Source organism: Lygodium microphyllum, chromosome 26 (genome assembly GCF_053477565.2).
Source record: "Lygodium microphyllum isolate KBCC chromosome 26, Lygodium_microphyllum_v1.1.10, whole genome shotgun sequence".
NCBI lineage: Eukaryota > Viridiplantae > Streptophyta > Polypodiopsida > Schizaeales > Lygodiaceae > Lygodium > Lygodium microphyllum.
In genome coordinates, this window is record NC_141160.1 from 131,472,770 (window position 1) to 131,544,858 (window position 72,089).

The 72,089-nt window shown below is 40.8% G+C and overlaps 1 protein-coding gene across 13 annotated transcripts; it reads right to left on the reverse strand.

Annotated features, from left to right (window-relative positions):
• Positions 1-27,135: 27,135 nt before the first annotated feature.
• Positions 27,136-42,694, reverse strand: PSF1 (partner of SLD five 1). 13 transcript variants are annotated; one of them, XM_087667544.1, is made up of 9 exons: positions 42,525-42,694; positions 42,286-42,442; positions 28,809-28,869; positions 28,588-28,655; positions 28,369-28,482; positions 28,104-28,266; positions 27,971-28,025; positions 27,475-27,594; positions 27,136-27,306 (listed from the first exon to the last, which is right to left on the reverse strand). In XM_087667544.1, the coding sequence occupies exons 4-9, from the start codon at positions 28,590-28,592 to the stop codon at positions 27,248-27,250; spliced, it is 516 nt and encodes a 171-aa protein (XP_087523670.1). In that variant the 5' UTR covers positions 28,593-28,655; positions 28,809-28,869; positions 42,286-42,442; positions 42,525-42,694; the 3' UTR covers positions 27,136-27,247. The 13 variants fall into 13 exon arrangements, 12 of the variants coding, with proteins under 12 accessions (XP_087523670.1, XP_087523664.1, XP_087523669.1 ...); XM_087667538.1 differs by having other exon boundaries at positions 28,804-28,869; XM_087667543.1 differs by lacking the exon at positions 42,286-42,442.
• Positions 42,695-72,089: the final 29,395 nt, after the last annotated feature.

A 72,089-nucleotide genomic window follows, 5' to 3' on the forward strand; every position in this document is an offset into this window, starting at 1 on the left:
GATCAAGAACCTTTAGAATAGAATATGTTAGCTTGGAACTAGTTTGCAAGTGCTAGTTTTCTTATATATGCAAAGTATGCTTTATTGATTTGTCATGTTTGGTTGCTAGTCCTACATGGAAGAAATCTTCATGTTTGCCTCCAAGTCCTTGAATGCATGCTATTGGCATCCTCAAATGCACTTTGTCTCCAAGTCCTTGAATGTATGTTATGGCATCCTTGAACGCACTTTGCACTCATTATGTGTGTCTACACTCTTTGTCGCTTGACCCTCCAACCCATCAATCATGTCCACTACATGTGCCATCAATTGTGTTCAATGTGTCTTCACCCTTATATCTTATCATCTTCTTGATGTAGAGCCTTGCTTATGTCCACCATCTCTTGGTGGGGTTCATAGTACTTAATTTTCAAATGATGACAAAAATTATAAGATTATATGGATCATCTATGGATAAGTCATCTAAAGGATTATACATAGCTTTACTATAGTTTTGGTAGTGCTTCATATCACAAACTCGTCTTTAGTCACCATCTTTCCCTTCACAAAGAGTTTATCAATACAAACCTTATAACACTTACATGAAAGAATGAGTGAGTGTCTACTATGACAAGGATGGTGACTACTAGATAGCTATCTATGTGGCTCAAAGCACTCTATGTGGCTTCAAAGTCAAGTTAGTGATGATATAGTGGAGCCCAATTGAGTGAGGAGTGAGAGTGGTGATGATAGAGGGATGGGAAGAATGTGCATGGATGGTGAGGTAGATTGAGGTAATGTGCCTACATGGCTTGCAAGTGTACATACAAACTTAAGTGCATATGGGTGCCTAAGTGTTGATGAAGGTGTATGATAAGTGTCTACTATGATAATAAGGGTGGTGACTACTCAATGGTTGTCTAAATGGCTCAAAGCACTCTATGTGGCTCTGAAAGTTGAGTTGGTGATGATTGAGTGGAGCCCCATCGAGTGAGGAGTCGAGTGGGTATTCATGAGGTTTGATGACCTTTAACACACTTGTAATTTGTTGTTTTCCTCTCGAGTCCCTTGATAGCTTCTATCACACCTTTCTTCCCACCCTCAAATATAAGCAACTAACATGCTTATAGTATTGGCCTATTTCGGATCTAGCCAAGGCTTTATGGGGGTAGCATCTGATGAGGGAGATCTTGTCCATCCATTTTTTGGTTTTTATATATTAGGGTTAGCATTGGGCTTCTCACCAAAATTCAAGCATCCCCACTACTTAGGCCTTTGACAAATTCTTTTTAATTTGTGCATTCACCTTAGGTTAATTTGGTCCAAATCTAAACCAAAGTAAATAGGAATTTTAATGATTGCAACCTCACATCCATTGTACATTCTCTAATCTAGCTCCAAGAGATTTTATAATTTGCACGGGAACAAGATTGTCTATTATATAATGCTAGAAAATAATAGTGCATCCATAATAACTAATTGGGATGCATTATAGTTGCACATTATGGATGAAAGTGCCTAAATTAATATGATGAAATCCTGACAGATAATTCTTTCCTAAATAATTTTGGCACTTAACTAATATGATTTTTTACTTAAAGTTGCATCCTTATTCCTTTAAGATCAATAGGCAATAGGGATGTATTCATAATCAGATTTAAGAGGGATTCACCAAGTTACCTTCAAGGAAGGCGTATGATGGATCGCACTGACCTACCATCAATTTTAAGAGGGATTCAAAGACCTATCTTCAAGGAAGGAGTATGATGGATTGCACATCCAAAAGATACTATTGTGGAGTTTGTTCCTATGACCTGATACTATTATGCACCCACCAACTCATATGAAGATTATCCTACAACAATCGTATGCACTCAATGAGCATCATGAAAATTTCTTCATGTGAATTGCAAGCAAATTATATTTTGAGATAAGCAACATCTTTCAATAAGAGAACCATTGAATTACAAGTGAAGACAATGGACTACATTATTATGAGATAACTAGTATCTTCAATGGAAAATCTAATCCAATTGTATTCAAATCGATGTATGGCTACCATACTTGCATAACAACCAATATATCTTACATGCATATCATTGCTCCTAGCATCATTTCACTTGACTTATATGCATTAGCGATTCTATAAGCAACTAATTCAGTTGTTTAAAAAATTAATATTGATTTCTACACTTCAATTACTACCACTTCCTCTCCTCGAGTCCTAATGTGGGTCGAGTGATGGTAGCCATGAATGATGGAAGCTATGTTAGTTTGGTTGGGAGCCATGTAGTTTGTGAAGCTTGAAGAGAAGGAAAACATTAGCACCTAAATTAGGAGGAGGACATCAATCGTGAGTTACCATAGTGCAACTCCAAATGTAAGCATAGCAATGCAACCAAATCAGGTCTACTTATTTTATCACAATCTATTCGGTTGAAAGATAAGATCTACTATGTGCCTAATCTTGAAGTTTAAGGTTCAAACATACATAAACTACATAGTATAAACAATGCTGAAGATGTCCACACACAATGGTATGAATTTTAAGTAGGGTCTTACTCACATCAGATCCAAGATTACAAAGCACCAAAAAGGTGGGTGTTATTAATTAACCTCACATTACAAAGCATGTGCTTAGTAATTAAGAATAAAAGATGGAAAGGGAATTTAAATCAAGGCAAAGCATATGTAATTTGAGTTTGGGTCTTTTCGGGCTATGTTTCGGACATATATGATGATGTATTGACACTTGGGACTCGACATAGAGCTTGGTTTTGATTCGGGATCATTGGTTGAGCTTGAGCTCGCTTTGCAAAGCATCTGGATGCTCCCTCTTGGATGTACTTATGGCATGTATGTTGCTTATGTCTGACTGGTCTTGACATGCTTAGCCTATGTCATTACTACATGCTAGTTACATTGTTTGGAGTCTATTGCTACTAGAGCTCAGTTGACCTTGGATTCTCGGAGCTTACTTGAGCTATTTATTGGCTTACCAGAGTTGTATCTTGGGATGTACTTGATGTCTTACATGCTTATGGATACTACATACGGAAGTCACATTCTTCTTCATGCGCAGATCCATAAGCTGCTTCAGCCAATACATCTGACTCGCTCGACTTTTCTTGCCATAGAGATTTTTGATCTTTTCCCACAACTGCCATACACTCTGTTCTTCCTCAAAGATATTATAGTGAACATATTCTGTGAGAGACAATACAATAGTGGACTTGCATAACTCATCAAGATCAAGCCATTCCTCATCTGGCATAGTTGCAGGCGGATGTTTGCTTAACCTCAAAGGTTTGATCTGCGATTTCTGCACCAACACCTGCCAAATCAGACTCTTCCAATAAGAGTAATTCGTACCATCAAGCTTAGTGATGTTGAAAATAGCATGATCAGTGGAAGAACTCGCCATAATGCAGGCTGGAAGACTGTAGACAATTCAAAATTGCTTGTTGTTTACTGCATAAAATGACCAAAAAACTACTTGCTGTTTACTGCAGAAAATGACCAAAAAATGACCAAAATCGAGGAAAAATGGCGAAGAAAGTGGAATCAAAGCTGCTGCCCACCAAGTACTAGTGAAAGCACATCATTTCAGAGTGTTTCAGCATGAAAAATCCATGTCAGTCCATACATATATGCTTGCTATAATAAATTTCAGATTTTAGTAAAAGAGAGCTAACAGTGCCAAAATCGGATTCCAAGGCAATCAGATACTTCCAAGACCAAAGCCGGCATCATGGGGGCATAGCATAAGCATATGACGGTCGATAAGCATGAATCCAACACCCAAGTATGTCATACAAACATCTGCCAGTGAGTAGGCACACCCCCCAGGCAATGGGGCAAAGTGTTCTTGCCACTACCAAAACTTGACACAAGTAGGTGTCAGTTCACAAAGTTACGGATTCAAAACTGAGACTTAGCTCATAAGCATACAGTGAACCAAGACATATGATGTATCATCCCAAAAGGTAAGAAGTCCCAAAGTCTCAAGTATCTGTAACTGCTCAATAGCATGTAACGGATCAATGCATAAAAGTACCACCTGCTCAATGTCTGATAAGCATTCAAGAATTCTCCCACTAGCACAAAAGCCGTATGTACGAGCTCAAGAGCTCAAGCCAAGGCAAGACATAGTGCCAATGACATAAGTCTAAGACAATACATCAATAGTACATCTCGAACATGTAGGCGGTAGAGCATTATGTGCCTATACTGCTACCTTGAAATTATCTGATGTTGAGAGTGCTCTTCTGCAAGAAGAGGTTAACCGTAAGAATTTGGATGCCTCTCGTGTGTCTCATGCTATGACAGTTAGAGGTAGGAATGATGGATATGGAAAGCATGGCAGTGGTAGTGGCCATGGACGGGATTCTCAGAAATCTCGGTCCAAGTCTCGTGGGAAGTCACGTAGCAAATCCCGTGGCAGGAATGCAGATGTTACTTGTTATCATTGTGGGAAAAAGGGCCATATTAGGCCACAATGCCATGAATTGCGCAATGAAAGGTGCAAAGATAAGGGGAAAGACAAAGTGCATGATAAGTCTTCTGATCACAGCATAGTACCTGCAAAGTCCAGTGTTAAAATTGAAGAGATCAATGTTATGCAGCCTGAGAATGTTGATGATGATGATTATATCCTAGCAGCTTCTTCTAGTGCTTTGCAGATGACAGAGATACACTCTATGTATGCACAATGTTGGCTCTTGGACTCAAGTGTGTCCTTTCATGTGGCACCTTGCCAAGAGCAGTTTCATTCATACCATACTATTTCGAGTTCTGTGTGCTTGGGTGATGACAGCTCTCTTGATATTGTGGGCATTGGTGATGTTAGGCTGCAGTTTCCTTCTGGTAGCAGTTTTGTTATGCAGGATGTACGTCATGTACCTGCTTTAACTTGCAATCTCATGTCAACTGGACAGCTTGATGATGCAGGATATCATGTATGTTTTGGAGACTCTGCATGGAAGATCACTCATGGCAGACTTGTGATTGCGAGAGGTGCCAAGGTTGGCAGTCTCTACCCCTTGATTGTATCAGCTTCTTCCCTTGATCATGTTTTGTCTGTGGGTTCTATCCCACATGTATCTCTTTGGCATGCTCATTTGGGCCATATGTCCTTGAAGAGAATGAAAATGCTTTCTGGTTTGTAGTACTTACCGCCCCTTGATTATGAATGTTTTGATTCATGTGAGCATTGTCTTTATGGCAGGTAGACTAGGTCTACACATAAGAAGTCTGGTAGGCCACGCACGAGTGAGCCCTTGGCATTGGTACATTCGGATGTCTGTGGGCCCATGCCTTGTCAGTCTATGGGTGGTGCAAAGTATTTTGTTACGTTCATAAATGATTTTTCACAGAAAGTTTGGGCTTATCCCATTAAGCTGAAATCCAATGTCTTGGCTGTGTTTTAGAGATGGCTTGCATTGGTTGAGAATCACTCTGGGTATAGGCTAAAATGCCTAAGGACAGATAATGGGGGTGAGTATGTCTCACGTGCTTTTGAGCATTTATGTGATGAGAGGGGTATTAAGCGTCAGTTGACCGCCCCCTACACCCCCCCCCCAAAAAATGGTTTGGCTGAGCGGATGAATAGAACCATCCAGGAGTGTATACGCAGTATGCTTAGCCATGCACGCCTACCACAAAGCTTTTGGGCTGAGGCAGTTAGTACAGATGTGCATGTCATAAACAGATCACCCTCTAGTGGTTTGGATTTCCAGGTTGTAGAGGAGGTATAGACTGGAAAACCTCCCTCTTATGCGCATCTCCGTGTCTTTGGATGTGAGGCATTTTGCCATGTGCCCAGGGACAAGAGAAGTAAGCTGGATCCCAAGAGAGTCAAATGCATTTTCCTTGGTTATGGGGATGCATGCGAGATGGGTTACCGTCTCTGGGATCCGCATGCACGGAAAGTCATCCGCAGTCATGATGTAGTCTTCCATAAAGACAAAATCCATAGGCAACTTGAGAGAGTTGTTGAGATTCGCAGGGTCATATTTTAGGAGGAGCCGAGAGCTTCCGCACAGCCAGTTGGACAGCCTACAACTGCAGCAGATGCTCATAGTCAGGGTGTTGGACAGGCAGCTGGGCAGGCAGCAGAGCGCTTACCGTGAGACGGTCTACTAGAGACAAACGTCCACCTGATAGATTTCAGCCCACCTCGATGCATTATGCCTTGGTTACAGATGCAGGAGAGCCTTTCACCTATGATGAGGCTATGCGCAAGGGTGACAGTCACTCCTGGGAGAGGGCTATGCAGTCTGAGATAGACTTCCTACATAAGAATGACACTTGGGATTTGGTTTCCTTGCCTACGAGCAAAAAGGCTTTGCCATGCAAGTGGGTGTACAAGCTAAAAAGTACCCCTAGACACCCCAAGCCGGCATACAAGGCTAGATTGGTAGCAAAGGGTTTTAAGCAGGAGCATGGTGTGGGCTTTGACAAGGTCTTCTCTCCTGTAGTTAAGATGACCACCCTGCGCTTAGTCTTGGCTTTGGTTGCTCAGCTTGACTTGGATTTATACCAGATGGATGTCAAGATGGCTTTCTTACATGGGAACTTGCATGATGAGATTTATATGGAGCAGCCTAAGGGCTTTACAGAATGTGGCAGGCACGCAGCACCTAGTGTGCAAATTGAAGAAAAGTCTTTATGTCTTGAAACAGGCACCTAGGGAGTGGTATCATAAGTTTGATGCCTTTATGCAGTCACAGGGCTACAGCCGGAGTGCTATGGATTCGTGTCTTTACACGAAGAAAGCCCGTGATGGTTCTTTATTGATTTTGGCACTCTATGTGGATAATATGCTGATAGCAGGGAAAGCTCATGATGAGCTAGATGCTCTTAAGGCTCAGCTCAAGAAGAGCTTTGAGATGAAAGATCTGGGACAGGCCACTCACATACTTGGTATGCGCATTAGATGCGACAGGCATCAGGGACGACTCTACTTGTCACAGAGGGAGTACATTCATGAAGTCCTTGAGCGCTTCCATATGCAGGACGTAAAGCCTATTGGTTGTCCATTGTCTTCTTATGTGAAGGTATCACAGGCTGATTGTCCACAAACAGATGAGCAGAGGGCCGAGATGGCCAAGATTCCCTATGCATCCGTAGTGGGTAGTCTTATGTATGCCATGATAGCCACTCGTACAGATATTGCCTTTGCAGTTGGTGTTGTGGCACGCTATATGGCTACAACTAGCAAGAAGCATTAGGATGCCGTGAAGGGTATCATGAGGTACCTGAAGGGCACTACAAATATGTGCATATGCTATGGCAGCCAAGATACAGGAGTCGTGGGGTACACTGACTCTGATTATTCAGGACATGCAAATAGTAGGAAGTCCACTTCTGGCTATCTATTCACCTATGCTGGAGGTGATGTTTCTTGGATGTCCAGGGTGCAGAAATGCACGGCCCTTTCTACTACAGAGGCAGAGTATGTTGCAGTCACTGAGGCTTGCAAGGAGGCCATTTGGTTGGGTCGTTTAGTTGATGCTATCCCTACAATGCATTCGGATTCTATAAGTGTTATTCAATTAGCCAAGAATCTGGTCTTCCATGCGAAGACAAAACACATTGAGGTGAGGTATCACTTCATATGTGGGGTCGTTGAGGATAAGTCTGTTGATCTTGTCAAGATCTCGACTGACCAGAATCCTGCAGATCTGCTCACGAAAAGCCTCTCTACAGAGCGCTTTGCCTTCCTCTCAGGAGGTTAATCGGCGTGGGATGAGATGACGTCTTTCCTCATCATGTTGTACATGTGTACATGTTGTACTCTCTTTTTCCTTTTTCTTTTCACTCCTCACTAGGGCAAATTCTCCTTTAAGTGGGAGGTTGTTGGGGGTAAAGGCGCCTTTGCCTAGCCGCATGTGTATTACTACACTAACAGTTACCGCCACTGCACACTACAGGTGGTGGGTGCGCCAGTCTCACCGTCACTTTATTCTTTATTCTTTTAGTGACAGTTTGAATAAAGGAAGGCCCGGTCACACATTGTGATTGTTGGAGTTTCCATTTCTAGTCTCTCCCTTTCTTGCTCTTGCTCTCCCGCCATAGCTCTTGAGTCCAACCTTTGATCCGTCGCTCCCAAATGGAGAATACAATATTAGGAGCACATGGAGAGGGAATTGCTGATGGGATTGTTGATATCTTATCCCTCTCTAACTCTTACTCTCTCTCCTCTATATATATTTAGCTCTCTCTATATATCTATCGCATTATCTTCCCTATGTCTCCTATTGATTGGTGCAATGGCATTGCTTTTTAGAATGCTTTATAGCAAATGAGGCTATTGAGAATTTAGGCAATCACACCCAGTGTAGCCTCTTTGTGTGGAGCATTTGGGCCAAGGGAAATGCAAGCAATCTAGGAGAAGGGACTGAATCCCATAAGCATAGTGGTGAAAAGTGCTACCTACCCAAAAGACTATAAAGCATTGTACTTTTTTATCAGTTGAATGACTGTCATTGTACTTTTTGTGCATTAAATTAGTGTCATTGTCTACACACACAAGATTGTGTTTATGAGTCCAAGCTTCCATCTTGGAACCTAATTCACTTATGTGACTATCATTATCTCTAAGTCAATGTTATCATGAGTCTTCTCTTTCTCCTCCATCTGCCATAGCCATACTCTAGATCCATGTATTTCAACATGGTATCATGGAGATGGTGAGCATGGCTAAGCTCATCAAACTCCTCTCTTAGCTCCTCTTCATCTCTGGTCAACTCATTGATAGCTCACAAATGCATTTGTCACTCCAACACCACTCTTTCCTTCATGGTAGCCATAGCTAGCAGGCACCTACCCTGCTTGGAGCTCTCATATCTCTTCATACAAGCCAAATCTCACTGAAATTCCTTTTATGGACCTCTTGCTCTACTCTGAGGGGGCAACTTGTTATCACCTTACACCTCAACACTGAGCACTGTGAAGGTCATTGCAAAAATTGGAGATCACTGCCATATATGTGCCATCAGCAGGTACGATTGATGTTGCATGAAAAATCCACCATTTACCCATAGGGTTTTTGAAGCCCACCTCATAGGCCTTCTACCCAATGAATATCTCCTACAATGATTGACTATACACTCAGTTGTTAGTTTTTTTTTAAAAAAAACTAGATGCATATCCTGTAAACCCTAATCCACCATAGCGCCTTCAACCTCAAGCTCAAAAATCCTATCATATTCTCACTCCTCCAAGCCTACTGGAGTTCTTGTCACTCTAATCTGAGTTCCTACTCAATTCCTAGCAAATATTTGGGCATCAAACCAGCAAGGAGGGGAAGATTTGTGAAGATTTGAAGGATTAAATAACAACAATCAAGTTCAAGATAATATCTATCACTACCATTGCTCGTGTCTCTTGACACATCTAAAGTGAGCTCATTTCTGAGATTCTTGGTGTTGATTTGCTATTGTTCTAGTCACTGCAAAGACTCTTCGACATGTCGCTTCAAAGGAGTCGAGTTTCATACCTGGCAAACACGTATATAAAGCTTATTCTGATGAAGAAGGGCCTATGGGCCATCAGTAGTGGACAAGAGAAGAAGCCTCAGGATGCAACTCTTGCAATTTCCTAGTAGAAAAGTGATGACAAGGCTCGAGCCATCATAGCTTGAGCTAGATGACATCTATATTCACGATGGGGATACCTGTGACATGACCCATGACACTTGGAAAAGATTGGAAACTCTGTCTGGTGCACAATCAAAGTCTTGGAAGTATGGTTTATTAATTGAATTTTTCAAACTGGACATGAAACCGAACACGTCTCTTGCAACACATCTGAATTATATGGAAAGCCTCTTAACCCAACTTGCAGGGATCAATATTAAAACGAATGAAGATGTATGCATTGGTGTTTTGTTAAAAAGACTACCTCCAGATTATGATAATGTCTCCACTACTTTAATCAACATGCCAAATCCTAAACTTCTTGACATTCAGGCTACCCTAATAGAATAAGAAAAGAATATAAAAAATAAAGAAGAGCCAAGTACCTCTACGGATGAACAAGTGTTGTATGTCAATAACAAGTATAAAGGTAAAAATGACCAGCTAGTTTGTGACTTTTGCAAAAAGACCGGACATACTGAAAAGTTATGTCATGCCAAAAAGAGGCATCAAAAGGTCTATCTTGCAATTATGAAAGAATAAGAAGACCATGGACATGAAGAAGCAGAAGAAGAATAACAATACCATCAGGGGTAGAAGGACAAGCCTCACTAGTCCTCTTATTCACACTACTTTGATAGACTATTTTAAAGCCTTGTATAACCTTGCTCTAACGCTCCTTTCATAAGCTTGTAAACTCCTTATGTAACTTGGCATTATAGCCTCTGTACACTTTGTGAAGCCCCTCTTACAGCCTCTAGATGTCCACCATGTTTTTGGTACCCATACTTAGCTTTGTTTGCGACAACCTCTAGATGATTACTATGTTTGTGGTGTACCCACACTTTGCAGGTCATTGCTCACTAAAGCCTCTATACATTTTGTGCCTTTTTGGTTGTGATTGAGGAGGGGTGTTGAGAATTTAGGCAATCACACCCATTGTAGCCTCTTTGTATGGAGCAGTTGGGCCAAGGGAAATGCAAGTAATCTAGGAGAAGGGACTGAAACCTATAAGCACATTGGTGAAAAGTGCTACCTGCCCAGAATACTATAAAGCATTGTACTTGCCTATCATTTGAATGAATGTCATTGTACTTTTTGTCCTTTCAGTCAATGTCATTGTCTACACACACAAGATTGTGTTTATGAGTCCAAGATTCCACCTTGGAACCTAATTCACTTGTGTGATAGTCATTATCTCTAAGTCAATGTCATCATGAGTCTTCTCTTTCTCTTCTATCCACCATAGATATGCTCTAGATCCATGCATTTCAACCAAGGCTACTAACAATGATGATAACAAGGCTTGTATTTGTGTTGATGAGCATGATGGTGATGATGTTGGTGATGGGTTGATGCGGCCACCAAAATGACTATAAATAAAGAATTTATAAAGTTTATTTTACGGATTAGGACCCAACATGCTTTCACTTCATTGTAGGCACTTAATCTTCAAAGTGATACTATGAATTCAAAGATAGTTTAATTGCAACATATTATGGATAAATTCATTAAAATACAAGGATCCATTATAAGATAAAAACCCATTATAAGGCTTATTACATCTTTTTTAGGCTTCTATCCATCTTTAGAAGGCATAACGGGCTTTAAGTCTTCATCATTATGTGATTCTTGGAGTATATTGAATGCTCAACTTGTATGAATTTGCTTCTCTGCTAGTTTCTCATCTTCTTGATCCAATTTAGGGCAATTAGCTGGGAGATGCCCCTAGTTGATACCATGTGTAATGTGCCTACTTAAACGAATATTGATTACATGTATTTTAGTAGTCCATCAAGAAGTAATCAATATTATTGCCATCTAGAATTCCTCAAGATAATTGAACATTCATAACCTTGAACTACTTCTATCTACTTTATAGGGAAAGCTCTGCCTCAACCCCATAAGGATTGGCTTAAAAATGTGAAAGCTAATATAAAATACTATAGCCTCCTATCAGCTTTCTAGCTTCAACTTTTGTGGTGACTGCATTGCTATCATCTCAAGCCAAAGTGAACCATTGCTTCATTTGTTTCAAAGAGAGTGAGAAAGGAGGAAGCGATGTGTATCAACCCCTCTACCCATGAGGTATAGTCTCAACTCCAACCCCCTAAAATGGCATCGGTTGGATTCTAAGATGATACACTAGGACAGTCATCGTTCGGCCCTTCTTAGCTTCGTCTAATCAAAGTTTGAGTTATGATGGAAGCGATGTGTATCAACCTCTCTACCCATGAGGTATAGTATCAACTCCAGCCCCTAAAATGGCATTGGTTGGATTCTAAGATGATACATCACGACAATCATCGTTCGGTCCTTTTTAGCTTCGCGCCAAATCAAAGTTTGAGTTATGATGGAAGCCTCTTGGCTAACCAAGACTACCTAGCCATTGGAAAAACTTATCACGGATCTAACCACCTACTTCCCTCAAAGTCTCTTTAGTTTTCTACTTAATCTAGCACAATTTACTTAGACAAATAGAAATTAGCCTTATGAATTAAGCCTTTTAAACAATGTTCTTTCACATAATTTAGGCATAGATACAAATGCAATTTCAAACATTCTTTTGAAAACTGATGCAAATAAAGTATTTATCCACACCTTCTCCAAGGTGCAATACCACACTGGCATTTTGTCCCTTACACTAGGACCCATATCCAATGTACCTATATATCCGTGTCTAACTACTATGGATACAATCCACCAATTTGTCATTAGAGAACATCAAGACCTTTTGGGAGAACCTATTCTGTGTTCATATAGGGTTTCTACTCTATCCTAGTCTACTATTAAAGCATACGATGGGAATTACAACCAAAGCCCCACTAATCCCCATGTGGCTCAAGAGTAGAGTTGATAGGCCTACCGAAAGACCTCTTGTCATTGTTGCTGGGCCTAATTTCCAAGACAATATTAATTCCTGGTGAGGGAATCCCGATGAGAGACTTAAGGTGCAACTCACTCTCTTAGGAGTTTTTTCAAGTTTGAATAAAAAACAATGCAAACATCCTATCTCATATAAAAAAACATCTCTTTCCAAATCCAATAACATAGCTTCTTAATACTTCAAAGGAGTCTTTTTATGCATCAATGTTCCCTTTTTTATCACAAGTATGAATCCTCTTAAAAAATTACAATATTCAAATAATCTCTTGTCATATATATTGATGCCTCTCTTATATCATAGGGTTTTGCCTCTCTCTCTCTCTCTCTCTCTCTCTCTCTCTCTCTCTCTCTCTCTCTCTCTCTCTATTAATATGCCACAAAAATGATAGTGTATATCTTCCATAAGCCTGGGAGGCTTAAGGCTTATATAGCCTTTGTCCTACTCATTAGTCAATGTACCTTACGCTTCTATGCTCTGGCTTTTCTCCTTATTGTTGTTTGTAAGATCGATCTGCATGTGATCTTGGTGCAGACTTTTTGTAGGTTTGATTGGTGATGATTGCGATGGCATTGCTTTTTGGGATGCTTTGGAAAGGATGAGGCTACTGATGATGAGGAGGAGGAGGCTTGCATTTGCAATTTTTAAATAAACTTTTTCTAAAGCTACACATGACCTCCTCATAAAGTGAGACTTACAAATTTGAGCACCATAGATCAATGGTGGCATCTTCAAAGATGGAGCATTGAGTATATCTAACAATGAACTTGTGCGTTGCCTAGGGCCTTGTGCATCTATGAATGTGCATGCTCGCATATGTATAGGCATAGAGAATCACCAGATATTAGGTTTGTGCATATATATTTTGTGTGAATGAAGGATTATGTGAAATTTGAAGGTGGGAAAACCTTATTCCACAAGGAGACTACATCGTTGCAGCGTATTATTAGAAAGGGTTAGGTACTTATAATTAGACTATAACATAGCATATGTTCTAATGGCATGCAAGTTCATAATCATGTTTGACTATAGGTGGAATTTAGGTGGTCACACTTCATAAGGAGTCACAATGTGTATGTTTTACTATGAGAGACGATTATCTTGGGGAGGTGTAGAAAAAGAGTAAAGACAAGTAGTACATATATGCTTGTGTGTGTATCTGTGCATGTGTGTGGTTCATGCATAAAGCAATAATTAGAACTATGGCAAGTTATAAGTTAGAAAAAGAAATAGAACGATATTTCACTTTTTAGAGAAAACTATCATTTAATACTCATGTGGTATTATATCCAACCTATCAATTAAAGAGAAGACCAAGAGAAAGTAGGAAAACAAGTCCATATGATATGTCTGAAAACAGAGGACTGATAGTGTCTTTATGTGTGTATGCATGCCTGTACGTGTGTGTGTATACATGCATGCATGCACACCTACAAATATATATGTACATATGTTGACAACCTAGTGCATGTGAGAATTCTGTGTGTGTGTGTGTGTGTGCGCGCGCGCGCGTGCGTGTGCGCACCTACAAATATATATGTACATATGTTGACAAGCTAGTGCATGTGAGAATTCTGTGTGTGTGTCTGTGCGTGTGCGTGCACACGCTAACATTTATAAGGGGCCATTGACCTATGAGACCCAAAACATTATGATAAAAACTACAATATATGAGTCATAGTGGTAATTGGCATCTATGTTGGCTAATAAAGGCTTGGAACAAGTTCTCAACATTATAAACAAGGGTGTATATTATTTTGGAGCTTTTGAAATCAATCGAGTATCAGCTCCCCTCAAGCTAGCTTACATTAGGAGAGTCTAACAGGACCATAAAGAGAGAGAGAGAGAGAGAGAGAGAGAGAGAGAGAGAGAGAGAGAGAGTGTGTGTGTGTGTGTGTGTGTGTGTGTGATTACGACTAATTTTGAGGGGGGAAAAGGGCCTTTTAATTATCATTCACTAACGATGCCATGTGTGGTCCAATGTAACATTTGACTCTCTACTAATTCGGCTTCTTCTAACACAAGCCAAAAGGTGAAAATGAGCCTCTAAATTTATCTTGGTAAAGCAATTCCAATCAAACAATTTGTCCTTGCTAACAATGATATTTTTTTGGGTCATTTTTTCTTGCCTTCAACTCCTTGATGTGACTTTTTGAAAAGTGGGGTACTTTAAAATCATCTCAAAATAATAAAAGCAAATTAATTTTACTTTTAAATCAAACTAAGGGATTATTTAAAGGTTTTTGTAGTTCCCTCCCTTTTTATATACATTCATATTGTAGCTATTATTATTTAGTTGTTTCAATTTCTCCAAACTTAGTTTTGCAACATTTCTATTCTATTTCAACCTCATTTCTCATCAATACCTCAACCTTCGTCTTCAATGGCTTCTTCTTCTTCTAGTGCTTCTCCTAGATGGAAATCTAACCCCATACAAGCATGCATGTGCTACAATACAAGAGAGGATGATCTATGGTATTTATCAACCTACAAGCTCTAGGATTGGATAACAATGCTTCCCTCTTGTAAAGGCCCTCACAAGATTAATAATTGAAAAAGAGAAAACATGAGCTTTCATTGGAAAGGACAAACTAGGATTCAAAATACACAATAAAAACTAGCATGCAAAAAACCAACATGTGTAAACTACAAAGGATCTCACTTGGCACCATCCATGTAATAGCACTTTCCAACTCATTGTAAGGCAATGAAATTTACTTTTAAATGATCATTAATATATTGTAGGAATTTTTTGCATGGTTTTTTAAAAGCATATAGACTGAGTTTTAGTTTGTGCACATGTGTTTTCATCAACAAATGTAGAATGGCAACCACTGGAATCCCTGATGAGTACATTCCGTGTCACAGATGTTGAATTTAAAAAGCTTATTTACCCCACTCGTCCATCATCCTTCTTCATTTTATAAATTTTATTTTTTGTATTTGCATCATGTGTTGTTTTACCAAATAGACATGTATTTGAAAGATTGAAAGAGCTTCCTTCACCTATTCTCAATAGACTAACAAATTGAGATAATCCCAACAACGAAACTATCCAAGGCTTCAAGTTAAGATATTAGTTAAAGGCAGTAGTAGTCAGTGGCCTTTAAAGCTAGAAACCACTAGTTGCTAGGTGCAGGAGTAATAAAGACCATCTGGCACAACACATGGGTGGAGAGAATGTCGTAGCAAGTAGTAGGTTGCTATATAAGGAAGAGAGCAAGGAGATCAAGAGTTTCACAATCTAGCATATCAAGGGATCAAGTATCCAAGGGAATTTAGGAAGCAAAACGGGCTTCCATGTGCAACTATTAGATCTTTCGTGTGTCCCTTCAACCATTCCGTAGCATCTTGAGTGCTATCTAGTAGCAAAGCTAACACTTGTATTGTCCTCAGTCACAACATTTGGCAGTAGTATTATCATTATCATGTATTCATTGGTTGCCTTGAGTTCATAAAGGTTCTATGACCCGTCACTGAATGATTCTCTCCAACTGCTTTGTCATTATCCCTTTTTGTCTCTACTAAGACAATTGTATTACTTTCACATAGCAATATATAGTTGGAATTGTTCTATTGAAGTACATTTTGGTATCTAACTTCATTGTTGTTGATGCCAGAAGGCATATTTCACGGTGGATTCCGTGAGGTTTTACGGTGGATTCTGTAAACTTTGATGACCGGGGCTCATACACAAAGTGGATTCTTTGTGCAAGAAGTTGATGGGGACGCCTATCCTTTTCGGGCGTTTCAATAATTTAGTGTGTACATGGGTGATTCCATAGCGGGTGATTCCACAAAATGCATATTAAATTAATAATTGTTTATGAGTTTAGAGTGCGCACTCGTAATAAATTAAGGTTAGGATTGATTTCTAACCAGTTGATTTATTTATGTAGCTGAAGACTACTAGGTATTCACTTTTGTCGGTTTAATTGTATTATTTTACTAATGATTGTGAATGCTTCAGTTGATGTGTAGAGATAGCAGCAGTGGCGGAGGAAAGCATTGGAGGATAGCGAGTATTCGATTTATCATTTATGTTTTGATGGGCGCATACCTTAGGCATGGCGCCTATATTTTGTCACGTCTATTTATTGAGGCGTTGGATATTTATTTATTATTTGTTTATGCACATGGGCGCACAATTATGTTATTTGTACTTGGGCATTGTATTGGGTATGCCAGACTTTTTGGGCACCGCCCACTAGCTTTATTTCTATTTTGTGCTAAAGCAAACTCAAAAGCTAAAAGCTTGATATTTTGTAATTTGGGCTATTATTTGAGCTTGAAGATGATTATTACATAAAATGCATGCTTTGTGGAGCGCTCACACAAGGCATGGGGGGAGATTGCACCCAATTGGTCTCTTGTTCATGTCGTGCATGCTTTTTACCTTGAGTTTTGTGCAAAAAGTAGAGTTTTTTTGTTCATGGGGACCTTTCGGCATTCACTACGCGAGTGTACAGCATCTGATCTGCGCAACAGTGGTATCAGAGCGAAGCTGAGATCAAGAGCTTCCAATCGCTACCCATCTTGTGCGAAGGCGGAGCTCTTGGAACGATCGAGCTCTACGGTTAATCTCGTTGCGAACGGTCGATACAGGTGGATTCCTGGTGATCAAGAACCTCTGTTTCCATCATCAGATCGCGAAGGACCGGCTTGCAGAGGTGGAGGACCACATGGATATCTCCTACATTAAGTTGTCTTCAAACAGAGATAAGACTCCATAGCCTAAAAGCTTAAAAGCTTTAATTCAAAGGATAAAAGGCTTATTATTAAGCTTAATAAGAAAGCTTAAGTCACGAATTTCGAAATCGGCGGCAGCGGCATCTTCTGATCAGAGTCGGCAGCGAAAAAAATGCCCCCCCCTAAAATTTGCCGTTTTCATTCTGATAAGCCACAAGCTTAATCACTTAAGCTTTCAAATCTCACAAGCTTCATAAATTCTACAAGTCTTTCAAGTTCAAGTTCTGCAAGTCTACTAAATCAGAAACTAAGTTCTGCAAGTCTTGGTACTCTACAAGTCACATAAGTTTGCAACTCTGCAAGTCAAACAAGTCATCTGAAGTCAAAACTGACTTCTGCTCAAAACGCATAGAAGGGCTGTTCTTGCGCAGAAACTCCGAACTGCAAAGTTATTCATTGGAAGGTACTCTTCGCATACGCAGGTTTGCTGAACCATTTTCAGCACACGCAGAAGGATAAAACGCAGATTTTTCAAAGATTACAAATCCCGCAATAGCCAAAGACAAAGATTGTGAAAGCCATACATAAAAATATATAAGCCTTGTATACCCAATCTTGAGCTACGCTCATCCCGCTAATTTGATTTTGAGAGTGTGAGGTCTTTTGAGTTTTGCACGATGACGGAATCACATATGGATGATTTAATGGCTGAAGGCGATCTTCCTGAACCTACGATGGAGCAAAAGCTGGACTTAATTATGATGCAATTGGATGAAGAATAACGAGCTAGGCAAGCATTACAAGTTCAATTGGCTAATTTACAAAGATCGACTACCGACAAAGAGGAACCTCAATCTAAAGACCTTATTCGATGTACCATCGACGCGACTCTCTTAGCTCAATCCATCCGCAAGGAAACAAAGATAAGTAAAAGAAATTTCAAATTCCGTACTTTCAATGGCACTCGAGAGGAAACACTGTTCTTGCATTCATCAGCCAGTTTGATGACTACTTCCATGAGGAAACATATGCAGAAAAAGATAGAATCAAGTGTGTCACTAATCATTTAGTGGATAGAGCATCTCTTTGGTGGACCGTGGTTCGTAAGAGTATAGATTGTCCCACTACCTGGGAGAATTTCAAGAAGAAATTTATGCAAAATTTCCTTCCTCCACAATTTCATGAAAAAGCCATAAAGCAATGGGACCTTCTTCAGCAAAGAGATCGTGAGCCTATTCCTCAGTACACCGAATGCTTCTGGAATGCATTACTCCAGTTACTTATGCTTGAAGACGTACCCGAAGCGACACACAAGCGCAAGTATACGTCTGGATTACTTGGGCATTACTACGCTGAAGTTAATATGTTCAAGCTTGCAACTCTTGAAGACGCAATTTCATTAGCTCATGACACTGAAGACAAGCTGCGAGGAAGAGACAAGCGTCCACAGTAATTCCAACCCAATGGTAACTATGGATCTAAGCAATTCAACTCAAATTTTAGAAGATTTAATCAAGGTCGTTTTCCTTCATCATCTTTCCGTAAGACTTGGGAAAAACCACCTGCTTTACCATCCAATACCAATCAAAACCCTAAGCCTATTCCACAGCCAAATCCTAATATCCTTAGACTTCCTGCCATTGCAAACAATGTAACCAAAGCCAAACCTATAGTGTGTTATAAATGCCACCAACCTGGACATCTAGCAGCAAATTGCCATTCGAAGAAGCCACCTGTCCATATCAACTACCTTGGAGCAATGGAAGATCACGAACATGAAGAAATGTCTGATTTCACGGAAGATGAAGACGACATTACTACTCCTTTGGATACTTTACCAAGTATGCCAACTCCACATTCTTTATTGACAATGAAATGTTTAGTGCATGGAAAGGAAAAAATTATTTTGCATGATGATGGTAGTACTCATGATTTTATTTCTACAAAGCTAGTAAAAGAATTGAAGTTACAGACTGTACCTACGCATTATCGCATTAAAGCAGCATTCTTAGGCACTAGGTATAATGGAACACAGGAAGTGTATGACTTAGAAATTCAAATTGGTGAATACACTGAAACAAGAAATTTTCTATCTGTACCATTACAGTCCAGAAGACCATAAAATAGATTTGATTCCTGGCACACAACCACCTTGTAAAGCACCATATAGGCATAACCAGATAGAGAAAAATGAAATTTAAAGTCAAGTTGAGGAATTACTAAATAGAGGATTGATTAGACCTAGTAGTTCTCCATTTGGTGCACATGTTCTATTAGTAAAGAAGAAAAATAATACATATCGTATGTGCATTGACTATCGAGCTTTAAATAAGATCACTGTAAAGAATAGGTATCCAATTCCTAGAGTTGATGACCTTATGGATAAACTGCAAGGTTTTGCCATATTTAGTAAAATAGACCTTAAATCTGGTTATCATCAGGTGAGACTAGATAAGTCTGACATATTCAAGACTGCATTTAGGACACAATTTGGTCATTATGAATTTTTAGTGATGCCTTTCGGATTGACTAATGCACCTGCTACATTTAGTAGAATGATGAATCGTATCTTTTTGAAATATCAGTATTGTGTTATTGTATTCTTTGATGATATTTTGGTGTTTAGTCAAAATGAGAAAGAACATTATGAACATTTGTCATTGGTTTTCCTGGATTCCGTGAGGTTTTACGGTAGATTCCGTAAACTTTGATGATCGGGGCTCATACACAAAGTGGATTCTTTGTGCGACAAGTTGATAGGGACGCCTATCCTTTTGGGACGTTTCAATAATTTAGTGTGTACATGGGTGATTCCATAGTGGGTGATTCCGCAAAATGCATATTAAATTAATAAACGTTTATGAGTTTAGAGTGCACACTCGTAATAAATTAAGGTTAGGATCGATTTCTAACCAGTTGATTTATTTATGTAGCTGAAGACTACTAGGTATTCACTTTTGTCGGTTTAATTGTATTATTTCACTAATGATTGTGAATGCTTCAATTGATGTGTAGAGATAGCAACAGTGGCGGAGGAAAGCATTGGAGGATAGAGAGTATTCGATTTATCATTTATATTTTGATGGGCGCATACCTTAGGCATGGCGCCTATATTTTGTCGTGTCTATTTATTGAGGCGTTGGATATTTATTTATTATTTGTTTATGCGCATGGGCGCACGATTATGTTATTTGTACTTGGATATTGTATTGGGTATGCCAGACTCTTTGGGCACCGCCCACTAGCTTTATTTCTATTTTGTGCTAAAGCAAACTCAAAAGCTAAAAGCTTGCTCTTTTGTAATTTGGGCTATTATTTGAGCTTGAAGATGATTAATACATAAAATACATGCTTTGTGGAGCGCTCACACAAGGCATGGGGGGAGATTGCATCCAATTGGTCTCTTGTTCATGTCGTGCATGCTTTTTACCTTGAGTTTTGTGCAAAAAGTAGAGTTTTTTTGTTCTTGGGGACCTTCCGGCATTCACTACGCGAGCGTACAGCATCCGATCTGCGCACTAGCTGTGACTATGTCAAGCTTTGTACATTGGGCGCTCACTATAAAGTAGGATGTCGATGTTCCCATGTGTCAGCTTTGAGTATGATTGCACTCCACTTTGTGGTAGTAATGCTCGGACCCGATTACACCATGGCAACTACAATCATCATTCCTATGTATACTAAGCTGAATGCATATGCATTCGCACGATCCACTTGTCGACTCCAGGCCAAGCACGGTGGCAGTCCATGTCTACTAAAAAGTGTCAAACAATACCTTCTCCTGAGGGTTCTTTGATCCTTAGCAATGATGTATCTCGAGTGTAACAATTTTCTCTGTAGTTCGAAGGCACCATTTGCATTCCACTCCCCCGATTGGTAGCAAATCTACCCTTCTTCTTAATGCTTCCAGTACTCCACTAAACCTAACAAGCCGTTTCTTTGCTTATGTTTATCCAATTGTTGTCCCCTCAATCCCCCCAACTCCATCCTTCCTTTCAATTCCAATGGCTCACCCACCTAATATCTCATTTTTTAAGTTCTCTAGATCTTCCAATGAGGATCCAAATGCCTTTATATGCCTTGTTTGTTGCAGTTGGCTTCTTGGATGCATCTTTCTAACTAGTTCTTGGTATTCTTCAAAGTTCACGGGAATCAAGGTTAGAAGGGAGTTAAACTTGCCTTTTAAGGAGAACTTTGATCGCTAGTACCCTTACTAGCCAAACAAAATCTTCTTTGTAGCAATCCTGTGTAAACTATAAAAATAGGATGAAGAATATGAAGAAGAATAGAATTATATTTATGTAATGCTAAGAAACTAAAAACTTACTTACAGTTATTGATTTATTCTCGAGCATGAACTTTTCTTGAAGAAATCTCCATGAATTTGCAATTATCCTCCATCCACAAGAGGAGATGTCTAGTTGGTAAGGGACTTGTCAGCTGTAAACAAATACCTCCTTATCCCCTTTTAGCACTGGAAAACACACCATCAGCACAAAATTCAATTCATACTTATAGTCTAACATCCCTATGGAAACCATTGAGAGAACTCATTAGGAAAAATTTTCTAAATTTGAGGTCCAGGACCAAGGTATTCTCGTGTGAACTGCATATTAAAATATATTTTAGCATGATAAATCAAAACAATGACCAAATATAATCTTTGCATAAGAATGAAGTGGATAAGAATATACATCTAATGATATGGAATGATAAGAAATTAAAATTCATTAGGGGTAATCTCTTATAGAAAGAAACCAAGTGAGTTTGAATCTGCTTTTGTAGAGACATCAAGTGGGAGTATGAACATCATACACCTGGACATAATTGCACTAGACATGTGATTGGCACAAAATTGCAAAGAGGGGGTAATTGATCACCCGAACTTGGTGACAAGCAAAGGGGAATTCCAAAGTTAACTTGCTATCAATTTACATGCCATTAGGTCCCAGATATGTTCTAAGTCCAAAAACTATTTTGTATCATTAATATGAAATCGGGAAAAAATAAGAGAAAATGTCAAACTAGGTTAAAATGGTGACAAGAGGCCAATTGATCATGTGGACCTGATGACATGCAAACTGGCATTCCATGGTTGTCACAATGTGCATACCATTAGGTCTAATTAAGATCTACATACAAAAAGTACTATGTACCATTAACAAGTAGTTGGGAGGAAAAATGAAAAAACACTAAGACATAGTCAAAACAATAACAAAAGAGGGTAATTGATTATGCAGACCCAACAGCATCCAAATGAGCATTTTGGATTTGTCTACTTGCCAGTGTGCGCACAGTTGGGTCCATGTAAGTTCTAAGTAGAAAAACTATTTTGTATTGTTTACAAGCAATTGAGAGCAACAAAGTAAAATTCTTAGACTAGGTCAAAATGGTGACAAGAGACAACAATTGATGATGCGAACTTGACAACACACAAACGAGCATTCCAGCGTTGTCAAACTGTCAATGTGTGTACCGTAGGGTCCGAATGCATACTAAGCCCAAAAAATATTTTGCATGAAGAACAAGCACTTGGGACAATAGAAGTGAAAAATCAATGATAAAATGAAAAGTATAAGTATACTAATATACATGACAAGGACTAGGATAACAAGCCTTAGGAAAGGAGCCTTGGGAATGAGCTTGTCAAAGGACTTTTGGGCTTTCTTGATTTCCCTCAATGCATTCATTTGCTACCTCAACCTCTTCCTAATAACCTTGGTTGCCCTCTCCTTTGCATTGTTGTGGGCATATGCATCTTGCTTGCCCTTTCAAAATTTTCTTACATTATGGGTTTTACCACAAAGCTTGGGATAGGAGCATCTATGCATGTCATTGAGTCCCTTGGTGTCCAAGCATTTTGCACTTCAACCGGTGCCTATGTTACGGCTTTGGCTCCTTCTTGATTGCCTCTAGCATTTTGTGGTACTTCTTCACCTTGGCCTTAGACTTGAGGTGTTGCATGAGATACTGTGTCTCCCTCAACTTCCACTTTAGCTTGTGCTATAACTACTTGTTCTTGGGTTCTCCTAAGGTATGATTCGTGTCTCCTCCCCCCTAAGGTCTTCCAAGCTCAAGGACCTCTAGTGGATTTCTTCCTTGGGTTGAATTATCTTATTGTGTGGCCCCTTATAACTTTCCAACTTGATCCCTTAAAACTTTATTGGTTGTGTGTCTGATTCTTGCCATTGTCCCAACTGCTTTCTTTTGCATCAATTCAAGTATTCACCTTACAAGAAAACCCAAAATTGATACATGAACTTGGCATTGAGAGCACAAAATTGATGGAGTTGGGAAGATTTTGGGCTACATCGTGTGCAAAAGGTGTTTGACTAATATGGAAACATTGTTTGTGCAAGGTGGGATCTGACAAAGACATGTAGCATGAATGGAAAACAAGGATATAGGAGTTGAAAAAATAGCAAACCACACTACCTGCACAAGGGTGTTCTAGTGGTACAGGACCACCATTGTGTGTAGTGTGGAGTCCAACATGAACTAATACAATAGACATTTGAATCTAAAAACATGCAACACATTCAACAAGTAGGCATGGAAGAATGCCGAAAAACACATATACAAACACATCCACAAATGCAATAGGAGTTGGGAAAATTTCCACACCATGCACAGAAAAGTGGTCTAGTGGTAGGGGAACCCCATTGTGCACGGCATGGGGTGCAACAACAACATGTAGTACAATGGAAAGAAAGGATACAAGAGTCAAACCACACTACACGCACAAGGGTGTTCTAGTGGTAGGGAAACTCCATTGTGCATGTTGTGGGGTCTGACCTCTATATGCAGTATGAATCGAATAGAAGGATACCTAGATGTCTCGAAGATTTGGCCAAAATGACAGATGTGACACTTAGAAATACACACAAATTTTAGAAGATGTCTAAAGGATTCCATGAATGTGATTATTGTTGCAAGTGTAATATAAAAAATATGATGTGGGAGATATTTTTTATATGTTAGTTCCCACGTGTAACACATCATTCCCTGCCACATGTCAAACAAAGCAAAAATCATGTGTATCTCCTACCATGTGGAAAAGCATGTCATAATTCTTGATTTGTTACATAGGCAAATATGTCATAATTCTTGGTTTGCCATGTGGTAAGAAAGCCATAACTCTGGTAGACTTTTTGCCACATGGCAAGCATAGGGCGTTCCCCAGACGATCATTCATGTGACCAATGGTGCCATCATGATTATGACACTATTGCAACCTACACGCTCTTTAGATCCATTGATACATTGTTGAATTCATTATACTAAAAAACCAATATATCTTTTTTCTTTTCCTTTATAAAATGCTTTGAATCGTCCTCTTTTTTTGTGTATGTCATTGGCCTCATGAAATGAAAATTCTTGAAGTCTATATATATTATATTCTTCACTTGAATCCCTCACCTTTTAGTACTAAATAGTTAAGGCTTTTAAAATGCCTTTGCCTAAACCTAAAGCCAAGACATGGTTACAAGTGACTTCTTAAACCAATGCAATTGCAAACAAAAATAGAAATTACTTTAGCATTCTAATCACTTGAACAAATTCCTTATTTCGTCTAATCCAATTGACACATTAAGGCTTTTACCAATAAAACATAAGAATAAATTAAAAGCAAAAGAGCAATAATTTTCAAAAATTTTAAGTGTCATCATAATAATGAAAATAACTTTTTTATAGTTAGCATGTCAATTACTTTCATAACTTATTTGCTTCTTTCGATTAAATTGATATAGCAAACCTATTTAAATAGAGTATCCAAATATAAAAAAAGAGCAAGAGTAATAGTAAGTAAGAATAAAGGTTATGAGAAAGTCCTATCACCATGGAAATGACTTTTAAAACCATTAAAATATTAACAATCCAACTACCTTTGTCAACCTTCTTTCTTCTTCCAATAGAGCATCCCAAATGATATCTCAAGCTTCTTCCAATGACATGGACAAACACCCAGAGAAGAAGAATGCTAACAAGAGAAGAAAGAAAAGAAAACAATAAATAAAGCAACAAAAGAATATGTAAAACTTAAAGAGAACCTAAAAAGGTGAAAGAATTAGAAAAGTTTTAATTCAAAAACAAAATGTAATTAGAACTTTAAAAATGGGTATCTAATGGTCATTATCAAATGTCTTAGAAAATGTAGCATCACTATCAAGATCTTAGCCTAAATATTTTAAAAATGAGGTTATTAAACACAAAAATAAAAGAAAGAGAGAAAAGAGAGAACTATCACCATTATTCTTCGTAACCACCTTAGCTACTCGATGCAATTGAACACCAAATTAATTTGCACAACCACAAATCCTTAACCAATACCAAAATTACAGTTTTAAAGCAATACTAATTCAACCCTAAAATTAGAGAAAAACAAGCAATTAATAAAGTGATATTCTTTCTCTATTTTGATCTGGTCGAAATGTGATTAAGTATTAATTCAAAACCTTACATAGCCCTTTTGGCCTCAAAATTGGCCCTAATGGAGAGAGAAGCTAAAGAAGTGAAAATGAACTATAATCTTAAGAAGTGTAAACAAAGTGCTTAAAAGAGAGAAGCTAGAGGAGTGAATGAGCTATAATCTTCAAAAATCTCAAGTGTGACATACTCAACCTTCAAAATATTTAGTCATTGGTCCAAAAGTTTCTGAACAATATTTAATTCATCTTTTAAGTTAAACATTGTACTTAAAAGAAAATCCAAGCTTAAAAACATACACAATGGCACATTTTTCTCAAGTCCCCAATGTATAGAAGGTAATAAGTGCCATCACACGGACATACGCCATCCTTGAGCAAAAGGCTTGCTTTTAGGAGAGCTTAAAGTTGATGAGGATTATTGATGGCATACTGCAACCATGAGAGAAACTAGGGGTTGTGGTTTTTATTGGTCCTCATTAACCTACACACAAACTTCTCTTTCTTTTTGGTGGATTTGCAAATTCACTCTACTCTAGGATCAAAATTCCCAAGAGGTTCAAATGGACAACAACAATGGTGTCCGCACCCAAGTTAGTTAGGTGTATTCACTATAGAGACATGTTGAAATGAACCTGTCAAAATGTATGTGTTTGTAGTAGGCTTGAGTTTGCCTAATTAAACCCCCTATTTGATATTCACAAGTTCTATATGTTATGCATCCATCCTTTACAACCTCGGAATCTCTTTACATCTTTATTAGTTTTTCTTGCAAAAAATCTCATGGGAACATGTGAACTCTCCTCTCACTAAGCATTATGTAGCATTGTCAAGATCTAAACATGCAAAGTAGAAGAGAGTATGAACCAAATATTGGTCAAGAGTACAAAAAAAGAAACATTAGGAGTTTAGACAAAGAGAACAAATAGATGTAGTTTAGTTGGAATATTGAAGACATACTAACTAGGTCTTGAGCTGAACTCTTATATCTATACATTCGTTTGTTAATAAGAATAGTAGGAAGAATTGAATCCAAGTCTACGGGTTGATAGTTCAATGGCTTATCATAGGAAGGAAAGGAAGTTCTGCACCCACTCACATGAGAGAGAGAGAGAGAGAGAGAGAGAGAGAGAGAGAGAGAGAGAGAGAGAAAGATAGAGCTCTCAGTTAATAGATAGAGAATATGAAAGCCAAGAGATCTTGAGTTCAATTCCTACATTCACACAATGATCTAGTAATATCAACAATAAAGTAACACTTGAGCCCGTGTCTGTAGGTTGGTAACTCTAGCTTAACACTAGGGCAGCCACTCAGTCACAGAGAGAGAGTGTGTGTGTGTGTGTGAGTCCGGGGCGGGGGGGTGTGAAGTAATTTTTTTAATGTGTTGACCGCTGAAGCAGCTACCTTTAAACAATGCATACGCCCATACAAGCAATGTTAGCAAAGTTTAAATATTGAAATTTGATACTGGAATCAAAAGAACACATAAATATAAAGGAGGCACATGCAATTCCCGTGTTTAAATATGTTTTTAAAATTATTAGCATTCAATGGCTCAACATATAAAACCAACCCAATTCTCAGAATTCTGGACGTCAAACGCTGGATGCTGAGTGTGATTCTTTGGGCTAACAATTTAGAGCTGACATTTCTCCTTGCCATGCCTTCTCCTGTTGAATTGTGAACTCTGATCACAAAGACTCATGTCAGAGAGGCCTTTCAAGCTATAGACAGCAGCCCGTTGTACAATGTAGATGTTTCTCCACTCATAAGTCCGAGAAAGAATCAATGGTTCTTACAAAATTAGACCTTGTCTACAACTATCATTCTTGAATTTGCAAAGACCTGAGCATACCCCCATAGTAATCCTGGTGAGCTCTCTTTCTGGGTAAGATGCTAATTTCCTTCTGATGAGTTGCATCACAGCCCTCAATGCAATGATGATGCATCATCCAACGAATTCCTCCAGTATACCCTGATTCAGAACAAAAACCAGGTCTTCAGTAAGAACCAGAACTATAAAAGCCTTAACTTATGAGGACTGGTTAAACCTTTGACTCCAACACCACCTGAAACAAGAACTTTACTTCATCCAATCACAAAGGGAGTATGTGGGGTGTCAAGAAGAGTTGAAGAGATTAAAAGAAAGGAGCCCACAGTTCTTTATTCTTCCCCTGCTGAAAGGAATAATAAGGCTCTCCAGGTGCATTAAATAAAGTACATTCTGAAGGCAATACAAGCTTTCAGCTGCACACTTACCTGGGATACAAGGGACTCTGCCTCAGTCCGTTTAATTAAATGAATTGAATTGCGTAATAAGGCTGTTGATTGATCATCCAAGAGAACCTCACCAACATCATCCATAACTCTGACTTGAATGTATGGATCCTTTGGCGGAGTTGCATCCTGTGTAGCAAAGCCTATTCAGCTCAGTCTTTTTAATAACAAGCCAGAATAATCCTACTTAACCCAAATTCTGCATACCACTGTCAAGTCTAAGTCTATATTTGTCATGTATGAGCCAAGAAGGTCTGAGTAGTTCTTGAAAAGCTCCTTTTCTGAAAAGCTGAGCTTTTCTTGGATCTCAGCTGGCAGTACTGCTCCAAGTTGCCATCTTAAACGCTGTATCCTTTGACTTCGATTATATCTGAATTCACAGCAACCACAATATCAAGCACAGAGAAGCCAAAGGTAGTCCATCTTGAAACATCATTTCAGCATACAGAATGAGAGACTGTGGAACACGTACATGTAAGCAAGAAGACAACGCTTGTTGCGAACTAGACTAAGATGATGGATCAAGGCACCAAAATAGTCACTGTTTTGAGTTGTCTCTATGTCCAGCCCTTCCTGCTGCATCTTTCTGTTAAAATTCCAAAACTGACAAGTCTTAAAGGCAGCGCCCCAAACACATTGAGAACGGAGAAAAAAAGACATAATGTAAAAGCTTAAACATGAATCTACTCACACCATCCTGGATTCAAGTTGGTGATAATGTTCATTTGCCTCCTCGATGACTTGGTCAAATAAATCATTCTGGAAGCAGACCAGAAAACTACTTTTATGAGGACCCGTTTCATTCCAAGTTTCTGTTCAATATAATTATCCTAGTATCTTGTGAGATGAAAACAGGGACACAAAAGTTTCTACAATGAAAGTAGTTGAATACATCTTCATGATTTACCATACACTATTGTTTCTTGCTGGAATGAAAAATAGTCCCAAGCTTTAATGGTTCCATTTGTAGGATCTGAAAGAAAGCATAGTTTCAAGATTTGGGCACAAAAAAATGTGTGGATGTACAAAATCTGAAGCATTCACTTACTTCTCCACGTTGATGCAATTGGTCCAGAGATGGGTGTCCAAACAAGGATGACAAGAAGTGACAATGGTGGTGAGCTCGTCTCCAATGAGTTTTCCAAGTTCTCGTAGGAGCAGGGCATAGAATGCCATCTCACCTCTACCAAATCCCCTTCCCAAAATGGAGTGGTGGAGTGTAAGAACTAGATGGTGAACATGGTACGCTGCATGTTCACAACTGAGCTACCTAAGTGCATGTGGTTAGAAGTGGTCTTTTGAACCTATGCCCAATAGTAGTGGTCGCTAAAAAGGTCCCCTTCGAACTCGTCTTTCTATCTTCCACCTTTGAGTCTTCAAGTGTCGTGCATAAACACACACCAAATAACAAGATGAATAAGCTCGTGGCTAGAGAAAAGCTTTTGATTTTCATAGGCTACTCCTCCAAAGCTGAGGTTTACAGTTTGTACGATCCTTATAAGGACAAGATCTTAGTTAGGAGGGACATCATCTTTGAAAAGCAAGGCATGGTGCAGCAACTTAAGCTTGCACCATCAGATCCTTCTCCTACTACATGTATGCCTACACTATCTTCTCCCCATAGTAACATGGAACAGGGGACCGGAACAGGGATGGGGACAAGGGGTGAGACGGGAGAGGACAGCATACATAAATAGCATTTTAAATTGTATGCATGTGACGTGCTCGGTGGATGCGTGAGTGAATACATACTACCAAAGAACATATGCATGTGCATGCATGCTCACATGTATTTTCCATTGTAGAAAAACTGTATGTGTAATGTGGGCTAACTTGATTCACACAAGAGTATGCTGATTTTGTATGTATATGTGCTACAAAAGGGGAAGTCCTTGGAAGAAGTTTGAAAAACTCACCCACATAAAAAAACCCAAACCCCCCCCCCCCCCCGGGCGCCCGAAAAAAAGCCCCCTAACAAGGGACATGACAAGGGAATGGGGTAGGGGACGGCCGGGATAGGGGGATGGATGTTGGGGACGGGGAGACATGGGACATCCCCATCCCATTTTGGCACATCTTTCCGAGATGGCATTCCTGCATTGAAGGGCCCAAGACGGCTGTTCCCTATTACTATGCTTCTCCTATATCATTTAAGCCTAGTCTACTTTCAACTCCTAGCTCACTTGCAAGGTTTTTAACTCCACAACCTCCCCTTAGGGACATATAACCTTGATGATATCAATAGACCATGCAAGATTCAAGGATCATTCCACCTAATTTCATCCCAAAGAATAGGCTAGCACCCATTGCCTTATTTGCTTCACAACAAATTTACCTAGCACGTTCCAAGCCAAAAAGTTTGCAAGAGGCTCTCAAGCATCCTGATTGGCAACTTGCCATGGAAAAAAATGAGAGCATTGACTAGAGTGGGACTTGGACCTTGGTGGATCATCCAAGTCCCAAAAAGTCATAAGTACAAAGTGGATCTTTAGTAGGAAGCTAAAATCTAATGGAATCTTAGACACGTACGATGCCCACCTCGTGGTGCAAGGGTTTAGACAACAATAAGGTATCGATTATGAGAAGACCTTTGCTCCCATTGCACAATTGACATTCTTCTGCCTACTCTTAGCTTTGGCCTCACACCAAAGATGGCCTATTCACCAAATGGATGTCAAGAGCACCTTTCTAAATGGCTTCTTGGATGACGAAGTCCATGTAGCTAAACCACTTCAATTTTCAATTCCAAGTCATGAGGATAAGGTTCTACAATTATGGAAGCTCTTTACAAGTTGAAGCGAGAGCCTAGGTATTGGCTCCATTGGATGGATGACTTTCTCAAATCACACAGCTTGCATTCGTCTTCTTGTGATCCAAACTTCCATCTATGATTGCTTGATGTTAAGAGGGGCTCAAGTTTGTGCTTTTGTATGTGGATGATCTTTTGATCATATGCTCTAACTCACCTACTATTTTTAACCTTAAGGCATAGTTAAGCTCCACATTCTAGATGGCCAATCTCGATCTTCTCTTTTTGCATTTAGGGTTTGTGTTTAGGGTTTGCAACCCCAAAAAGGGGCGCCACCCTAGACTAACTGTGCCTATTTCTAGGCCACTCCCTCACTCATTCTTCACGGCTGATTCATTCAGTCCATCACCTCTTCTCTCCAGCCTCTCCACTGCCCTCACACCCCTTCAGTAGGACATTGCGGTTCGTGGTTCGTGGCTGTCTTCACTATCTTCCTTGTGCTATGGCACCCTTGTTCCCTTGTATCGCATTCACTCCATGATTTAGATCTTCATCATTCCATTCATCAGAGTTTCTTCTCTCTTCTCAATGGTTGTTGAGTTCACTCCGTGTTCCTCCTCGCAAACCCTACTGTCTCGCTAGTACCTCATCTTTTGACATGGTGCTATGGCACCCTTGTTCCCTTGTATCACATTCACTCCATGATTTAGATCTTCATCATTCCATTCATCAGAGTTTCTTCTCTCTTCTCAATGGTTGCCAATTCACTCCGTGTTCCTCCTCGCAAACCCTACTATCTCGCTAGTACCTCATCTTTTGACATGGTATCAGAGCTGGATCTGCTCAAACAACGGCAAAGATCCTCCACTCCAGTGAGGGCAAAGACCGGTGGCGTGTTTGGCATCCACTTCTCTTCTTCTTCCGCTGCATCAAAATCTCGTTTTTGCAAGTTTCAGGTGATTTCAGCTTGCTGCCCACACCCCTTTCGCGGAGGACATCGCAATCTCAGCTGTCCCTTGCTGTCATCTACAGTCTCACGCGTGTTTCCAGCCCTCCACCTCCCGTTTGCTATTGTTTACAGCAAAGTGACTGTTGCTGATCACTCTTCATTCAGAAAACAATCTCGTTTTTGCATATTTCAAGCATTTCAGCTGTTGTACACCCCAAACAAGGAGGACATCGCGGTCCAATCTGGCCATCGCTGTCTACAATAGTCTGGTGCCTATTTCCAGCAAAGTGACTGTTGCTGATCATTCTCCATTCAGAAAACAATCTCGTTTTTGCATATTTCAAGCATTTCAGCTGTTGTCCACACCCCAAACAAGGAGGACATCGCGGTCCAATCTGGTCATCGCTGTCTACAATAGTCTGGCGCCTATTTCCAGCCTATCACACACTATTCGGAGCTGATTTTAGCATGTTGATTGCTACCGTTGGTTTTTCCTACGTTTTTAGTCTCTCTCTCTCCTACAGTCTACGTTTTTAGTATTTCTCTCTCCTCACCTGCGTTTTTCTACTGGTTGCAACCTCTTACTGCTGGTTAGATCCTCCTCCCACTAGCAGCTCACTTCCAATCCTTCCATTGCCCTCCTAGCCCTTGAGGTGGACATTGTAGTTCATGGTTCGTGGCTAACCTCTTCCTTCTTCAGCAAGGCACACTAGTACCCATGGCTTCTTTACCAACAAATTACCCTTCTACTTGGTGCTACTACTGCGACACGAACAGTCATTCCACCGGTGACTATCAACTTTGACCTTAGCTCCCCACCCCCCGAAGTATATGCATCTTTCACCAAGCACTCCTTGACACTTGTGCCACCTCTCCTTTTTGGGCCACAGAGATCGTTTTGCATCAACTATCAAAGTACTATGCTCAAGGCAATAAGACGCATCTTATGCACACTAAGTCCTTCCAAGCACATGGAGGATCAATTGGCGCTACGACCTCTTGGAAATTGTTGCAATGCCAACGGCAATCTTCTCCACCTATTTTTGAGTACAGTGGCTACCACAGCCCGCGGTTCTACAATCCGCTCTATCAAGAGACAATGATTGTTCGATACGGTCTCCTCGTCAATCCGCTCCTTTGAGAAACAATGGCTACTCGACTCCTTCCTCTTCTTCGGCTTCCCGGTCCGCTCCATTGAGAAGCAACGAACTGTTGCCCACTCATTGCTCAGTCTGAGCCCCACCCTTCACCCTCGCCTACTCAAGTTCGAGAGGCCACCTCTGGGAGTTCTTCACCACCCCATATACCTTCTTCGGCACAAAAGGCGGCACTTCCTTCACCCTCAGACATTTCGAAGTTCGTGATCCATAAGTTTTTGGATTCCCTATCTACCTCAGAGGGGGATTCAAAGGGGGATGATCTTTCTTTGCCCTCTGAGGGGCCATCTACATCTACTGCAACTTCAAAGGGGGCTCCTATTTCTCCAATTTCAAAGGGCGTCCCTATCCACCGCTCAATGCTTCCCACACCCTGGCAAAGGCCTTTTACCTTCTTCTTCTACCCTTGGATGGAGCTAGATCGGGACCTTGGAGGTTCAGTCGCTCGCGACTTGGTGACAAGTCCTTCGTATTCGTTCTTGCATGAATGCACGTGTCAAAAGTGGTGCAACAATGGAAGCGTAAACATAAGCTGTAATAAACTACTGAAACACAAGACAAAAAAAGCAAGGGAAAGAAAAAACACAATATAAATGAGAACTTAGAAGTATGCTCAGAAAATGGAATCCATATACCAAGACATGAGACAGTACACAAGCAATGTGAGTCACCGGCTGTGGAGGTACTCGCACCAGCTCCCTCTCCCCAAGAACTGTCAAGTGATGAATGAATGAGGAGGGAGCCTGACAATAAATAGGGCAAATAAATGCCAAAAATATGACTGGCTGACTAGCTGCAAATAATGCCAAATCCCCATAAATAGTGACAAATAAAATGCCTAAATAATCTCTAAGCCCAGTCTGTTGTTCCACAAGTACAAACTCAATTATAAACTAACTAATCTGCTAACACTCTCTCTCAAATCATGGGTGATCTGATACAATACAATATACAATGATAAGGTCGCATCATAGTACATACAACAATGTCCATCATAGTAGAACCATGGATACCCAAGTAGTGGGTGCGCAAGCCACCACCAAGGTGCCTCGGAGAGGACCTGATGTTGATGTCGATCGTACCAGCTCTCTTGAAGATAGAGAAAAATCATAGCAATTCTCAATGTCTGTCAACAATGCCTCTGATGTAGCATACGTGACCAACCTGTCACCAATGCCGCAACACATAAATGACCATTTATTCCCCTTCTTTGGCCAGACTGCCAAAGTGTCCCCTCATGTGAGCTACAGACAAAAGCCACCCGCTCTCTGTCACATAACCAACCCATCATGAACCTAGATGTCAATCCTAGCTCCAGGATTTGTACCTGCCACACTTCGGTCGATGCGTCAGGAATGTCCCTCTCTGGATCCTGTGCATCTATATAGAAATATAGATGAGGCATGCTTACCCCATCTCACCACCCTCTCACACTCCCTCTCTAGCACTAGAGAGTCGTGAGGGATGACCTCATCACCACCACTAGAAAGCAACTGAGAAAGGGGCCGCTAAGCCCTTCCCACAATCAGAAGAAAAGGATCCCTTCCGCACCTTGGACTTCGCCTTGGCCAGAGGATTGGAATTGGAATCTGAGGCAAATCATCACCACCACTAAAAAGCAGCTGAGGAAGGGGCCACTAAGCCCTTTCCATGATCAAAAGAAGAGGATCCCTTCCGATCATGGACTTCGCCTTGGCCAGAGGATCGAAATCGGAATCAAAGGCAGATGAGGACTCGTCGGAGAAGTTCGCATCCCGCTTTGTCTTCTGCTCCTTTTTTTTCTTGGAAGCTGCTAACTCTTTGCAATCCTTCCTTAAATGACCTTTCTTGCCACAGTGGTAACACTAGGCCTTCGACTTCTTTGTCTTTGAACCCCTGTCTAAAGCTGCAAGAGCCTCACCTAAACCTCCATAATGTGATGGAAGCCTCCCCTGTAGGCGCAAAGTAGCCCCATACTCAAGTAGCATCGAGGACATATGAAGAAAATTGACAGGAGCTGTAGATATCTACGCCCGTAAAGCATTCGCCACTCCATCAAACTCCCGAGGAAGCTTGTAGAGTACTGTACCAATAAGATGTGCCTCTAATAGGCCAGACTCCATAGTACGAAGCTGGTCCTAGAGTTGGGTAATACGAAGTAGGAATGATTGAATCATATCTTTGGGTTTAAACTTCAATTGTTGGAGTTGGCCATAGAGTAACGACCCTCATGGTGAAAGGAGCCTCGTATATCAACTGCAACTTCGACCATACATCTAAAGCTGTCCTACAAAAGGTGACCACCGGTAAGACTTCTTTGGAAATACATCGAAGTAATGCCAAATAAGCACGCGCATCATCCGAATCCCATGTAAGCACTACCTCCTCATGGTTGTCTTCATCAAAATCAGATGGAACAAGAGAAGATTGTTGAGGATGTGCCATAGCTCCGCCAACCACGCACCATAACCACTTCTGGATAAACCACGCCTTCATCACCGCACTCCACGTGTAATAATCAAGGCCATGGAGCTTGTTATCAGTGGATGTGCAGGGAGGAGCCATCTGTAGAGGATTCAGAAAAGAAATGGAGAAAAGAAGGGATTTGGAGAGGGAACATAGCCAAACCACGAGCACAGACTGCAAAAAACACAAGTTCACATACAGTATAACCCAAAATCTTACCAAAATAAGACAAAAGTTGCTGTAAAAAGTCAAAAACAGCAAAAACGGCCTAATAATGCAAGCGCCCAGTCAGGAGAAGATGCTAAGATACCAAAACGCAGGCTCAAACTAAAGCACAGGTTGTACGAATACTGATGTCAACAAAAAACACACGGAAAACAGGGCGCCTAGTTGGAGCAGCAACTGCCTGATCAGCAAGGGTAAAAACAGGCTTGAAATCAACAAGAAAACATAGCAAAAACACAAATCCTAAAATCTGATACCATGTCAGAAGTGGTGCAACAATGGAAGCGTAAACATAAGCTATAATAAACTGATGAAACACAAGACAAAAAAGAAAGGGAAATAAAAAACACAATACAGATGAGAACTCAGAAGTATGCTCGGGAAATGGAATCCATATACCAAGACATGAGACAGTACAGAAGCAATGTGAGTCACCGGCTATGGAGGTACTGGCACTTGCTCCCTCTCCCTAAGAACTGTCAAGTGATGAATGAATGAGGAGGAGGGAGCCTGATAATAAACAGGAAAAATAAATGCCAAAGATATGACTGATCGGCCAGCATTAAATGCTGGCCGACTGGCTGCAAATAATGTCAAATCCCCATAAATAGTGACAAATAAAATGCCTAAATAATCTATGAGCGCCTAAATAATCTATGAGCCCAACCTGCTATACCACAAGTATAGGCTCAACCATAAACTAACTAATCTGCTAACAGCACAGAGCTAGTGGCTTCTTTCCCGAGGTTGAGTTTCGGGTTCTCCAATTCAATCTATCTACTATTCTTTACTGCAAGTTACCTTTCAACTCGAAATCTTGGATCTTAGGGATCCTCTACATCTTCTTCCTCCTCCTCTTCTTGCCTTGGTCACTTGGTTAGATCAAATACGGGTATATCCTTATGGTTCTCGGTACTACACAAAGTCCGACATTCCTCCTATGCATTGCATGATTTCATCATCTTTGTACTAGGGCACTTGGGCAAGTGAATAATTTTCCCACGAGGGACACTGTCCAATTGGCACCTGCTGCATAAGCATTCTTCAAAATGTAGCATTGCATCTCCACCTCACTCTTCTCTTGTTCCCCTTTCTGGGCCTAAGAGGGGGTATTGAGAAACCCTTCACCCATAGTTTGCATTTTTGCATTTCTGTGTTTTGCGTTTAGGGTTTGCAACCCCAAAAAGGAGCGCCACCCTAGATTGATAGTGCCTATTTATAGGCCACTCTCTCACTCATTCTTCACGGCTAATTCATTCAATCCATCACCTCTTCTCTCCAACCCCTCCACTGCCCTCACACCCATTCAGGAGGACATTGCAGTTCATGGTTCGTGGCTATCTTTATTATCTTCCTTGTGCTATGGTACCCTTGTTCCCTTATATCACATTCACTCCATGATTCAAATCTTCATCATTCCATTCATTAGAGTTTCTTCTATCTTCTCTTCTCTTCTCAATGTTTGCCAAGTTCACTCCGTGTTCCTCCCCGCAAACCCTACTATCTCGCTGGTACGTCATCTTTTGACACCTACATTGGATCACAACCACTTGGAGACAAGGAGTCTAGAGATATTGCTGATCACTACGCATACCAATCACTTGTGTGGTTTGTACAGCACGTCTCTGTACTATGCTATGAATTTCATTGCCTATTCTTTCATTGTTCGAGTTCTCATGTCCTCTCTTTCACCATTCATTCTTCTTAGTGTCTAGTGGCTAAAGCGTCTTTCATCCTACATTTTTCATCTTCAGCCCTTTGTCTACAATTGGCAACCTATTTGTATGTTGGACAATATCATTCTTGCTGTAGGCAACCTATTTTCCTACTGAAACACAAACCTATGTTTTACAGTGCTACCACTGTAATCGAAGGCAAGGACTGCTTTGTTTAGATTGTTGCACCTGCACCTCTCCAAGATCTTGCGTTTGCTGGTTAAATGCTTTGAACTAGGGTACAGTTTGCATTTTTGCTGATCTGATTATATGCACACTTTCCTTTTTATGTTTTGCATCTATGTTTTATGTTTGTGTTTTGCATTTTGCATTTTCAACTATAGAGAGGGTCCACTATGTTGGTTGTTGTGATCACTAATAACACTCACTTCACTACTACTACCTATTAGAAGTGGATGCAACAATAGAAGCATAAGCAAATCCTAAAATAAACAATTGAACACAAGACAAAAGGTAACCGCCGGAAAAACTTCTTTGGAGAGACAACAAAGAAGATCAAAATAGGCACAAGAATCATTAGTATTCCATGTGAGCACAATTGCTTTATAGTTGTCCCCGTCGAAATCAACTGGAAGTGGATTAGGATGCTCAAAAGCTCCAAAAACAACATACCTTAACCACTTCTACACAAACCATGCTTTCACAATAGCACTCCATGTTAGATAATCATGGCCATGAAGTTTGTGATCAATAGAATAACAAGGGGAGCCATCTGGAGAGGATAGAAAGAGAAAATAAAGGAAAGAGGAGAGAGAGAGAGAGAGAGAGTATAGCCAAACCAACAGCACAGATTGCACAAAATAGAGTTCACACGCAGTGTACACAAGCTGATCACAAACATCACAATGCTGAAATCACAAAAATCTGCAAGAAACCAGCCAAAAGATGTCACCCGGCACTGTAGCAACAGCAAATGCCAAAAACACAGGTATACTATTGAAAAAAAAGCTGTTGCCAGCAATTCAAAAGCCACCTAGGGTAGTAAGAGGGAAGTAGACTGCAAACGCAGATGGGGAAGGACAAAACGCAGGTTGGTGGCGCATTAAATGCAGTAAACACAGATGTGGAGGGTTGATAACAGCATGATTTGCAGCAGGAGGGGTCGCCTCATTAGCAAAGGGCAAAGGAGGACCTATAATCGGCAGAACATAGCAGCAAGAGTGTAGATCCTGAAATCTAATACCATGTCAAAAGTGGATGCAACAATGGAAGCATAAACAAATGCTGAAATAAATTGTTGAACACCAAACCGAAGAGAAAGAAAGAGAAAACACATGACACTGTAACTCAAAAGAATGCTCGGGAAATGGAATCCATGTACCAAAAACGAGACAATCTTATACAATAGTGAGTCATTGGCTGCGTGGGCACTAGCACTAGCTCCCTCTCTCCAACAAAACGTCCAAGTGATGAATGACTAAGACTAAGAAGGAAGCCCAGAATATATAGACCAAAAGAATGCCATAAAAGGCACTAGGTTAGCCACCATTTGCTACTGGTTGGCAAGCAATAAATGCCAAAATAGGCATCATACTAACCACTAAAAAATGCCTAAATACCTCAGTAATACCCAGCATAGCCCACACTCACACATGAGCTAACTAGATTGCTAACACTACCATCCTTGTTTTTCTACTACCTGTGTGTATGCATTGTGTTGTAAATTGTGGAACTCTTGATTGTTCAGACTAGTTGACCACAAGCCTCCCAAATATCTCTTACTCTCTCTATTTTTTGTCATTGTCTTACATATCACTAAACTTTTTTCTAGCTTTTCTATCTACATGGCTAGAGATTTCTTCCCCATGGCCTAACCTTAATCCTTTAAGGCCTTCTTTTCAAGCTTGGAGGATGCTTGGTCTTGGTTCGCAACTACAAGCTCTTCACTTCTGCTCCAACCGTGTCCCAAGCCTCACAAATTCACTCTAGATTTCTGGTGTTCCCAAAGTCCTCATCAAAGGCTGATGGTTTCCAACATGCTTAGTCAAGCTCTCTTAATGACCGATTTTTAGTGGCGTCAATGGTCCCATCTCTATGCTATGCAAATGAAACAACATCATGCTTCTTCTATGGTGATCATGTTGACCAATCAACAAGGGTGGTGACTAATGCAAAAAGGGTCGTCATTTACTTGAATGGTCATTCTATGACAAGGAGTAAAGCCAACTTCTCCTATGGCATGGCTAGGCTAGTGCCTAGCGGATGTGCCAATGCAAGTTCTCACATTCCTTGCCTCCTCTACTTTAGTGCTTGACTTGGCACAAAGTCTTCTAAAGTGGCCTTCACGTATTCCTAAACCAAGGACAAATGATTGTAAGAGTACGATGAATCCTTTACAGGCTTTCTACATGCATCAATACACGCATAGCAATCCAAATCTTGGAGTTGCTTTGACCTTTAGGTCCATGATGGGAGGTTTGGACAATAGGCAATGTTTTGCTCCTAATTTTATTTCCACATTAGGGACAGTTCAACGATTTGGTTGAAGGCAGAGAATCCACGGTCACAATATGCTTCAGCAAGGCATTAGTGGCATACATAGAGATTCAGCTATTTCCACTTTCTATAATCACAATTTGAGTATGATTGACCTTGACTAGTGCTTCTTTTGATTTCTCAAGACTAAAAACCATGACCTAGAGCTAGAGTCTCAGAGTATTTCCCATAGTATATTCAGGTACTTCGAACATCTTCTTTGGGTATCACTTGTGATTATTGTACATACTATGGTCATATAGACTTGTAGCAAATCATTGTTGTGGCATGGGACATGGTGATAGTTCCTAGGGGCTTTTTGTTCCCCATCATTATGTATTTAATTAACTGGCTGTCCATGATCAAAGAGAGGGTGTTAGCGATATACATTTCATGTGTGTAAGGCTCTTTAGTAGCCTTTGTATTGGATGCCTTTATGGGTAGTTAGGCAATACATCTAGACCTAATTCAATCGTCACAATCTCACCTTAGATTCTATATATACTCCACTCCATTCTTGTTACATTGAATCAAATCCACTTTGAGAGGAGTCTAGGGGTACTACTAGTCGCCACACATCATGCACCTAGATAGTTTATACAATACACCTCTTGTATTGTGGTAAATTCCATTGCATGTGCATTCAATCTTTGAGTTCTTGTATTCTCTCTTTCACTCTTCATTCTTCTCCATGTTCAACAATTGTGACTCTTCCACTTCTATTGCTCATTCTCACAACATTGTGCACAAATGATGTGTTTCAAAACATGACCTCGCCTCCATGAGCAGCACAAACATTGATCTCATTGTCATAACATGTCATGCACCTATAGCAATGTGATGTCAATATGCTCTACCCTTTAAGCTAACATATCTACAATCCAAGTGGATTTAGTATAGAACAGATGACTTCTTTGACTTCATAACAAGAAAACAAGGCATGTGGTTACATGACATTTCAAAATGCATGATGATGAGCCTGCTTGTTCATTCCTCAAGTGTTGGGCAATTGAAAGAGTCATCTCAAATAGTAGATGGTGCATTAAGTATTCAAAATTATGGACAATTGATGGCATGCCTTTTCAGTAGCCATGCACTAACAACCATCTACAATCTCATCTAGGAAGATGTGGCATATCCATCGGTTATATGTGGGCAATTCAAATATTCATGGCCAGCCTACATGCAGTTATAAATTAGTTCATGGGTACTCCCATGTACTATCAAGGATACGACAATGACATCCCACATAGTAGTTGATTAATGTAGATGCAAACCTAATAAAGAATGCTAATTTTATGCATGTGAGCAACTTTAATTTCAAGGCCTACAAAGCAGCATATTGCTTGATGTTAACCACATGCACATTTGGTCACAATGTACATACATTCATTTAGCGGCACCATGGAAAAGCACGGCATATATTAAAAATTTAGGGATAGAGATTTTCCTTAGTAACCATGGTAAGCATATGTCAAATAAATGAGGCAGAGTTGCTTGTGGCAAAGCATTCAGGAACAAAGAGTAGGTGAAAGAACCTTGTGAGCTAATGTTATAATGGAATCTCATAAGCTAGCTTTAATCAAATGCCAATATCCCCCCATGGTTTTGTGATTTTCCCATGATGCATAGATACGCAACTCTCTAATGGAGTACGATATGTCATTGGTCACCTTCGTGCATCCCTACACCAACTAAAGCTAGAAATCAGTTGTTATGGAGTGAATTCTCTCATCTCTAAGGATCGAATTTGCCAACTCTACCAGCTTGACCTGAAGGTGAAGCACTACATATGCAAATGCCAACATATTATGAAATCAAAGGACAATTCCATTGCCTATTCTAAGATGGATCTGGACCATTATTCAAGTCGATGGACTGTTCATATCAGTGTTGCCTTAGACTCTTCCTCTTGGAGCTATGCCAACATAGAGAGCACCTCATGCAATCCCAAGGGAGGCACCTCGAGGGTTAGAGCAATGTACTCTTACAAACTTTTTTTTGAGTTGTAGCCACATCAAATACTTTGCACACCTTGAACAAACCCATGGATCCACCATAGGGTTACTATGACTAAGCCACGAAGATGGAAATCACACCTACCAGTATGTGTACTTGCTTGAGGTATCATCAGAAGATGTATATGATAGTAGTATGCCATCATGCATCCCAAACGTCAGCACTCTAGCTTATCTCTGTTGGATAGACCCATGAGGGACATCTTGAGTTGATTGTGATCATAGTTACAAGTGATTGTCATTTTTTGACTTGAGGATTGCTTGGACAGTAGCTTCTTTTCCATCTCATGTCCATTCCATGTGACTATTTCCTCCCAATTCCCCATCCGCCCATTTTGCCCCCCTATGTGACTGTGATTGCGCAACTCTTTTTCCCTCCACTTGCTGCCATATCAATTCCACTGCTTTGCTACATTGGCAGATGTATTAGATTGATAGTTTTCATTTCCCTAGCCATTTATTGTTTAGAAACCAGATTCCTTCCAGTTATATGTTCCTTGCTCTATTTGGGAAAGATGATAGTTTCCGTGTTTCAAATCTTTTGTGTAACAGGCTGATTTGGCCTCCTCTCTCTCTCTCTCTCTCTCTCTCTCTCTCTCTCTCTCTGTGTGTTCCAAGCTGAGATCAAAAAAGACCTTGGGAATCGGAATTGCACATCTAAGCTTGAAGAAAAGACGATTCCGACTTGAAATCTGCTTAGTATGCCTCGATGTTAATAACAATTTAGAGCCTGTGCTCTCCTCACGTGATCAACTGGTGCCTTCTAATCACCACTCATCAACTGCACAATTCCTGTTCAATACAGAAATAATTGGAGCTCCTAAAGGAAAAACCAGACAGACAAAGACAGCATAAAGATTTAAGAGAACCTCACATCGAATCGACGAAGGCGGTCGTCCTCGGCCTGAGCAAGCTCCGAGCAAAGCTGCGCTCCACGCCTTCCGAACATATTCTGTGAGAAGAGTTGTGTGTGTGTGTGTGTGTGTGTGTGTGAGAGAGAGAGAGAGAAAGGGGGGGGTGGGGGGGCGGCAATTTGGCGCCCTATTCTACTAAGCAATTTGAAGGGAAGGCCTATTAACAAATTAAGGCATTGAAGCATAAGAGTCTAGCATTCGAGAGAACACAAGCCTATTTGCAAACACTTGGACACAAGCCTATTTGCAAACACTTGGACACATGCAACTTCATTAAACTCGCGGAAGTCGATAGAGTCTCGATTCGGATTATGCCCCTATGTAGAGACTTAAGAATTACGCCACACGCAAGTAAATTTACTTGCACAAGTTCGCATAGTCAAGTTCAATAGTGTGTTACTAGTTTATTTGACTACTCTTAACTTTGAGTCAGAACTTTAGGAAATTCATGGAGTACCCTCTAAAATTTGTGGCACTCCATAAACTTGCCAATGTCTAAAAACTTAGCAATCATTAATTGGTACAAATCATGTTCTATCTTCTCAAAACCCTTTTCTCTCTCCAACTCACCTCTTTCTAACTTATTTATGTGACTCTCTCTCTCACCTCAAACACCCTCTCTCTCCTCAATGCTCGTCACTAACATGGGTGCGGTCCTAGTCTAATCAAAGTAGGGGTGGCCCTAGTGCTTTCACTCCTATTTTTACTCACCTACGTCCAAGGACATAGGCACAGCACAACCCTAAGTTTGCCTTGTGTGACCATGTAGTCATTACCTGAACTCCTTGAAAAGAGGGACTTTAGAAAATAAACACAACATGCAAGTACTATGTATACTTCCATAAGTTTGGCTTACATAATAGAAATCAACTCATGTGCATCTTCCTTTATCATCCTCATTTCATTTTTTGCGTTAGCCTACTTTGGACAGTTGCATGTGCCCAACTAACTTCAAGTCCATTCGCTTGCAACAACAAACATACGTGTGATGCACCTATTGTCCTATAAATTACTCGGGTTTTTGAAAAGACTTCACAAATTGGGTTCAAAATGAATAATACTTTTTGAAATCACATAGATTCAGTTATAAGTTAGCAAGAGTATAAAGGAAATTCAATTTATGTCTTCAAATACTTGCTTAAACCAAGGTGAGAAGAATTCCTCATATAGTTCTGTAAAGTATAATTCCTATTTGTGACCTTTTGGCGTGTGACAAGCTCTTTCCATATAAGAAGCTTTTAGGTGATGTGCTTCTTAATTAAGTGGCATTTTAGTGATGGAGCAACTACAAAGGTCCAAAGGAGCTATGGTGAAGAGCATGGACTTTGATTTCTAATATCATTCATGGCCCAAACATTAACATGCAGCTTGTTGAACATGCAATCTATGATTATCTCAAACCTTATGATGAAAGATAGAGGTCAAGGTTGGAAAACGAGAAGACAATTTACAAGGGCCCTTTTTTGTTCTCCATCACCCATATCACAAGTAGGTACATTAATTTCCATATTTGTACCATACCCATCAAATGCTTCCTTGATGGCACGATTTGGATAGCCCATCGAGAGATTGTCCTAGGTGACGTTGTCTAGAACTCCATTGGAAAATCATGAGCATTGCTGCCTAGGCTCACTTGAGTCTATCTCATAGGGAAGCTTTGCTCCATACCCATGAGGATCAACCCGAATCAAGGCTCCTAATTTTGAGGTCTCCTAATAGTTTACCTAATGTTACAGCCTATGAGCATTGCATTTGGCAAGTTAACTCAAATCAAAGCTAATCAATGCCACAATTGGTTAATAGTAAGTGAGAAATAAGAGGAAGCAATACGCATCGACCCCTCTACCCATAGGGTATAGTCTCAACCCCAATCCCCTAAAATGGCATTAATCAGTATCTAAGATGAAACACTAGGTTGTTTAACCTTTTCCTAATTTTTCCAATTCTGATATTTCACTTTTGTGAAAGTAGCTAACCAAGACCACCCAGCTATAGGACAAACCTATTGAGGGTTCTGCCCTCTCATTTACCTCAATGGTGTGTTTTTGTTATTTAATTAGCCTACTTCACTTTTGTGAAAGCAGCTAACCGAGACCACCCAGTCATAGGACAAACCTGTTGAGGGTTCCGCCCTCTCATTTACCTCAATGGTGTGTTTTTGTTATTTAATTAGCCTAGTACATTCTTGTTTGACATGTAAAGACAACTTCTTTAATTAGCCTACAAGCACAAGGTTTGTTTATGTAATTTACACATAAATACAAAGACAATATCAAAAAACCTTTAGAAGATAGTAACAATAATATATTTGTTTGCACTTTCTCAAAGGTGCAACACTAATTTAGTGTTCATCTCTTACACCAAGACCCATATCCAAACACCTGGATATCCAATGTCCAAGTCCCATGGACACAATCCATAATCCACCCTTTATCTAGAATACAATCTTTCAACATCTACAGACGTTAGGCCACTAAGGTTTTCCCATCTCTATCCTAGGCCCAACATGGGGTGTTCGAAGCATCCCTGAATCACGAGATGTTGTAGGAGTGAACCAATGTTCTGCGGTGGCCTTCACACCACTCAGTGTATTGAGCAATGCCCTTCTAGGTTCCTTGCCTTTACCAGCATCTCTTTTTTGTTGTGCAACCATGGAGGTGATCTACTTATGCATCAAATCCTTGTTCAAACACTCAAAATGAGTATAATGCTTCCCCTTAGGGAAATTCACAAAGTTCAAACAATGTAAATAGCCTACCTTTAAGGTAACAAAGAAATCTTTTCCACAACAAGAATAACATCTCTTTGAGATGAAATGCAATTCAAACAATGCCCTTTTGCATCCCACAAGAATCAATAAACTCGCCACTATACTCCTCCAAAGGCTGCAACTCCTTAAGAAACAATATAGATAGATCCTAATTATCCATAAGTTGCGAGTTAAGATAATGCATTTCAAGCCTCTTTACATCGCACAAATCTTTTCCTTTGGAGATGTGTAACCTTAACCGTGCATAGACTCTTTCCTATGGTGTCACAAGGCATCTACATGTACATCTAATTCAGCCTAGGGGTTAGTAGGTCCTATTTGGGGGTTAAAGGCACCTCCGCCTAGCCACCCGTGTATTACTACACTGACAGTCACCGCTACTACACACTACAGGTGGCGGACGCCCTCGCCGTCACTTTATTCTTTATTATTTTAGTGACAATTTGAATAAAGGAAGGCCTGATCACACATTGTGACTGTTGGAGTTCCCATTTCTTGTCTCTCTCTTTCTTGCTCTTGCTCTCCCGCCATAGCTCTCGCGTGCAAACTTCGATCCTTCTCACCTTTCAACTGGTATCAGAGCTTGGCTTCTCCACTCTTGAGCTTGGCTCGTGGCATTCTCAGTTTCCCATCGACTCCCCACTCGCATTGGGTCTCCTTCCCGGCAGCCAGAGCTCATTCTCTTGAGCTCCCGTCACTCCTCGACTTTCCGAGCTTCTTCTCGACCTATTGAAGCACCATCAGGGCATTGACATTGAGGTATTGCTTCATTATTTCAAAGATTTATTGTAGTGGGAGCTCACGCTCAACCGCCAAGACCCACGAACCGCTTATTACTTCAAGCGTTTCAAGCCGAATGCTAATGGCTACCTCTCACATAGCCTACACACTCTCATGCCTACCGGGTGTAGTGAGCTTACCTTCATGCCGATCGAGTTGCCTCCTCTCCCACACACTCTGGTAGCTCCACGATCCAAGTGCAAGCTTCAAGCAAGCTCGATCCTCTCGCTCCAAGCTCCAAGCTCCATCGCCGCGAGCAAGATAACAAAAGAGAAGAGAAGAGAAGAAGAGAGGAGAAGATGGAGAGCTTCTCCACCCCACGGTCCCTCACCCTCACACACTCACTCCCTCACACTCTCACACTCCCTCTCTCAAGCACAAGCTCAAGCAAGCAAGAAGAAGAAGAAGAAGAAGAAGAAGAGGAGGAGAGCTACTATTGGCCACACACAAGAATGAGCTTCTCATTCCACTTTTTGGCTTTTATACATGCCCTACTCCTCTTGGGCGGTCATCCCCTTTTTACACGACCGGCCATTGGCCTAGGTCCTCTTTTCCTATTTCCTTCCTATCCTTCTTGCTTCTTCTCCACTGCCCGTCTATCTTTACAATTTGCACAAGAGAGAGCCTGGCACTCTTTTACAAGATTTCAAGGCGCGCCTTTGTATTTTAAAATGCACCTTTCCCCTTTTGCGTTTGCCTTGGACTTTTAAGGTTGCCCTTGCACTTTTGGCCTTTTCTCCTCTTCTTTCTTCAGTTGGGCTACCTTTTTTCCGCCTTTGCCCTACGTCTTTTTTATTTCCTTTTGCTTTCTTCGTGTTGGGGTTAATACTTTTGCCTTGCGTCTTTTTTACTTCCTTTTGCTTTCTTCATGTTGGGGTTAACATTACCACCCTCCTAGACAAGTGCCAGTCCCATGGCACTCTTCGTCGAAGGTAGCATGCAGAGCTGGCACTGAAGACGTGGATGGAAGGGACTATTGTGGTTTGCCTTGGAGGAGTTCTGATGTTGGTGCGGATGAAGGTCGTTGGTGGCACTTTGCTGTTCTGATTGGCTGGTGATATGATTGTTGTAGGTGGCAATAGGGCTACTCTTTTGTTGGGAATGGTCACTCATAGCTGGCATGGGTGTTGGTGTTCTTGGGATGCTCATGGTGGATTCTGCTCGTGATGATTCTCTGGTGGTCTTGCATGATGAAGTAAACGACAAGAGTTCAGAGTTGAGTGTTGATGTACAGTTGACGGCGCTTTCGTTGGAGTCTTTAATACCTGCAATTGGAAAACCTCTCATGTGGTCTCTCCCTAAGGGGTAGTGCTAGTCGTCTTATCGTGCACAATACATATTTTGATTAGTTTGGGAGACAGGTCGAACTCTAAGCAAGCTTAGAGTATTGTCCTGCACTTGAGGACCCAAACCGTGTATAGGTTATAGTGTGAATATTAAGTGAGTACACGTGCGTATTTAGGTATTACTTAGTTAGAAGATAGTCGGCCTAGTTCCTTGTATAGCAATGGGTCAGTGAAGCAAGGGGCTAAGTTGATGGAAAAATTTGTCGATGAAGACGGGGAGTACACTTGAAGATTGCTTGAGACATCATTATGGTATTGTCAAGGCAATGGAGCATAATTGAGCTCCTTGATGTCTTAGCTTTTGGTAGCTAGTGGCTACTTGCAGTGCTTGAAAAGTATGGTGTACTTTTCCATTGTCTTTCATGCCTTGCTTACCACTATTGATTGTAATGGCATTGAGATGGAGTGCAAAAGAATTGTGCAAGTGGTTCAGACTGACAGGTCTAACCATAGGTGAGGCGAGCTCCCTAGGTATGTCCTGCCTTTGATGTGCCCTGAACAATTGTGGGGGATGTACAAAGGGCTAGGGGATTAGGAACAGAGCCAGCCGACCAAGGTCACTGGACATACTTGATTTGAGGACCCCTAGGTGCGGTGCTGTGATCGTGTGTGCTTTTTTTTTCCCCTTTTCTTTTCTTTTTTTTCTTTCTTTCCTTTTTTTTTGTGGAAAAAATAAATACAATCAATGCCATACATTGAGGCTGTTAGCCTTTCATTTGGATTGAGAAATGTTGGGATCCAAAGGCTATGAAGAATGGATATTATAGAGATGATTGTGTCACGAGCCTTGATGCTAGAGGAACTGTTGTTGAGATGAAGAGATACACTTGAGAGTTTGCAAACCTCTTTGTAACATGTGAGACATCGAACAATTGAGGTAGCACTTAGAGTGAGCTGTGCATGGACAAGGGCAGAGCATCTTGTGAATTGAATCTTGGATGATGAAGAGATGTTCGCCCTTGTTGAGAGCATGGCTCCTGCCCGAACATAGAGTTTGGCCAAGAAGGAGGAGTAATCGATGATTATGCTTTGGCCATGCTCAATTGCAATATTTGCTTTCTACAGAGGTGTCATTGGGTTCTCATCCAGTGGCACTTCCGTCTCATGGCTTTTGTTTCTTGGTATTCCTGTCACTTCTTCTATAATGGTTCTTTGTGGGTTTGGTGGTATTGTGGTGACTTGGATATTAAACGCTTCTAGGCATTGACCTGCGTCATTCTGCATTCACTTGGAAAGACGTGGGAGTACATGCAAGTCACATCCTTAACCATAATGAAAATTTCCAGCTAAACAAGACATCGCCAACCTGAATCCCTTAGTTTTGACTTGATGCGTATCACCTATACTTGGTCATCATTGCTCATGGGGTGTGTTGGCCTTTGCTTCTTTTGGTATTATTTACACAGTCACAAAACACGTTGTTTATTTATATACATGTTCATGAAACCATGTCACTCCGTGAGGATAAAAACCAATTGTAGAACTCAGGATTGTACTCGAGTGTGGCACACATATCTAGCTTCTGTGGTAGCCTACTTAGCAATAATAAATATTTGGCAACATTGAGTAGCATGGTGCCTTGTCCGAGTCTACTGGAAACATGTAGCTCCTCCTCATTGAGAACTTTATCAATCAAAGGGCTCTCTAGGCTAGTTCCAGCTAGGTCCATACCTTGAACTGTAGCTAGAACTCGAAATGAAGTTGGTGCCACGTAGGTCGGGTCTCTTTAGGACCACCATTTGGCCAGTCGCTCCTTTGAGATTGTCATGATTTGGGCTCCAAGTTCGGCCATTGTAGTGCGGTTTTCAAACCAACGTTTTTCAAATTGGCTTCTACCCTCTGATTGTCGCTTTAGTTGCTCTATCTCTAAGAGATTTGGCTGGCATAGCATTTCATTAAATGTCACGGTTAAGCGTAGTTCGTCAGCCTCCTCGTCAGAGATGAGTCGCATGCGTTCATGTAAGAGCTTGTCATAATGTCCGTCAAGATATTCTTGCTCTTCCCACGATAGCAGATAAGGCAAATATTCCTCAAGCTGCTCCCTAGGGAATGTGCCCATGTATGCATGAACATAGACATGTGCGAATAATTTCAGTTTAGTGTCCAATTCGGTCAAGCACTCTGCCACATCTCTATGTTCCACGAGGGCTTGCTCGGTTGCTATCTCATGCAAAGTTCTAAGGGTTTCCTTAGGCTTTAGCATAGTTGGGGGCTCAGGCCTAGATGAGCAAGATTGATCAATGCCAGGATTGCTTATGCCTTTGAGGTTTTCATGTTTCTCATGAGGCTTTATGGTAGTTGTGTCATGGTTCTCCTCGGATGTGACCGGCGTGGTCTTAGCATCCTATTGTGACAATGTTGTATCCACTCTTGATTGATCAATGCAAGTTTCTCTATCGGTGGATTGAGTGTCGCAAGCAACAGTTGACAGTAATTGTTGCTTTGATTTATCAGAACACATGGATGTGTCTGATATTTCACTGATGTTAGGAGAGATGGCAATGGGTTTATCTATGGATGAACCAGACGCTTTGTTCATCATCTCTTCCGTACTCTTGGTCCCAATCTTCTTGTCGTCTGCAGTAGCTTGCAACCGTTGTTGTTTTCGTTGTTTTCTTCTCTTTCTCTTGGGCACTAGAGGTGTGATCAAGCTTCACCATGCACTTCATCTCTGGTTCATTAGTCAGATGCGCCATTTCTTTGGCCAAGTCTTTGAGAGATTTATCCTCAAGCCTAGGCTTTAGGTGCTTTGGAAGGATTGGAGGTGTCAAGGATGTTTGTTGTGACATCTCTTCCAAAGGTGAATTGCTAAGGACATGTTCCGCAATGGGTGTTGTCACAGCCAAAGGTTGTGACTGTTGTGGTCCCTAATTGGAAGTAGTGGTGGCTAGTTCAGTGGACTGGCTACCATTGGTAGACTACGGTGTCAAGTCCTTAGGCAGATCAGAAGTGGTCGTGTCTTTTGTTGCCCTTTACGCATTCACTTGTGTAGGTTGAGCAGCGGCATGAGGCTGCTGCTGCCGTGCTTCCCGTGTCCATTTAGGTGAAGAGGATGTAGGAGATTTGGGACTCCTACATGGGCTTGGCACTGACTGGAGAATTTGCTCGTGATTGTTAGACGATTCTGTCATTATCTTTGTTGAGCAATCAGCCTTATCATGAGCAATGTTGTGCCTATGGTGCTCATTATCCTCTTGGGAAGTCAAAGGCTCCTTGGGCACTAGTGGACCTTGTGCAAGTCGACAGTTACCTATGATATGTGCTTGCTAAGCATGCTAAACTGAGGATCTAATTTTTGATAGGTCATGGTTGGTTTCTTGATTTCAATCATGAGGGGCTCAATCACTCCAATATTTTTGGTTCGAGACTTGGATATTTGTTTAGGTTTCCTCCTACGCCTCTTTGCTTTTGACATAATTTGGGCTTCTGACAGAGGTGGTTTAGCAGGGGGTTTTGGTACCCAAATCCATCGGTTGCCTGCATAATACCCTTGAGCACGAAGCAACGCCTTGGATATCCATCGTGGTGTTGTGCTAGCTCTCCATCGATGCCTTCGTCTATAAGCCTTGGGCTTCTTTCGTGGTCTTCTATGATATTTGTAAGTCCAAACCCTATCCTTGGCCTTGTCTCCTAACCTTTTTGTTTCAAGTATGGCCTTACTCACTGGTTCTCTCCGTTCAACCTGCGCTTGTATCAACTCTTTCAACAACTCCTTGCTCTCATTACTAGGCTTGCTTGGTATGTCAAAATGCTCCTTGCCCTTCCCTCAAGGTTTGGTGAGGTCACCCTTGCTAAAAGTCGTGATTATCCTCACACCTGGTAGTGTTAGGTGTATCCTCTGTGCTATGTAGTCGGCTTCACACTTCGTTGCCTTTTTGAAGGGCCTTCCTAAGAGGATTTCCTTTCCACAATTCTCGCTATTTGGAGGAACATAGAACAGGACTGGCAAGCTTTATGTTTCAATAGTTACAAGGATTCTGCACTTTCCTGGAAGTGCTTGTGGGTGTTCCTTGTAAGGATTAAGAGTTGCATCAGTCGGTTTGAGCTCTGGTTAACCTAGTAGAGTCCATGCTTCATAAGTCAAGATATTGAAATCTGCTCCTTCATCAATGAGAGCATCAACACTATGCTCTCTTTTTGTAGTGAGTTTGACCCTAAGATAAGTAGGTGGCACTATGTCTTCATCTTCTGGGTCTTGGTTTGCAGCTTCAAGCCTTCTGATACATGCCTTTGAGTCCCTAACTGCACAGTCAGGCATGGATTCTCTACTGAGGTCTTGGGTCATCAGTGCAGCGCTGCTCAAGGTACATCTATCGTCAGGACTGTCATGTCTAGTCATCCTCGCATTGATAGCTTGATGATGTTGCATTCTGCTTCAACTAGATGCAGTTTGAACACAATGTACATGTGTTCTTGTGGTGTGGCCGTTTTGCCCTTGATGGCTAGATTGGCCCGTTGAGGTTCTAGGGTCTTTATTTGTCTTTGTTTGGGTATGGGCTTATGTTTGCTGCTTTGCAAGTGAAGATCTATGCTTGTGTAGAGCCATTACTACACTAGGGCCTAATCCGGAGGACCTATTGCGGCGTGTGTTTTCTCTCCAACCTATCGGGGGCGGTGCGGAGAAAGCCCCCTTCTACGCGGGTCCGGGGGGGCAATCCCCCCTGGCCCGAAGGGTCATTTGCTGTGGATTTTAGCCTAGTGATAGATCTATGATGTGCCTTTGGCTCTATATGATTTCTGGAGCCTATTTTGGTGGTGGCAACTCAGTTTCTGGCCAAAATGGGATTCTGAAAAATTTGCAGCTTTTGGGCCGAGTCCCAAATTCGGCCGGTCGAGGGTTGAGGACCGAATGCCGAGGGCTGAGTGGGCCGGGCTGAGGGCTGAATGGGTGTGGGCCGAGGGCCAAGTGGGCTGAGTGGGCCGAATGGGCCGAGTGGATCGCTCGGATGGCAAGTCGAGTCGATGTTAGGGCCGAGTTGTCCGGGCCAACGGCTGAATGTGAATGGGCCGAGTCAGCCAGCCGGGCTGAATGGGTTTTTGGGCCAAGTCAGTGGGGGGCCGAGGGCGGATTCTGGGGCTCGGCCCAAAATGGTCGTCACTCGGACGGGCTGAACGCGTTGCAGTTGTGGCATATTTAACGAATAATGCTTCGTTTTTTATGATTTTGGTCTTAAGGGGTCACACAAACTTCCAGAATGCAAGAATAGATATGAATGAAGGATTCTATACCCCTAGAATAGCAAATAACCTCCAAAGTACAAATCGGCAAGCAAATCAAACCCTCTTTTCTTGTTTTGACAGCAAAAACCCTAATGCTTATTTTCTTTGTTTTCTCCTACTCTAATGCATCCAAATCACAAAGTAAATACCTACACTACTCCGTCTCACAACATAAACCTCAAAAAAGCAAAAAACTTACTTGCCAAGGAGATCAAATGCCATCTTCAACCCTCTCACTTCCTACCTATCTCAAGCACCGGTTCGGGGAAAACCCTACTTCAATGCTCGATGTGGAGCGGGCAAGCACTCAAGGCTTGAATCTATTGGTCCCGGCAACAAAACCAAAACGTAGTGGAAGCTCACGCTCAACTACCAAGACCCACGGACCGCTTATTGCTTCAAGGTTTCAAGCTGAATGCTAATGGCTACCTCTCACATAGCCTACGCGCTCTCATGCCTACCGGGTGTAGTGAGCTTACCTTCATGCCGATCGAGTTGCCTCCTCTCTCGCACACTCTGGTAGCTCCACGATCCAAGTGCAAGCTTCAAGCAAGCTCGATCCTCCTGCTCCAAGCTCCAAGCTCCATCGCCGTGAGCAAGATAAGAGAAGAGAAGAAGAGAGGATAAGATTGAGAGCTTCTCCACCCCATGGTCTCTCACCCTCACACACTCACTCCCTCACACTCTCACACTCCCTCTCTCAAGCACAAGCTCAAGAAAGCAAGAAGAAGAAGAAGAAGAAGAAGAAGAAGAAGAAGAAGAAGAAGAGGAGGAGAGCTACTCTTAGCTACACACAAGAATGAGCTTCTCATTTCACTTTTTGGCTTTTATACATGCCCTATTGTTATGTATACTTTGCCCTACTGTCCAGGGGGTATGCCTACTCACTAACGGATGCTTTGGTGACATGTTTGGGTGTTTGCTCAGGGTCTTCATGACTGTTTGGTGCTGATTTATACCCGTATATGGCTGGTTATATCTTGGCTGTCATTTATTGACTTGGTGCTGTGATTTGGTCAGCAATTGACTCTCACAATACCCTGCTGTCATTCATTACAGCAAGCATATAACTCCAAACTGACATGGATTTTTCATACTAAAATATTATGAAATGATATATTTTCACTAGTACTTGGTGGGTAGCAGCTTTGCTTACACTTTTATTGCCATTTTCTCTCGATTTTGGTGATTTTTTTGTCATTTTCTATAGTAAATAGCAAGCAGTTTTGAACTGTCTGCAGTCCTCCAGCCTGCATTATGGTGAGTTCATCCACTGATCATGCTATTTTCAACATCACTAATCTTGATGGTATGAATTACTGTTATTGGAAGAGCCAAATTTGGCAGGTGTTGGTGCAGAAATTGCAGATATTTGAGAAAGAATAGAGTGCATGGCAGTTGTGGGATAAAATCAAGAATCTCTATGGCAAGAAAAGTCCAGCGAGTTGGATGTATTGGTGGCTGAAGTAGCTTATGGATATGCACATGAAGGAGAATGGGACTATGTCTGCTCACTTGAGCCAGTTCCATGCTATACTCAAGAACTTGACTTCGCATGACATCACTTTTGCAGAGGATGTCACTCCTCTTTTCTTACTTGGTACTCTTAATGAGTCATGGGATGTATTCCGCACTCCATTATGTGCCTCTGTTGCTACCTTAAAATTATTTGATGTTGCTCTTTTGTAGAAAGAGGTTAACTGTAAGAATTTGGATGCCTCTCGTGTGTTGCATGCTATGGCAGTTAGAGGCAAGAATGATGGATATGGAAAGCATGGCAGTGGAAGTGGCCGTGGACAGGATTCTCAGAAATCTCGGTCCAAGTCTCGTGGGAAGTCATGTAATCCTGTGGCAAGAATGCAGATGTTACTTGTCACCATTGTGGAAAAAAGGGCCATATTAGACCACAATGCCATGAACTGCGCAATGAAAGGCGCAAAGATAAGGGGAAAGACAAAGTGCAGGATAAGTCTTCGCAAAGATAAGGGGAAAGACAAAGTGCAGGATAAGTCTTGTGATCGCAGCATAGTGCCTGCAAAGTCCATTGTTAAAACTGAAGAGATCAATGTTATGTAGTCTAAGGATGTTGATGATGATTATATCCTTGCAGCTTCTTTTAGTGCTTCGAAGATGACAGAGATACACTCTATGTATGCACAGTGTTGGCTCTTGGACTCAGGTGTGTCCTTTCATGTAACACCTTGCCGAGAGTGGTTTCATTCATACCGTACTGTTTCGGGTTCTGTGCGCTTGGGTGATGACAGCTCTCTTGATATTGTGGACATTGGTGATGTTAGGCTGTAGTTTCCTTCTGGCAGTAGTTTTGTTATGCAAGATGTACCTCATGTACCTGCTTTGACAGCAGTCTCATGTTAGCTAGACAGCTTGATGACGCAAGTTATCATGTATCTTTTGGAGACTCTGCATGGAAGATCACTCGTGGTAGACTTGTGATTGCGAGAGGTGCCAAGGCTGGCAACCTCTGTCCCTTGATTGTATCCACTTCTTCCCTTGATCATGTTTTGTCTGTGGGTTCTATCCCACATGTATCTCTTTGGCATGCCCATTTGGGCCATATGTCTTTGAAGGGAATGAAAATGCTTTCTGGTTTGTAGTATTTACCGCCCCTTGATTACGCATGTTTTGATTCATGTGAGCATTGTCTTTATGGCAGGCAGAATAGGTCTACGCATAAGAAGTCTAGTAGGCCACTCATGAGTGAGCCCTTGGCATTGGTACATTCGGATGTCTGTGGGCCCATGCCTTATCAATCTATGGGTGGTGCAAAGTATTTTGTTACTTTCATAGATGATTTTTCACGAAAAGTTTGGGCTTATCCCATTAAGCTAAAATTCAATGTATTGGCTGTGTTTCAGAGATGGCTTGCATTAGTTGAGAACCAGTCTGGGTATAGGCTAAAATGCCTAAGGACAGATAATGGGGGTGAGTATGTCTCACGTGCTTTTGAGCAGTTATGTGATGAGAGGGGTATTAAGCGTCAGTTGACCACCCCCTATACCTTCCCCCCCCCCTCCCCCCCCCAAAGAATGGTTTGGCTGAGCAAATGAATAGAACCATCCAAGAGCATGTACGCAGTATGCTTAGCCATGCAGGCCTACCATAGAGCTTTTAGGCTGAGGTAGTTAGTACAGCTGTGCATATCATAAACAAATAACCTTCTACTAGTTTGGATTTCCAGGTTGCAGAGGAGGTATGGACTGGAAAACCTCCCTCTTATGCGTATCTCCGTATCTTTGGATGTGAGGCATTTTGCCATGTGCCCAGGGATAAGAGAAATAAGCTGGATCCTAAGAGTTTCTAATGCATTTTCCTTGGTTATGGGGATGCATACGAGATGGGTTACCGTCTCTGGGATCCGCATGCATGGAAAGTCATCCGCAATCATGATGTAGTCTTCCATGAAGACAAGATGCATAGGCGGCCTGAGAGAGTTGTTGAGATTTGCATGGTCATATTTCAGGAGGAGCCGAGAGCTCCCGCACAGCCAATTGGACAGCCTACAGCTATAGAGCAGATGCTCATGGTCAGGGTGTTGGATAGGCAGTAGAGCTTGCCATGAGACGGTCTGCTAGAGACAAATATCCACCTAATAGATTTCAGCCCTCGATACATTATATCTTGGTTACGGATGTAGGAGAGCCTTTCACTTATGATGAGGCTACGCGCAAGGGTGACAGTCACTCCTGGGAGAGGGCTATGCAGTCTAAGATAGACTCCTTGCATAAGAATGAGACTTGGGATTTGGTTTCCTTTCCTAAGGGCAAGAAGGATTTGCCATGCAAGTGGGTGTACAAGCTAAAAAGTATCCCTGGACACCCCAAGCTAGCATACAAGGCTAGATTGGTAGCAAAGGGTTTTAAGCAGGAACATGGTGTGGACTTTGATAAGGTATTTTCTCCTGTGGTTAAGATGACCACCCTGCACTTAGTCTTAGCTTTGGTTGCTCAGCTTGACTTGGATTTATACCTGATGGATGTCAAGACAGCTTTCTTACATGGGGACTTGCATGATGAGATTTCTATGGAGCAGCTTAAGGGCTTTGCAGAACCTGGCAGGGAGCACCTAGTGTGCAAATTGAAGAAAAGTCTTTAGGGCTTGAAGCAGGCACCTAGGGAGTGGTATCATAAGTTTGATGTCTTTGTGTAGTCACAGGGCTATAGTAGGAGTGCTATGGATCCGTGTCTTTACACGAAGAAAGCATGTGATGGTTCTTTATTGATTTTGGTACTCTATGTGGATAATATGCTGATAGAGTAGGGAAAGCTCATGATGAGCTAGATGCTCTTAAGGTTCAGCTCAAGAAGATCTTTGAGATGAAAGATCTGAGATAGGCCTCTCACATACTTGGTATGCGCATTAGACGCAATAGGCATCAGGGACTCCTCTACTTGTCACAGAGGGAGTACATTCATAAAGTCCTTGAGTGCTTCTGCATGCAGGACGTAAAGCCTAGTGGCTGTCCATTGCCTTCTTATGTGAAGGTATCACAAGCTGATTGCCCACAGACTGATGAGGAGAGGGCTGAGATGGCCAAGATTCCCTATGCATCCGCAGTGGGTAGTCTTATGTATGCCATGATAGCCACTCATCCAGATATTGCCTTTGCAGTTGGTGTTGTGGCACACTATATGGCTACACCTGGCAAGAAGCATTGGGATGCTGTGAAGGGTATCATGAGGTACCTGAAGGGCACTGCAGATATATGCATATGCTATGGCAGCCAGGATACAGGAGTTGTGGGGTACACTGACTCTGATTATGCAGGACAAGTGGATAGTAGGAACCAGGGTGTAGAAATGCACAGCCCTTTCTACTACAAAGGCCGAGTATGTTGCAGCCATTGAGGCTTGCAAGGAGGCCATTTGGTTGGGTCGCATGTTTGCTAACCTTGGTATTGATGCTTTCCCTACACTGTATTTGGATTCTATGAGTGCTATTTAGTTAGCCAAGAATCCCGGTCTTCCATGCGAAGATGAAACACATTGAGGTGAGGTATCACTTCATACGTGGGGTCGTTAAGGACAAGTTTGTTGACCTTTTCAAGATCTCGACTAACCAGAATCCTGCAGATCTGCTCACGAAAAGCCTCTCTACATAGCGCTTTGCCTTCCTCAGGAGGTTGATGAGCGTGGGATGAGATGACATCTTTCCTCATCCTATTGCACATGTATATATGTTGTACTGTATTTCTTTTCTTTTCTTTTCACTCCTCACTAGGGCAGATTCAACTTTAAGTGGGAGGTTGTTGGGGGTTAAAGGCGCCTCCGCCTAGCCACCCATGTATTACTACACTGACAGTCACCGGCCACTGCACACTACAAGTGGTGGGCACCCATGACCGTCACTTTATTCTTTATTCTTTTAGTGACAGTTTGAATAAAGGAAGGCCCGGTCACACATTGTGACTGTTGGAGTTCCCATTTCTTGTCTCTCTTTCTTGCTCTTGCTCTCCCGCCATAGCTCTCACGTGCAAGCTTCGATCCTTCTCACCTTTCAGGTCCCTCATAGATTCATCTTCGGCTTTAGGACATACTTTTTATTACTCTAGAATTTAAGTTTTTATCTCTAGTCCCTTGCACAGGTTTCTAGCAATAATGTAAGATATAGATTTATAACCCTTGCCAAGCAATTTGACCATGCTTCTTCAAGAGATATTCCACATCATATCTCTCATTTCAAAGGTTACACAATCTCATGAGACTTAAAACTCAAAACTACTAGGGCCTTGCCCTTGAGGGCACACATACAAGTGGTAGTTATAAAATATCAACTCATGCTTTGGCCAAGTTATCCTATATAAGCAACCCATGGGTTTGCAAAATGTTCATTCTTTGCCATATATATTTAGGATAGTTTCAATTTCTAATTAGTAATTGCTTTTAAGTGGATAACTTTGGTAAATTATGCTCGCAAAAATATCCAATAACAAAGTCTTTTTGAAGTATACTTTTAGCATTTCTAACCTTCAAATTAAGTCTAACTCGTTTCATAATCTTCAAATAATAACTTCTTAAGAAACCTTTCAATTTGTAGACTTAAGAGGAACCTAGTAGGCTTGTAGAGTAGGTGGTGTGCTCTCATGGTTGCAACCATGTGTCCTACTCCAAAAGCACTCTTCTTGGTTGCCATTCATACCACCTTACTTTGGTCCTTACACTTGATCCTTTAGAAGGTCCTTGATAGCTTAAATAAGTTCAATAACTTCTCTCATCAATATTTGCGAGGATAGCACAAAATATCTCTCTTCAAAATTCTCTCTCTCTCTCTCTCTCTCTCTCTCTCTCTCTCTCTCTCTCTCTCTCTCTCTCTCTCTCATCTCACAATCTCTCCCTCTCCCTCTATCTCTCACAATCTCTCATGAGTAAAATGATCAAATATAAAAGGAAACTAGTAGGCTAAGACTTAGTAGTGTAGACTTCTCACGAGTATGCAAGCTTAGGTGTATAAGCTTCTCAATGGCCGGCAAGTTAAGCATAAGTGGGATAGACTTCTAAAGCAGTAGGCAAGTGCAAGTGGGTTAAGCACTTGGTTAATTGTAGGCAAGCTTAAGGGTAAGCTTGAATATTCGTAACACAAGTTATACCTCTCATAACTCGCTAGCTCACCCAAGTCCAGCTAATCATTTTCTTGGTTTGCGTTTGCTCTTGATATCGTTCCTAGATTCCGCTCCACAAGGTTGTCGATCAGTCGCCTTGTCCTCAATCCTGTTATCCTGTTGGTCTTATCACCAACTTCGAAGGTCCTATCAATGGGGCTCTAAGGCACTCAACTATGTTTCGGGGGTCTTCTTCTACCGGTGGGTTCCTTCAAGTTATTACATCTGATGGTGTTTCTTGTTATTGAAAACATTCCTCAACTTATATACACTCAGTGATGGGTGCTCAGTTGTGCATGATGCAAAATCAGGCTTTCCGTTTGTTTGGTGCACTTGTGTAAAAGAAATCACTATGGGGTGCACAAACAAAACAAAATGATCATACATACTACTACCCCCTTGGCTTGTCTATGACCTAGTATGGCTCCAAGTGCGATCTCTAGTCGCTCCTAAGGATTGTTTGGGGTCTACGTTGCTCACTCTATGCTTTGCTAGGGCTGGGGTGCACTCTCAAAGCCAATTTTGGGCTATAAGTCAGGTCAGGCTGCTAGAGGTTACCTCTAGGCTGTAGGGTCACGATTTTCTACATTTTTTGGTCTCTGCCAACTGGGGTGAGTTTCTAGGGGTGTTTTGGTTGCTATCTTGACTGGCTCTAAGCTGTGGAACTGGTCCTAGGTCTGTGTTTTCTTATTCTGGTTTGTTGGTCCAATTTTTAGAATCGGGCTGTCCTATTTTGGGTGGTCCAACTTTGAAAAGTGGTCCAATCGGACAGCTTGGTCCGATTCCAAATGGTGGTCCGATTCCTAAGATGGTTCGATTGGTGGTCCTCAACTATGCGCGTTTGACTGGACAACTGGTCCAAGTTGTGCACTAGTCCGATCCCAGGGGTTGGTTTGACTGGCGATTGGGTGTTCGATCAAACGATTGGTTTGATCAGACTAAGGGCCGTGGTCCGATTTTCAAAGTCAGGCGGCTCAACTCTCTCAAGTTGGATGGTCTAACTGGCCGAATCTGGGAGTCGGACCAGGATACAATGGTCTGAGCTCAATAGTGCATCGCGATGATTTTTGGCTAATTTCTCCACACAGTGGTTGCGATTGCCTATAGGACTTTCTAGATAGCAACAATGGCATACAAGGGAGGGTTTTGCATACCTGAATCATAGGGAGGGCTCCAGAATAGAGTGCCACGATCGCTCTGCACAACAGGTCTCTCTCTCTCAAGCTCTCCTTAATCTCTCAAATGCAAAATGAGGTCTCCCTTGCCACTTCTGGCCTCTTATTGCCCTACCCAGGTCTGCATTCACCTTAATCTTGCTCCTCTTACCAACATTTAACCCAAGATTTCAAATTTTGCCCTTCTTTTTCTTGTTTCAACCTGTTTACAACATCAAAAGCCCTATTGTGTGCTCACATTGTTTTGATCCTATCCTACCTAATGTAAGAAAAAATCACAAGTTAATGTTCATGCTTCTTTATCCTACCCATCTACACATCCAAACCCAAAAATACTTACTTGTTTTTGACGATTAACACCCCTAAATGTCCTATCTACCTCAAGCATTGAAACCCTACTTCCATGCTCGATTCGAAGCGCGCGGCACTCAAGGCTTGAATCCATCGGTCCAGGAAATGGAACCAAAATGAAGGGAACTCTCTCGCTCAACCCCTAAGACTTACGGACCACTTATTGGTCAAGTATTTCAAGCCGAGAGGTCATGGCTATCTCTCACATAGCCGACTCACTCTCCCTACCTATGGGGTGTAGTGAGCTTACCTTGATGTCTGATCGAGTACCCTCCTCTCCCATGCACACTGGTAGCTCCACGATCCTCGATGCAAGCTCAATCAACCTCAATCCCTCTCCATTAAGTTCCATCCATCCTACATAGTCGCACGAGACAAGAGAAGAGGAGAAAAGAAGAATATGAAAAGAGGAGATGGGGAGCTTCTTATTCTCGATCCCTCACTCTCACACCCTCCCTCCCTCGCTCTCTCTCACACTCTCTCCCCCCCTCCCTCAAGTGCACACAAGAAGGAAAGAAGAAGAGAAGAGGAAGAAGAAGCTTTTTGCCACACACCAAGAATGAGAGTTTCCATTAACTTATTGGCTTATATACATGCCCTCTTTCCCTCAAGTGGTCATAGCCCTTTTTCCCTTTGCCCTAACTTCCTAGCTTAGTCCTACCACCTGTCCATGGTTACAAATTGCACAAGAGGGAGCTTGGCACTCTTTTACAAAGATTTTGGGTGTGCCTTCTTCCTTTTGGCTATTTTGCAGCTTCCATAGTTGTGCCTTGGACTCTTGGTGGTTGTTCCCATGCTTTTAGATTTTTTTTCAGACCGGTTCTCTTGTGAGGCGCCTTTTCCTTTTGTCCACCTTGCACTTTCCTCTTGATGCCTCTTTTTCCACTTTCTTTGCTATGGTAGTAATTAGTATCTTAAGCTCTTGATAATCAACTTGAAGCTTTGTATTATGGAAATGACAAGCAATGACAATGTAGCAGCTTAAGAAACAATGTTTGTGGATAAATGGGGAAGTAGGGTCCAAGACGTGATAAAAAGGAGACAATAAGTGAATAACAAATCAAAATCAATATATTCAATGTAGAAGTACCTTGAGTTAGTTGATTGTTATGGTTTGTGGGTGAGATTGGATACAAATAACCACTCCAACTTAACATATGTAGTGTCTACAATACCTACGAAGTAAAAGAGGTGCAAACAATGTTCAAAAATTAATTGAGCTATTTCCCTATACTTCACTTAAATGTGTAGTAAGGAATACCTCTTAAATGGCAGATAATGCCAAGGGTGTTGATAAAATCAAAGACAAGCTCAAGTCAATGCAAACAATGCTCCTACACAATGCCAAATTTGTTCTCAATGCAATGGGGTACAAGGGGTGCATGTAATGGATGTCCAACAAGGTTCAACATGCTGTGAAAGCATAGACTCAAGGTATTCGCTTCAATATGCTGATTTTCTAGATTTTTGCTGATGTTTCCTAATTTTTAGCTTCTAGCTTTAGGCAAGTGCCATTGCATATGATGTTATTGTGGTAGCCTTTATAACCTTAAAGTGTTGTACTATTCCGACACAATGGTGTGTGGTTTGGTAAGACCCTCTATTTTGACACAAGGTATGAACATGGAAAAAACCAAGAGAACAAATTCCATCTCAATCCCAATATTGAAACTAGAATGTTGTGACTTACAGGAGCTTAACACAACGATGGTATTACACAAAACGGTGGTATTTTAGAATTTTCTTTGATTTATTTTTGCTCTTCTTTTTTAGTGTCCTGTACTGGGTTAACACTCTTCCTCTTATTGATCCATTCTATCCTACTCTATCCTTTTTATATTCATTTTGTCTTATTCCCTCTCCTTCTTAAGTTCCTACTTCTTTCTACTTATTTTTTGACTCTGCTACTTGCTGCTTTTTTTGCTCTTCCTCCAGCTGTCACCTTAACCACTAATTTCTCCTACTAGTCCTGATCTCGTTTCAATATTTAATTAGTAGTAGGTTGCAAGTGAACTTCCTTGAGAGGGGTGCAAGCTATACTTGAGGCTATGTTTTGGCTTGCCTTGAGTAGTGCGGGTGGTCCTTGTGGGATCCAATTCACCAAATTTAGCAACAAGATGATGCTAATGTTTCTCTAATTCCCATTTTTGAGTTGGTTACTTTTCATTTGACACCTTCTCCCTTTAATTGGCAATGATTACGAGTAGTTGCATATCTTGACTAGAGGGTTTAGGTGTCTCCTTCTTGTGCATAGCCATGGGCTCTCTTGGCTATGTTAATTTCTTAGGATTTACATTTTGGCCTCTGCTCTAGATTCCATAGTAGGCTTTGCCAATGGGGTAGACGTGGGTTCATGTGTCTTTTCACTCTTTTATTTGGGCACAATTTTTGCCAAGTGAATAGGCTCATATACCAAATAAGTTAGCTTGCATGGTTTAGGTAACCAGATCTATCAATCTTAGTGTAGTAGCCCTAAGCATGCGACATAATTTTGTGGACCCATCATGGTGTCAAGTTGACGCTCTTGTATATATGATGAAAAGATTTTGTCTTCTTGGATTTCTTAGGCAGGGCTATTTGATGTCTCTTCACATTAGGTTTGGGAGCTGTTATATTGCCATCAATGGCCTTAAGCACCCACCTACTGCTCATTTTATTTATGTTGAGAATAATGTAGCTTAATGAACTTTTTCGTTGCTTTCTATATGCTTTAAAAAGTTCCTTGAGCACTTGTTTACCCCTCTTTCTAGTGTTTTACCCAATCCTAATGTAGTTGCTCTACTTTTCTTTTGATGATAAGCCAATGTGCCCATATTGAAAGTAATGAAAATCTTGATATTGGGGAGGGTAATATATTTTCTTTGTGCTTCAAAGTCAATATGGGACATAGCTATCTACTTGAACATTCCTCCAAGCAAGATCTACTTCCTTCCATCCTTTATGTTTTGCAATATAAAAAACACGAGACTGATGCTTTTAGTCTCGATTGTCATCAAAATCTTACCCTTTCCCAAGGGAGAGTACATAGTTGCTTTATATAGCTTGATTGTAGCACCGGTGGTGGTTGGCACAACTTCTAGTTGATCCCGAGCATTATAAGTGAAATGAAGGTTGCCTCTTCAATGGAAATTACACAAAGACTAACAATAAATGCTAAACAACAAGAAATGTTGAGAACCATAGCTTGCCACTTCTTTATCCAAGATGTCTTACATCCAAGAATTATAAGAGATGTTGAAGCCATGGTAGCTTGAGAACTAATTGATGGCAACAACTGGTGCAAGGAACTCACCCCTTACAATGGAGGGGAAGGAATTACCTTCAAGCTTCAAGAAGTGGAGATGTGAAAATGATTAATAAAAGATGATTTACATTGGCACCCTCTTGCCTTTTATACTCCAGTTTAAAATAGGCGAATTACCTAACGAAGGTAGCATGAAAATTTGCTTTATTACAATCTATCCCTACCCAAAAGTTTTGTCCTAAAAACTTTAAAGATTGAAAGGACAAGTGGATGGTAAATGTGAAGAAATGAGAGACCAATGCTGAATATCCTTGTTGAAGTTGTCCATTGAAGAAGATAATCTTCCATTGAAAAGAATCTCCAAAATAAACTCAAAACTGTGGAAATCTAGAATGTTGTCCTCAACAGGGTGGTGATAGTAAATGACCCATAACTTTAGATAGAAATATTGGAATGACACACGTGAGATATAGAGATGAAGTATACATCATAAGGTATCCGTCCATATCATCAAAATACAATTTTGATGTTGATAGGTCAATTATTTTCATGATAGAAACTTATGACAGCAAGCTATCCATTGTGCAATGAACTAATTATCTTCTTGAAGAAGCCATGGAAACTGATCTAAATATGAAGCATGTTGCCAAGATGATTCTTCCATAGGCAATCCCTTCCACTTGACAAGATATTCCATAACAATATGGTTCCTTAAAACCTTCTCTTGCCAATAATCCTTTCAGGCTCATAGATGAATAAGTCATCTTCATCAAGAGGAGGTAGTTCTTCAAGAACTTGTATGTCAAGGCCAATGTATTTCTTGAGTTGAGACACATGAAAAACATTGTGAATGCGTGTGGTTGAAGGCAAACCAAGTTGGTAAGCAAGATCTCCAACTTTCCTTGTGATTTGATATGGACCATAATAGCGATGAGCAAGCTTATAATGTCCACCCTTGAGAGAAGCATAACGAGACTTAGGTACTTTCAAAAATACCCATTCTCCTTCTTCAAAATCCACATACCTTCTTTTATCATCTGCATATAATTTCATTGTCTCTTGTGCCTTCCTAATGTTTTATTTGCATGGCTTCGTTAAGGCTTCCATCTTTTCCAACTCTTCTCATCAAGCAAGAGGATTCACTTCATCATGAAACAATGCTGAAGGTACTTGGACTTTATATCCATACAATCTCTCAAATGGTGACATACAAATACTCATGTGATGAGTATTATTGTAACAAAACTCCATAAGATGAATCCAATGATCCCATGCATTATGTGTATCATGGAAAAAGTATCTAAGGTAGATTTCTAACCATTTATTAACCCTTTTAGTTTGGCCATCTGTTTGTAGATGGTAGGCAGTACTTGGAGTTAGTTTGGTACCCATAGAAGTAAAAAGGCTTTTCCAAAAATTCCCTGTGAACTTGGAATCCCTGTTAGAAACAATCTTTATAGGTAATCCATAAAGTCTGAAAATATCTTCCATGAACTAATTTGCCACTTGTTTGGCTGAATATTGGACTTTAGTAGGTAAGAAGTGGGCTGATTTTGTAAGACGATCAACCACAACAAAAATGCTATTTCAGCCCTGCTTAGTGGTAGGAAGTCTTGTAATAAAATCCATGCTAGTATTAGTCCATTTACCATGTGGAATAGGCAAAGACTGAAGTAGACCACTAAGCAATAAATTTGAATCTTTAGATGGCATAGTAAGCATTGCATCACATATTCCTTGACATCTTTCCAAAGTCCCTTCCAATAGAAACATTTATGGATCTTGTCAAAGGTTTTAAACAATCCAATATGTCCTATCAAAGGAGAAGAATGCATCTCTTGTAAAATTCGAGACCTAAATGATGACTAAGGGGTCAAGTATGCTCTCCCTTTAAACCTAAGTGATGACTAAGGGGTCAAGTATACTCTCCCTTTAAACCAAAGAAGTCCATTTTGCCATTTGAAATTGGGAAATTCAAATCCATCGTCTTGCTGTAATTTCTTCATAATATTGGCAGTGTGCTCATCTAAAAAATATTCTTCTTGAATGTCCTAAATCCAATCCTTATGCATGGTAGAGATGGTAGAAACGGAACATGCCCAAATCCTCGATAAGGCATTTGCCACTACATTATCCTTGCCTACCATATAAGAAATCTCAAAATCATATCCCTAAAGTGTAGCTAACCATCGTCTTTGTTTGGGAGAGAGATTTGGTTGAGAGAGGAAATACCTCAACACATGTTGGTTGCTCTTCACATTAAAATGGCTATCATAGATGTAGTGGTGCCACTTCTTGATTGCACGAAGAATAGCTAACATTTCCTTCTAATAGACGTGGAGTTCTCTTTCTTTATCATCCAACTTCCCACTTTCATAAGCAATAACACCATGGTTTTGGCATAAAACATCCCCAATACCTCTGCCACTAGCATAAACAAATATAGCAAACTCCTTAGAAAAGTTTGGGCACACTAAGATATGTGCTGAGATGAGAAGAATTTTCAACTCATTGAAACTCATAGTGGCTATAGCATCCCAAAAGAAAGCTTCCTTTTTCAATCTGTCAGTGAGAGGAGTTGCTAAATGGGCATAATTCTTGACGAATCTCTATAGAAAGAAGATAATCCAAGAAATCCTCACAATGAAGTAAAATTCTATGGTATGGGCCAATCCTTGATGCACTTGGCCAACCATAATTCCTTTCTCACCAAATGTATGACCCAAGTATTCTACCTCATCATTCATAAAAGTATATTTGCTTTTCTTTGCAAAAAGCTTGTGTCTTCTCAAGGTAAGAATGACTTCTCTGACATGCTTCACATGTTCCTCTCTATTCTTGTTATAGATGAGAATATCATCAAAGAATACCAATACTGATTTATATAAGAATGGCTGCAAAATCTTGTTCATAAGAGCGTGGAAAGTTGGAGGTGCATTTGAAAGTCCAAATGGCATAACTAGGAAAAGGTAGAGACCTCTTTTTGTCCTAAAAGTTGTATTGTACTCATCCCCTGCTTTAATCTTGATTTGATGATACCCTGACCTTAAGTCAATCTTAGTGAAAACTCTTGCATCCTTAAGTTTATCCAACAAATCATCAATGTGGGGGATTGGGTACCTATTCTTTATGGTGCTCTTGTTTGAGTCTCTATAGTCAATACACATCCTAAATGACCCATCTTTCTTCTTGACAAGTAGTACGAGAGAAGCAAAAGGTGACTAACTAGGCTGAATAAACTCCATTTCCAGCAAGTCTTTAACATGTTTCTCTACTTCTTCTCTCTCATACTTGGATAACCTATAAGGAGGTTTGTTGATGGATTTAGTGTTAGGCATTAAATCAATAGGATGATCCACTTCTCTCACTGAGGAGGCAATGATGTAGGTGGCTAGAATATGTCCTTAAACTCTTCCAAAAGTTTACATAGACATGGATCTTGATTCTAAGGTGAAGTAGATTGTTGATTTTCATCTACCTTTGATAGAAGAAGTGTGAAAATGCAAGACATAGCTCGTACAATGATTTGGCATTGACAAAACTATGTGTGTTGCCTATATTAATGAGACTATGAGCAACCTTTGAATGTATAGTACCCTTGAGCCGTGAAGTGTATTTTCACATTTACAACCCATCCATGCAACTTGAGATATGGAACATAACATGGACTGACAAGAAACCATAGAAGGATCATCGATTTCTGATCCACCAATATCAAATGGACCACCTAGATCATAAGGGAAATTATTAACTAGCTCTAATTCCTTCTGTGTGTCCTGATCATCATGCTCATGCATCTCATCACAAGTAGGAACTGCCTCTACTTGCAAAAGATTTCCTTCTTGTGTCTCCTCTTCATCAAAGTCTTTAATATTTAGCATATTAGACATTGTCATATATCATTTGCACTTCTGCTGTGCTCAGGAGACCATTTCTCCCCATATTTATAGCATAGACCCTTGGATTTGTCATTGGGAAGTGCCTTGTTGCTATTGTTATTGGGATATTGCTTAACTACACCTTCAGACCTCTTGAGTTTTCCTTTTGGATCAGCATTATATCTGAAATTATTGCCCTGTTTTGAAGCATATGCTGTAGGATAAGTTGGAACCTTGCTAAAATTATTTTGAAACTTGTTTTCAACTCTAAATCCCTCTCTTTGTTGGCTAAATTGCTATCCAAATCTCATTGCCTGATTTGATTGATAATTCATTCCTGTTTTGGACTAAAATGAAGTTTCTCTTCTATATTTCTAGTTGTACCTTTCAACATATTGAATGGCTGCATGGACATTTGTAGGCTTGGCTACCCCAACTTCAACTGAGAGGTTTGGATCAAGACCAAAAATATATTGGTTCAGTTTGGTTGAATCGAAAATGCCTTCCATAGACATGGAAAGGTTTATGAACTGGTTGGAATACTCCCTCATGGTAGAACCCCTTTGCCTAAGATCATACAGTTTCCTTTCAAGCCTTTTCTTCTCCATCGGTGACACGAACACTTGAGTCATGGTGGCTGATTTGAAGTCCTCCCAAGACTAAAAATTCTCCCCAATCTTGTTCATGTATCTCCACCATGTATGCACATATCCCTCTAGGTGTAGGGCTACATAACAAATCTTTTATTGATCATTGCATGGGTAGAGAGTGAAATACATTTCCAATTTGTTGATCCATTCCTCAAGTTTTGCGGTGAAGGGTTATCTCCTTTGAAATTGGATATGCTGATCTTGTCCTTGTATTCCCTGTCATAATGATAGTGTTTCCCATTATGATTCGTATATCCAAAAGACTATTGTCTATTAAAATGATCACTCATTGCTTGCTATCCATGATTAGGAGTAAATGAATGCTGCCCATTTTATTATTTCCAAAAGATTGATGACCAAACAATGAGTTCCCATGTGATTGTTAGCTATGAGTGGATATCCCATGTGGCAACCTATCATCATGATCTTCAACATGCTGGAAATTATCTCCATTCCCTGCTTTATCATGTGCATACTGCCCTTGATCATCTCTTACATTATGAACTTGAGTATGTTGAGAACCAAACTCTTTATAGAAGGGATGACATCCATGTACAAACTCATTTCTATCATCATGCAGGGAATAAACTTCCTGTCCATTATCTCGTAAATTAGTGAAGTTTGGCCTATTTCTATTCCAATAGTTGGTATGAGGCTGAACTATTTTATTCACTTTAGAAGGTCCTTCATGTTCAAAAGTAGATGGTATATGCTGGTGGGCTGTTGTGAACCTCACATTGCCATGAGTAATAAGTACATCTTCAACATGGGAAGGTGGATTGCTTTGCAATTTGTTACCCAAGTTGCTGAATATTGTAACCAACTGTTCAAATTTGGCATCCAACCTATGGTTTTGCTGCTCCATACGTGTAATCATCTAGCCAAATTTGTCATCCATTGAATGGGTAAGTTGGATGAGACCTTTATTCATATTACCAATTTGCTTTGATAGCTACTGGAAATCATTGGAGTCATGAGAGACATTTACTTCAATTCTAGGATCATTGTCATAAGGAACCCTTGGCCATTGGATCTCTTTATTAGTTGTACTATTGCCTATAAACTCCTCTCCCTAATTTGTGGCCCCTATGGTAGGATTTGCTTCAGCATTGTAATCTTCTAAGCCCTCATTAATGTGCTCCAATACCTGCTCCTTCTTCTTATTCATTGCCATCATGGAAACTGTAGTAACTCAGGACTGCCTGTCAAAGAATGGTCAATCACTAGAGCTATACTCCTCCAATCTAAGTGCTTGATAGCTCCAAACAAAGCTAATAACACATAGATATAGAAATTTACTGAGGTTACAAGTTTGGAGGAGGTATATGGTTGCTTTAGATCAAAACAGTGTACCTTGTCAACCTGTCCAGGTATTGTCTACGGTGACCACATGTCACTAAAATGACCATAACTTTTGAACTATAGGTCCAAATGAAGTGTCTGTAGCTAGGATCAAAGCTAACTTCATCCTCTACGCATAGAGCATAAGAAAATAAAAATAAAAATAAAAATAAAAAATTTCACTCCTATAATTGATTATTTATGACTGTCCAAGGATGAGACAGCAACCTGTAACCACCTGTAAACTCATTGTTTGGACCCTATTTGGTCATAGATCATTAAGAATCCCCTGTGGGCACTGAAGTACAACCTATAGGCTTTGTCACCAACCTGTGATCACCTATAAAGTACCTGTAGAACTATATCTTTGTTTAAAATTGTCACCTACTGCCCTGTTTTTTGTACCAAAAGTCTTTAAGTCGTTATCCAATCTTTCCCAAGTAGTCTTTCGTGGTCCACCACCTGTGGTGAGGAATAAAACAACGGTCACACACCTAAATGGGCTTTGAAACTTTGGAAGGTGTGCAAAGTTCCTTTTGGGATTCTCAATGAATTGAATTAGCAAAAGACCCCAAAGTCAGAGATTAAGCAATCCATTAGCAAAATTGAAAGGAAATTATATGGTTAATGCTATGGACTGATCAATCAAACAATGCAAAGAGTAATGATAGACCTCAATTTCAATAGGCTGATCTTGATGGGATGATTCATCAATCAATTCATGCTTGGGATTCAAGATTCAATGCCTCAATACTTGAGTATTATGGTTCATTCAATCAATGCTGAGATTGAAGCCCAATGCAAGAGTACTCTACTTAACCTCTCCTTCAACAATAGGAAATGCAATAACCATTGGATGAGAAATTGGAGAGATTAAAGAAGAGTAATAGAAGTATCTATTCCAATGATTATAGAAGAAGATGTTGCTTGAGTCAAACTTTAGCCTTAAAGGTTGATAGACCGTCTTCTTGAATCCAACAAATGATCAAGAGAAGAATAGACTCCATAATGCCATATATTAGCTCCATATATGATCCAAGAATGATGCCTAGATCAAGTCTTTAGCTCCAATGAGTAGCATATATGAAAATCCTTTGAATTTGAAGCCTCTTTGATGGAGATTTCAAATAAATTCTTCAATCCCTATCATACTTGTAGTTTAAGAGAAGATTGGCCTTCAATCTTGAATGCATTGCTTGGATTCTTCAAGATCTTGAATACTTGAAGTAAAAGAGAGGTCCCTGGAGTGATTTCGAGCAAAAGCCCCATGAAATGGAAAAGAATAATCCAAGAATTTGATGCCTAAAGCTTGCCACCCTGTTTTGACTCCATAGCCAACTATTCTTGAAGCTTTGAGTCTAAGAATGGTTCAATGTTGTCCCTTGAGTGTTAAGGAAGCTCTAGGAAGCTTGATAGAGTAAAATCCCTTTGATCTCTTCAAGAAATTTCACTAATGTTATAAAGTCTACCATAGCTAGGGTTTGGGAGATCAAGAATGATCATGAGAGTGAGAAGTATCCCTGTGTGCTTGCTATGAAGCTTGAGGAGTCAATGTAAAAGCTTGCTTAAGCCATAGGCAAGGCTTATATAGCCTAATTTTATCTTCATAAAGGAGTGTGTTTTCAGTGCAAACAACACAAAAACATACTCCCCTACTTCAAAATGAGAAGTAGTCAAAGCAAGCTTAAGACTACTCTATGGAGAGCTTATACCTCAAATATTTCAACCATAGAAGTTACTTGAACCATTGAGAGGCCTGAAAGAAAGGAGAATCCAAGATCCACCATGAAAGCTTGAGAGAAAGAGGAAAGAGAAGCTTGCTCCAAAAAGTAACCAAGGTTTAACTCTTGTAATCCGTGTTTAGACTTCAGTTAGGGTTAATAACCTTCAAAATGGGCCTCCATTTGACCATGACTTGCTATTTTGGCCAAGAACCTCCATCTTCCTCAAGATTTCCTTCAAGAAACCTCAAAAATTAATCCCAAGTTGTTGCAGAGAACCCTGACTAGTCTCACAATTTGAGTTGTACCAAACCCTATAACCAAATCTTGGTACTCCAGTTACCTACTACATGTCCCTGTGACTAAATTCTCCATGAAAGTGACTCTTTCCATGGATCAAAATCCATTCTCTAATACCAATGAAATGAAGGTT

Excerpts from the sequence above, each read along its gene's own strand:
- PSF1 (XM_087667536.1), bottom strand. The coding sequence starts at position 42,599 with ATGTTCGGAAGGCGTGGAGCGCAGCTTTGCTCGGAGCTTGCTCAGGCC. Across the intron at positions 28,656-42,524 it reads ACCGCCTTCGTCGATTCGAT|AATGATTTATTTGACCAAGT; the intron begins GTGAGGTTCTCT and ends GTCTGCTTCCAG. Across the intron at positions 28,483-28,587 it reads CAACTTGAATCCAGGATGGT|AAAGATGCAGCAGGAAGGGC; the intron begins GTGAGTAGATTC and ends GAATTTTAACAG.